Source organism: Cannabis sativa, chromosome 7 (assembly GCF_029168945.1).
Source record: "Cannabis sativa cultivar Pink pepper isolate KNU-18-1 chromosome 7, ASM2916894v1, whole genome shotgun sequence".
Classification (NCBI taxonomy): Eukaryota; Viridiplantae; Streptophyta; class Magnoliopsida; order Rosales; family Cannabaceae; genus Cannabis; species Cannabis sativa.
The window spans coordinates 1,738,765-1,801,834 of record NC_083607.1 but is presented as its reverse complement, the minus strand read 5'-3'; the positions used below and the strand labels follow the sequence as shown (position 1 = coordinate 1,801,834).

The 63,070-nt window shown below is 27.4% G+C and overlaps 3 protein-coding genes across 4 annotated transcripts; 1 reads left to right on the top strand and 2 right to left on the bottom strand.

Moving 5' to 3' along the window:
* The first annotated feature begins 16,574 nt into the window (after positions 1-16,574).
* Positions 16,575-22,830, top strand: LOC115696883 (sodium/calcium exchanger NCL). Its single transcript, XM_030623771.2, has 7 exons — positions 16,575-17,189; positions 18,818-19,012; positions 19,845-20,026; positions 21,166-21,305; positions 21,399-21,663; positions 21,784-22,086; positions 22,365-22,830. Exons 1-7 carry the CDS (start codon positions 16,781-16,783, stop codon positions 22,611-22,613), a joined length of 1,743 nt encoding a protein of 580 aa, XP_030479631.2. The 5' UTR covers positions 16,575-16,780; the 3' UTR covers positions 22,614-22,830.
* A 2,176-nt stretch (positions 22,831-25,006) lies between these two features.
* Positions 25,007-28,102, bottom strand: LOC115698247 (uncharacterized). Of its 2 annotated transcripts, XM_061101731.1 has the most exons (7): positions 27,143-28,102; positions 26,495-26,605; positions 26,286-26,402; positions 25,985-26,148; positions 25,665-25,866; positions 25,386-25,575; positions 25,007-25,260 (listed from the first exon to the last, which is right to left on the bottom strand). In XM_061101731.1, exons 1-6 carry the CDS (start codon positions 27,521-27,523, stop codon positions 25,390-25,392), a joined length of 1,161 nt encoding a protein of 386 aa, XP_060957714.1. In that variant the 5' UTR covers positions 27,524-28,102; the 3' UTR covers positions 25,007-25,260; positions 25,386-25,389. The 2 variants fall into 2 exon arrangements, with proteins under 2 accessions (XP_060957714.1, XP_030481307.2); XM_030625447.2 differs by having other exon boundaries at positions 25,007-25,575.
* Positions 28,103-41,757: 13,655 nt separating this feature from the next.
* Positions 41,758-42,859, bottom strand: LOC133029115 (uncharacterized). Its single transcript, XM_061101593.1, has 3 exons — positions 42,645-42,859; positions 42,237-42,557; positions 41,758-42,127 (listed from the first exon to the last, which is right to left on the bottom strand). Exons 1-3 carry the CDS (start codon positions 42,720-42,722, stop codon positions 42,017-42,019), a joined length of 510 nt encoding a protein of 169 aa, XP_060957576.1. The 5' UTR covers positions 42,723-42,859; the 3' UTR covers positions 41,758-42,016.
* Positions 42,860-63,070: the final 20,211 nt, after the last annotated feature.

The following is a 63,070-nucleotide window of genomic DNA, read 5'->3' as shown; positions in this document are numbered from 1 at the left end:
ACAATTCTCTTATATATCTTTGATCCTTAAAAAAAATAAATGATGTATGATGTATTTTTTTGAGAAGATTGAAAATAGCTAAAGCTCTTTTATTTTCTTTCATCTCTAATAAATAACTATAAATAACTAAAGGCACAACTATCTCTTCTAATATCAAAATCAACCGAAAGTTTTACTCTTTTTATTCCTAATAATTGGTCCCACAACAAATCTTAAATTTCAAGTTTCAATCCAACTTTTTCAAAAAAAGAAGTTTCAAATCCAACTTCCTCCAAAGCCCTATAAATGTCCCCTTGTTATTGAACAACATTAGAGATCAATTGTCATTTTCTTATAATCCTAAAGTAGGACAAGTGTTTTCTTCTTTTCATTTTCTTAATTTGAAAGGATTCATTTTATTTATTAATGTATAATTTTCTCTTAAGTCCTATGGATTTTGGTTAATTAAGGGTTCATAGAATTCTTGTTTCATAATTTTAGAATGGCTAATTAGTAATTTTTCCCCCTGAACTTTGACATGTACTAAATCGTACTCTCTGAACTTTTTTGGTCGTTCAAAATTCCCCCCGAACTATTGAGATTGTTAAATTTAAGGACTTTTGTCTAATTTCATTCAATTTTACTGTTTAAGTGATTGTTTATGTACTAAATCATGCTCCTCAAACTTTGATACTACCAAATCATGCCCCTCAAACTTTGATATGTACTAAATCATGCCCATTCAACTTTCATCCATGTTAGAATTTTTTTATTAAAATTATACAGAAGTCCTTCAATCTAACAATCTCAATAGTTCAGGGGGAATTTTTAACGGCCAAAAAAGTTCAGAGGACATGATTTGGTACATGTCAAAGTTTTGGGGGAAAAATTACTAATTAGCCTTTTAGAAATATAGAAATATTTTTATATTTTGAATAAATAAAAAAATATATATTAAATAATTGGTAATTTTATTTTATTTTGTTTTATTTAAATGAGGAGAGAAAATAAAATGAATATTAATAAAAGATGATACAAAATAAATTATGATTAAATAATTATTTAAATAAATTTTGAAATTGAATTATTTTTATTTTGAATCTCAAATATTTTAATTTATTATTTTTTTAAGAAAAGTAAAATTTTAGAATGGACATAGTCCATTACATATAAAAAGTGTTCATCGATCAAATTCAATAAAAATAAGCTAGCTTACAACAACCCCCAACCATGACCACAACCAAACCCAAAGTAGATTCGGTGAGCCATGGCCAGAGAAGAAGGAGAACACCACCGGTGATGGCAAGGCAACAAACTCAAACCCTCGAGAAACCTAGAGAGACGCATCAAAAGCTTTTATATATTTTAATTTAACAAACATGACTATTTAAGATTTTTTGCCCTTTAACTATGACTTATATATTATTGTGTCTTGAACTTTTCAGCCCGTTAAAAATAGTCCATGAACTATTCACAGTATTGTAAATTAACTCTTCTCTCAGGTTTTGTCACACGTAGCAAACAAAATGATGACATGACAGCTTAGCCAGTTTGTACGTCAGTGTCATGTCAATGCTACACACATAATAAATTTAAAAAATTATATATTTTTTTTAATTTAGTTTACGTAGTTTTTTTAATCATTAATTAATTTTTAATTTAATAATTTTTTTCATAATGCCTAATTTTTACTTTTTATTGTTAAAGTATATACATGGCACTATGTGACAATTGACTAAGTAATTATATTATCATTTTGTTTGTCTGTGATAAAAATTGACAGAATGACAAATTTACAATATTGTGAATAGTTTAAATACCATTTATAACGGACTAAAAAATTTAAAGGATACAATAATACATATATTATAGTTCGGGAGCAAAACTCTTAATTAAAACATTATGATTTTTTTTTTATAGATTAAGGGATGAGAAGTTCATGACTCACAACACACTCAATATTTATTGCTTATGAGTATATATATCCGTAGGCTTAAATCATGGGTCCACACTTTAATTGTTGTGATTACACCCAACCTAATTTATTAGAGAAATAAATCTACATTGGGATTTATTCCCATGTCCTTCTAATTCCTATATGTACTTGTGTTTAATATAATTATTTTTATCATATCACTATTAGTGTAATTAAGTAACGACTCTCATATAACTTTAAAAAAATATCGCTAACCAATCGTAAGGTGTTACTTATAAAAAATACTATATACCACCGGTACCCAATAACAATACTCGTAAATTTATTATCTCAACAAATTTCTTTAACTAAATTAGTAAGAAAGCTACTTTATTTAATTATCTATGGTCTTTGTTTTGACTAGTATAGGTGCCGTTTGGTAACACTTTTTTAATCAGTTTTTTGTTTTTAAAATTGAAAAAGTGAAAATATTTTTCAAAAACATGTTCTATAAAACTGTTTTTACTTTTTCAATTTTTTAATTGAGAATCAAAATTTTAAAAACAAAAAAAAAAAAATCACTTTCAATATTTTTTTTAAACAGTTTTTTTTCTTAATCAATATCTTGGACTTCGATCATGACCCGGACCCAAATCCCCCCACGGTCCTGGCGCTGAACCCGACCTCTGACTTAAACTCAAATCTGACCCCAGAGCTAGACCCGACGTAAATAAAATCAAAAAATAAAAATGAATATGAACTTTACAGAATACACTTTTATTTTCGGTTTTTAAAATTGAAAAACAAAAGTGGTTACAGAACGCATTTTTGTTTTTCAAAAGCAAAATTGTTAAAAACAAAAATTTTACTTTCATTTTGTGATTAAAAAATTAGAAAACAAAAGTGTTACCAAACGGCACCATAGTTAAGTTTGAATTTTTATTGGAGAACGAAGAAGTCCAATACTTCAATTGAAATAATGCCTACCAAAATGATGTTGAGTTAGAGATCTCAACACTCTCAAATGTTGAGATACGTTTTTGCTTTTTTGTTACTTTTCGAAGCCATGTAATTAACTTTTTATATAAAAGTTATATGTAATTTTAGAATGCATAAGTGCATCTCTATTTTTGTGTTTTAGGATGTAAATAATTATATTTTTTTTAGTTATTTATGGGTTATATACTTAAGTTTAATTCTCAGTTATAAATAAATATATAATATAACATCTTACTTGCATATGACCGCTACAATAATTTTCTAATTATAACACACGCTTTTACTAATCAATGAGTTTTCTAGAAAATCGTACCAAATTAAAAATTTTAATTAAACATTAAACTTTTATAAATACAAATATACGAAGGAGTCGAAATTCCGTTTTAAAAGTTTACAACATCATTCAAAATACAATTCACAAAAGTGTCACTCCGCGATTACAAAATGAAGGCTCAAGTCGTCCCAAAACCAAACACTTCAAGTAGGGGTGTTCATTGGATCACATCCAATGGATTTGGACCCATCCAATCCAATCCAATTATTTATTGGATATTGGATTTTTCTATCCGATCCAATCCAATTGAATTGAGTCATCCGATCCGATCCGATCCAATGGATGTATTGGATTGGATCGGTTCCATCCATTGGATGCTTTAACTGGTTTTTTATTAGATTGGATTGGATCCATCCAATGGATTCCATGGATGAATCCAATCCATTTTAACCACTATTAATTTCATTAAATATATATATATATGAAAAAACATAATTTATGTAAAGACCGCTTAGTTTAATTTAGAAATTAGCAGTTAATCACGTTTAATTATGAAAATTATTTATAGCTATTTAAATAATTATTTATACTGTTATTATTGAATTCAGAGATGCATTTTTATGTCATGTAGTAGTTTTCATAATTTTGCATTCCGGTGCCCGGTATTTTGGAACTCGGTGTTTGGCTCAGTAAAATCACAATTTAGTATGTTAGTAGTTTGGGACGGTTTATTAGACATTGAGAATGTGGGGATTGGCCGGGAATTTAGAATTTCTCAAAAATACCCCTTTAGTGTTATTTATGTGATTTTAGTGTGAAGGGGCAAAATGGTCATTTTGCCCCATTGTTAGTTTGTCTTTTGTGACTTAATAATTGAAAAATAAATGTTTATTTTATTATGTTTTGGCTGAAGTAAAATAGGAGTAAGTGGCATTTCATTTTCATTTTCATTCAAAACTTAGAAAAATAGAAAAAAAAAAAAATCAAAAAGGCTCTCTCTTTTCCTCTCTCTCTCTCGGCTGGTTGTGTGGATTCTAGGGCTGAGTTTTCTTTGATTTTCAAGCTCTCTCTAGTCAAATTTGTGAACTCTTGTTGTGGTATGTTCTCTCTAGCTTTCCTTCCTTTGTTTTCTTGAAAAAAAAATGATGAAAACTATGAGTTATGCATGGATTAATTGATGTTGTTGCTGGTGTAAATTATTGTTGTTGTTTCTGTGTTGAAAATGTTGATTTAAGTATGTTTAATTAGGTTGAATTGCATGCTAGTGTTTCTTGCTCTAGTTGGATAGATTTCTTGTTAAAAAGCTTGAGTTTTCAAAGAAAAATTGAGGTTTTGGTGGCTGTAGTGTTTGCATGAATTAGGTTTTAGTTTCTGTAGTTGTTATATGCTTGTTTATGAGTTTGAATCATGGATTGGATGCATGTTAGTTGTTTTTAACCAAGTTTGAGTTTGGAACTCAAAGCTTGGGCTTTAATGGTGATTTTCATCTCTGTACATTCTGGGTGGATTTGATGCTTTAGAAATGCTCTAGGGGATGTATAGAACAGGTCTGGAAGTTTTGGTTTGAGCATTGTGTGAATTTTTGAAGTTCTGCCTGCGAGGAACTGGAATTCCGGTTGTGCATCCGGAATTCCGGATGGGGTTCTGAAATTTCCCAGAACCGGAATTCCGGTTGGGCAACCGGTCTACCGGTTGGGAAAAATTCAGAAACCCTAGTTTTCCTCGATTTTATGTTTTTGGGGGTATTGCCATGCTTTTTATCGATAGGGAAACTTTTAGTTCCTAGTTTAAGTCCCCGGGAAGTGATTTAGCGTATCACTTATAGTGTTGTGATTTTTATGGTTTAGGAGCCTGTAATCCGCCGCGCAGATAGTTCCAGTCAGGTTGACCGGCACACTTGAATTCGGAATCCAGGTAAGATTAGTATAACAGTATGCATATGTAGATTACATGCTTAGCGTGCATGTAGGAAGCCTGTTAGATTACATTAGTTATGTATGTTGGCTTCGAACCATCCAACTGTGTCACGTCGGTACAAGCTGGAGTATGACCAGCAGCCGGAGTATGACCGGTTCGACCGATCAGGCTGACACTTAGGTTGGTGGTTCCGTACTATTTGACGTATCACGTCGCACAGCCGGAGTATGACCAAGCGGCGGAGTATGACCGGCTCGACCGATCAGTGATACCGTAACACGTCGGTACAGCCGGAGTATGACCGGCGGAGTATGACCGGTTCGACCGATCAGGCTGTTACTTGTCAATAGTACCGTCCCTATGAACGTTCAGAACTCAGTACCGTGTTGGACACGGCAGTTAGGGGGACTCAGTATCGTGTTGGACACGGCAGTTAGAGTTATGATCAGGGGTATGGGCGTCTGATCATGACCGGGATTTATGTATGAGTATTATTATGCTTTTCTTACTGAGTCTGTTGACTCACAGTGCTATGTTTATGTGTAGGTAAAGGCAAGGCTAGAGCTGATGGACCGTGAGCGAGCCGGTGAAGATTGTACATGTCGGGGCGGTTAAGCCTGGAGCGTACGATCCTCGGGACAGCAAGGCTATTTTTGTAACTAGTCGCTGGGCGACAATTATTTTGTATAAACAGTTAACTTTTGTAAATGATTTTGTAATCGGGATCCCGAGTCTTTTGTATAAATATTTTATAAGTTTAATTAAAAAGCAAAAATTTTAATTAATCACGTTTTCCACAAACCTCGTTGATTAGCAACGAGCTGCACAGCATGTTTAAAAATCACGTAATACGCCTATGCTAGTTAGGGTGTTACAATTTAAAACCTAATAATCTAACATAGATAATAAAATAATATATAAAATATTCAATAAAATAATTAAATATATAAAATTATAACTATTAAATATGATTGGATGGACATTGGATGATATTGGATTGGATCGGTTATCCATTGGATCGGATGTCTCATCCAACATCCGATCCGATCCAATTGGATTTTTAAAATTTGCATCCGATCCGATCCAATTATGATTGGATATCCGATTCTATTGGATCGGTTGAGATTGGATTGGTCGGTTGAAATTGGATTGGATGACTTTCTACACACCCCTAACTTCAAGTTTAACCATCTTGATCTGTAGAATCATCCTCAAGCTTTGGGTTCACTGGTGCTCAGCTTTCTCCTTTCATTTACCTATACATGCAAATAATGTTTGTGAGTCAACAGACTTAGTAAGAAAAACATAAAGCATATAATATATTATCGACTTGTATCTAGGTGCACATACACCTATTTACAAGACTTCAAATGAATCAAGGATGTTCTTAACAGAAGTACAACCTCTACTACATGCATTAAGTACTCGTCTTGTACTAGTGTTGGTTAGGCTGAATCGTACATCGAGTACCACTGAGTGTTGTACCACATGCACTTTGTACTCATCCTATACTAGTGTTACAGTGTCATACCCTTTTAACATCATATATTGTACTAATGCTCCGTACCGCAACCGTACTAGAGTTGGTAGTATACAAATTACATAATATAGCATGCATATAGTATATATATATATGTATACATATATACATTTTATACTAATATTACCTCGTTTCTATATTCAAGTGTGTCAGTCAATGTGAATGGAAATTCACTTGCTGAACGCAAGCCCTATGTCACAATATAAAAGGATGTTTCAATGGATTTTTTTATCTGTTTTGGTATATTATATACATAATAGTTTTTTAGTCTAATTTTTTATTATCATGTATATTGTTAATATTTAAGGTTACCTGTAAATTTTTAAATTTTTTTAAATAGTTTATAATGCTGAAAATAAAGTTTAAATATTTTATTGCACGCAATTTTTTTTTATACATGTAGTAAGTAATTGTTTGAACGTTATTTTCTGTATTATAAATTATTATAATTTTTTAAAATTTTTTACAAATAGTCATAAATTATATATAAAAAAATATTATTTTTAATACCAAAATAAATTATATATATTTGTAATAATTTTGGTGTGACATTTTTTCGCAGCCATGGAACCCAACTACTACTCTTGTCTTTATTGAAAAAGTTCACAAAAAAGAGAAATTAAAAAAAAAAAAAAAAAAAGGGTAAAATGGTCAATGAGTGAATGGTGGACAAATAATGTTTTATTGAAAGAAAATAATAGAAAAAGGGAAAGTATTTATTTTTGATTTGGTTATTAAGTTTTTTTTATTATTATTTTGCTTGACTATTTGGTTAAAGTTTTGATGGGAGCTTTTCTATTTGCTCTTCATAAAATAAAAATATATGGGATATGATTTTGTCCCGTTATTGTACTTTCACGGATTGTAATCTGTGATGTACGACAGCCGTCAGATGAGGGAGTTATTTGATCTGACGGCTGAGATTGATCTAGGGGTAATTAGGGTTAAAAAGTAAAAATGTACCTGACACTCATTTAATGTACCCTGAGACCCCTCTAATGTACCACGGAATACATTCCGTGAAAGTACATCACGGGACAAAATCATATCCCAATAAAAATAATAAGCACAATCTAATATTTAAAAAAAATAATTTTAAAATAATTTTATAAAATTACTCTAAATAGCTTATAATACACTCCATTAAAATAGGTGTACTAATACAACCCCTAACTGCTTCGGTATCTACAAGAATTTTTTAATCTAATTTTTTATAATCGTGTACTTTAGTTATTTAAGACATCCTGCAAAATTTTAAAAAATTTGGAATAATTTATAATATAGAAATCAATGTTTAAACCGTTTATTTTACACGCGTATAAAATAAAAAAGTCACGCGTGCAACAAGCTCTTTGAACACTGTTTTCGACGTATTAAACTTTTTCGAATTTTTTAAAATTTGTCAGATGTCTAAACTATAATGTATATGATCATAAAAAAAAAAAGACTAAGTATTTTTTAGATACCAAAATATATAAGAGTGCATCGATATACCAATTTTAAGAGATGTATTGTAGAATTTTCTTATTTTTTTTTTAATTTTTTTTTTACATTATTTTATATTGATTTTAATGTTTTTTTTTATATTGGGATAGGGGATTCAAATTTGGGACTTTCTCAAGAAGTGTGAATCTATTAGGTTATATCAATGGCCACTTTTATAATTTTTTTTAAATCATGTGTAATTTTTTTTTTTTTTTTTTTATAAAATTTTATATAATTTTTTTTAATTTTTTGTTATTATATTTAAAATATAATTATTCTCACTTAATAAGTATACTTTTTTTTTGAAGGATAATAAGTATACTTTTTAAAAATATCAATTCGAAGAAAAAAATTTTTTTTTAAAAAAAACTAATATAATTAAGTATATAATTTATGTATTCTTTTACTTTTATAGTTTAAAATAAGTATATGAAGTGATTCTTAAATAAAAATTATTGAAAATATATTGTATTTATAAATATTTAAAATGTAAATAAAACTCTTATGTTGAACTGTACACGTGGAGGAAAGTAAATAATTGCCGACAAAGGCCGGTTTCTAATATCTGATTAATATATTAATAATAACAAAAAAGTATAGTTATCTTTATATAATTATTTTATTAATAATAGTGCAATAAATTTGATATTATCTGTATGTGTCGTTTTATCAACGCCATTGCCAAGTCAGCAAATACTCTATAAATTTTAAATCCTCTATTTAAAAATAAAATGCTATAAATAAAATATAATAATAATTTTTGGGGGCAGTTTGTTGCTCGTTTACTTTAATAATTTATGGTTTGACAAGCATGTCCTTCGGTTAGACGATTAATTATCTTAGTTCAAAGAGATTTGTACGCAGTTTGCAGATGTCTGCATCGTAAATTCATGAGTGATTCTAATCACTATGTCAAAAATATATATAATAACAAATACAAATACGAGTATTATTATCGGGGATTATTTTATATACCATATTTTATTTTATTTTTAAATTTATAGTTTAGGTTGCTATGGTATTTTTATGTAGGTTACTATATAGATTTTAGTTGTGATTTAAATTGCTTTGTTGGTTGCTATGTGAACTTTAATAAAAATATATAAAAAAAAACCTATTTTAAAGTGTAAAAATGAAAAGAAAGAAAAACTCTTAAAATTAATGAATAATAAGTGGAGTAGTCTATAATTTTTATATATAGATCCATTGAAAAAACGTACGGCTAAAGGTATTTAATATATATTTTTTTAAAAAAAAAAAAAAACTCCTACTTCACAAAATTATCCAAAATTATCATACAAATTAAGTTCATATATGTGTATAATATTTTTGGGCCTTGAGTTTGGGTGGGTTTTAAGCACGGACTAACTCGTCTTAATCCAGGGTTGGACATATATATGACCAATATTTTTATATTTTACTAAAAAGAATTGATCCTCATTCATTTATTTATTAAATTTTAGAATGAAAAAAACTAGTGAGATCCACACAAATTAAGAAAAAAATAAAAGGAAAGATTATTCTCCCATTTTCATAAGAAATACATTTCTTTTTTCCTTAACTTACTTTATATTAATTATATTTTTATTAATTAAATATAAAAAAGATATATATGTCCTTCAAAATATATAAATAAAAAATAATTACATTATTAACAATAACAATTTAGTCAAACTAAAACATTCTAATTACCTTTCCTAATTATATATATACCAAAAATGATTCTGATTTTTTTTTCGGTCAGTTTAGTTAACAATAAAATAAAATATTATTCATGATTATTTTATATTTTGAACTAATTCATTTCTTACCTTCATTATTCTTATTTCAATTACAGTTTAGTAAACATGTCATTAATCTATATGTACCTAGCACTACTATGAATAGGGACGAAGCTAGAAATAAAATTCACGTGGACAGGTACTAGTAAATAAGGTGTCACGTTGTCATTGTTGCAATTTAATATGAATCCTACTTATTTTACTTTAATAATAATTATAAAAAATCGCTAACCATTTATAGGGTGATACTTTATAATAGTACTTAGTACCATTATACCTAATAAGAATGCTCATTTTTATATTATGTGGACATCAAAATTTTAATAAAAGTTATAGAATTAACAATAAGATATATTGATACATAATTATGAAAAAATAACTTTTAATGTAATCCCATTTTACATTAATTACTAAGTTCAAACCAAGCAATGATAAAAAATACAAGCTTGTGTCCTTGAACTTTAAGATTATCATTATTACTACACCAAACAACATTAATTAATTATATTTGACTAGACTAGTATTTGAATAAAGTACTAAATTTTTATATTTAATTGTAAACCCCAAATAATTTAGAATTGATCACAATTTTAGATAAGTCGATTGTCTTATTTAAGCTTCAAAGGACTCGCCCTTAATTATGAGGTGGCGTCTTATAAATAGTTAATAATACTCAAAGGACTCGCCCTTTTGAGTGGTGCTTTAGTGTATAGAGGTGCATGTAAGAAAAAAAAAAAAAAAAAAGTATCATAATTGTTCACCATAAAAAAAAGAGAATCAACAACACCATTGTGTTCATTGGGAGTTAAAGCCTAAAGCCCCCATTAGATAATCAATTTAAAATTATTTATCATAATTATTAATTTTAAATATATTAGACCTAATACTTAATAAAATGTACTAATAATAATATAATACCTTATAATAATAAATTAATAATGATGTTCACCACTAATACTTTACAAATCCACTTAAAACAATATGTATAATTGTCTTTTTGTCCATAAATAATAATTAATTATAAGTCTAGATTATATTGTTGAAACTTGAAAAATGACATTTAATTAGTCCCATCATGTAAACCACCTTCAAGGAAAAATTCTTAAATAAATACATAAAATTACTTTATCATTATTATTAGTGTGATTGATATTAGATTTGGATCTCTAGCTGGCTACTTTTTTCAAATGAAAATAATATAAATAACAACAATAATCAAACTTTAATAATTATTAAAAGGAATAAAATAGTACACCTATGTTATAAAGATTGAACTATTATTATTTAAATAAAATAATAATATTTATATCTAATGCATGTGATACAAAATATATATTAATTTTTAATCATAAATCATATGATTGTAATTTAATTAATTTTTACACATGTAGTTTTAAAAAAAAAATTAATAGTTTTTCTTTACCTTTTGTAATTTCTTCTATGGTATTGGATGATTTGAAGTAACGAAGTTTTCATTATTATTCAAAAAAAAAAAAAAAAAAAAATTAATTTCTTATAATCAATTATTTTGGATGTCTAGATCATCTTACTCATATTTCTTCATTTGACAATGGAGTAATATATATTTTCATACAATTCTTTTATTTGGGATACTATAACAAACAAATTTTGTGTTATTCTTTATGAAAAATTCAAGGCTAATAAATTTTATCAAAGCCTTATTCATCGAGATCATATAAGTGACACTAAATTTGTTTAGTGGAGACTCAATATATTTAAACATATGTTTATTTTTTGGCAAGTAGTGAATAAACATTTATTTATTAGAGATAAACTTCTGCTTTGCATCATCCATTTGAATTCGACTTTATGCCCTATTTGTGAGCTAGTTCTTGGGAGTCATTCACGCTTATTCTTTGACTATAGTTTTTCTCGAAGTAGTTCAGAGTGTTCAAGGCTGGTTTGGGTGTACTTCTTGATCTATCGAGTTTCAAGGTTGGCTAACTTGGATTGGATCGCAGAAAAGTAACAACTATTGTCATGAGCTTTATGGGTATGATTAAAAATGTTCTTAAACTAGAATTCTTAATATAGCCAATATGAAGTTGAATAGAAGAGATGTGGTTATTTTAGATTATTTTAATAAGTTGTATTAATTTGTGTTTTTTGTTCAGCTTCTCAAGCAATTGTTGGTGATTAATAAGATTTTTTCTTCTTGGTTATTTTTTTTTTGTGTGTTATTTTAATTCTCAAATTTATATATTATTTTGAATTAAATCATTGGCTATAATTAGTTATTCTAAAGTAATTCAATTTATTTATTTGGGTTATATTTTCAATGATTTTATACTATTTTATTTTAGTTAAACATTATTTGCAACTTCATCTTTTGAAAAACCTCTAATTTAAGCTTATCATAAATTTGTCCAAATCAAACAACATTATCATTCCCTTTAAAATAACAATCATTATATTACAACTCATTTACCTTAAAGAATATATGTAAGGAAAGTTATTATCTCAATTTTTGTTGTTTTTCCTTTTTAGATTTATTATTACTAATAATACAAGCATCTAGAAATGCAATTTAAAAAGTAAGTAAGTTGAATATAACAAATTTAAAAATAGATTTATTTCAAGTCTTTTGGGCTATAAAACAATTATATTTTATTAAATCTATCATATTTTTTGTGTTTGTTTCTTGAAGATTTATAATTAATTCTATAAAATGTATATAATGTACAATAATATCAATCCTATTTTCAAAAATAAAATCTCAACTAAAAAAAATCAATAGTCTCATTTTTTGTGTGTGTACCTACTTAGAATTGCACCTTAATTTTGCAATTTTAAATTTATTAATTTAAAAATTATCTTATTATAAAAATTGATATAAATCTCATGTTAAATAGTGAATTTTGGATTTAGTTACTAAAGTTCTTGTTCAACATAAGTGATGACACGTGTCTCATATTATATAATAATGCCAATTTTTTACATTTAATTACTATAATTTTTGTACAAAGGACAAATTTGTGTACAAATTTTAAATTAAATATATGTATATTTTTGAAATGTACTTGTAATAAGTTTGATTGTCCATTTATAGTTGTCACTTTGTTTAGTGCCTAAATTTATTATATTCATAAACGATAATTATTTTCTTTTTTTAGTATATTTGTCTGTAAATAAAAATTAAATAGTATTTTACACTTTTTTGTTTCCTATAATATTTTTTTTAATAATAATAATAATATTTATTTACAAAAATTGTCACTATCTTATAGCATTGTATACTACATTTTTGTACACACTAGCTTTTGTGTTATCCTTATTAAATGGGTCCCAAAATATTCTTACTCAATAAGAAATTAACAAATATCCATTTGAATTAATGAGAAATCTTTTACTTTTTTTTTTTCCAAATAAAAAGGAAAATTTAGAAAAAAAAAAAAATCAAATAGCTTAATAATATGGAAATGGAATCATTAACAATTTTTGTTTTTATTCAAGTATTTTCATTAAATCCATATTTACCATAAATTCTCAAAATAAAATCACATTAGATTTGAAAATCCATATTTTTGTTAATATGATACATGATGAATTTAAAAAGAAATATTTATTTATTTTTATTTTTTAAAAAAGAAGATATCTTTCTTTTTTTTTTGTTCATTTTAAAATAAAAATCTTGGAATCATAATATGGATGAAAGAAGATACCATATCTTATAAGATTTTTCTAAAACCTAATTAAGCTTTTTCTCTTCACTGAAAAAAAAAAAAAAAGAAGTTCGTAGTTTATTTGATATTATTTTTTATTTTTCTGTTTTCAAATTGTGTATTAAAAAACAAACACAAAGTAATTTTTATAGTTTTTTTTCTTTTTTTTTAAAAAAAAAATAGTTGGGGTTGAATTTCGAGTTTGTGTATGGGTTGAAGTTGGAGTCGGGATCAGCCTGAGTTGAATTCAACTTCATATCGGAATTTTAAAGTATTGATTTTTTTTTTAAAAAAATAATTAAAAACTATTTTTAAAAAATATTAACCAAACGCGTGTCATGTATTTTGAAAACTTCAAAATTAACTTTTGTTCTTAGTTTTTAAAATATAATTTTAAAAATAAAAATCAGAAAGTAATGGATAGGCCCTTATTTTTAATTTATTCCCTAGTGTTTTTTTTAACTTAATAATGTTATTTTATTGTTCTAAAATTTGTTTATCAAAGCAAATTGCAGAATTTTGTTAAAAATCAATTTTATTTCAAAAAAATAAAAAAATAAAAATAAATAATACTTATATGTATTATTTGATTGATTTTAGAGACGTTTCATTTGACCACTACGGATTAGTGAATTAGCAAACATTTAATTAATTTTTAATAAAAAAGACAAAATATATAGTATAGGAAAATAATATGGTGCATCTCTCTAAATATCATGCGTGTGAAATATATTGTTTAAATATTAATTTTTGTATTATAAATTATTACAAATTTATCAAAATATTACCGAATGTCTTACATAACTATCACACACATTATTATTAGAAAAAAAAAAAAATAGATTGAAAAATTCATTCAAATATTAAAACATACAGAGGTGTATCGGTACACCTATTTTAAAGAGCTATTTATAGAATATTCCAATATATAATATAAGAAAATTATACAATGCAACGATGCACATCTATTTGTTTGAGTATCTAAGAGAATCTTTTAATTTAATTTTTTTTCATAGTCATCTATGTTGTAATTATTTAAAATATCCTCTAAAAAATTTTAGAGTCTAATAAATATTCATGGTCATCTATTTTTTATTTTATATGCACGCTGAATAGATTGTTTAAATTTTATTTTCAGAATGTTAAATTTTTTAAATTTCTCAATTTTTTTTACAATATGTCTTAAATAACTACAACGTAGATAATTATATAAAAAAAATAATGAACTTAAAAATCCTCTAAGATTTCGAAATAAATAGAAAAAGTGCGTCGATAAACCCTTTTTTAAAAATAAGTGCATTGTAAAAATATCTTAAAATATAAATAAATAAATAAAAAGTAAAAAAGTTATGTATACTCGTGTACTCTGTAGTTATTTAAGATATCTTACAAAATTTTGAAACTTTTGGATCAATTTAACACGCCTAAAATAGGATTCAAACAGTATGTTGCATACGTGACTCTTAATTTTATTTTATACGAGCGTGAAATAGACTGTTTGAACACTGCTTTCTATATTGTAAATTATTCTAAAATTATTAAAGGTTCGTTTGGTAACACTTTTTTAATCAGTTTTCTGTTTTTAAAATTAGAAAAGTGAAAATATTTTTCAAAAACATGTTTTATAAAACTGTTTTTACTTTTCAATTTTTTAATTGAAAATCAAAATTTTAAAAACAAAAAAGTCACTTTTATTATTTTTTTAAACAATTTTTTTAATCAATGTTTTAGACTTTGGCTCAGACCCAAACTCGACCCTAGCCCTGGTGCCGAACCTAGCACTCGATCTGGACTCGCACCCGGCCTCGGACCCAGATCCGACTTAAATAAAATCAAAAAATAAAATTAAAATAAACTTTACAGAACACACTTTTGTTTTCTGTTTTTAAAATTAAAAAACAAAAGTAGTTATAGAACACATTTTATTTTTCAAAAACATAATTTTAAAAACAAAAATTCTACTTCATTTTTGTGATTAAAAAATTAGAAAACATAATTGTTACCAAACGACACCTAAATTTTTACAGGATGTCTTAAATAACTATAATATACACAATAATAAAAAAAAATTAGGCTGATAAATTCTTTTAAATGCCGAAACAGATAAACGGTGCATCAGTAAACCCTTTTTTTAAGAATGTACATTGTACAAGCACCCAAAAAAATAAGAGTGTTAATTACAACCTCTTAGTTAACTTTCACACCCAAAATCACATGCTGAAATATTTTTATTTTCAACTTTTTACAGCGATAATCGTTATAGTTATAGTATCATTCCTGTAAATTTTAAAAAAATTATGAATAATTTACAATATCGAAAACAGAGTTTATGATATACCAACTACCACACGCGTTCAAAAGTACATTTAGCACTATAAACTTGGGTAAATACCATTTTGGACCCTGTGTTTTGCAAAAGTTACAGATTGGACCCTGTGTTTTGTTAAATGACAAAATGGACCCTGTATTTTCTAAAATAGTAAAAAGGACCCTGAGCTTAATTTTTGATAACTTTTTTTTTTTTTAATTCAACCAATTTGGAGACAATGCTTAATACGAACAGATACAAAAAATGTAAATATTTTTGTCATATAGCATTTTTAGATCAGATTATAATTAAACTTTATTTTGATAAAAAATCAATTCAGGGTCCTATTTGTACTATTTTAGAAAATACAGGGTCCATTTTGTCATTTAACAAAACACAGAGTCCAATTGGTAATTTTTGTAAAACAGATGGTCCAAAATGGTATTTACCCTTATAAACTATTCAAAAATTTACACGAATAATGTTGTAAGTATAACAAAAACCGTAATGAAAAAATAAATAAATATATCAACATATACTTTTAAGTACAAAAATTGACTAAGGGATTATTAATAACACCCCTCATAAATAAATAAATAAACATTAAAAAGTCTCAAATGGGGACCACAAATTGCATATCAAAAATAATATTTTTTTTTTTAAAAAAATCAACTTTATTAAAAAAATAATAATAACAAATAATAAAAGGGTCAGATCCAAGACTGTGTAGCTTAGCTACCATACCATACCCAAAAATCCCAATCAACACACCAACACGTCTCAAACGCTCATTACCTCTCTCTCTCTCCTCGCTTTCTCTCTCTATAAAGAACCAGAAGAACAAGAACCCATAACCAATCTCTCAATCTCAATTACATGTAATAATAATCCCAATAATCATGTTTGTTAACAAACTCTTCTTGTTCTTGTTCTTTTCTTTTCTTGTTTTGATCCTCTGTGGTCGAGTACACTGTACCCGTTTAATCACTGACCAATCCTCGGTTCTTAATCCGGTAGTATCTGATGATGATGAATCCAATATTATCCGTCTTAATACTTTAACGACGTCGTTTTCAACGGCGGAGGAAGTTGAATCCACATGTGAACAGTCATACGGTTTCTTACCGTGTACCACCACTGCTTTGGGTAATATGTTTCTCATACTCGTCTATGGCTTTCTCATGTTCACTTCCGCTACATACCTCTCTAATGGCAGTGAGCTTTTGCTTGAGATCCTTGGCCCTGGTCTCATTGGTGGATTGTTTCTTCCCATACTCGGTGCTCTTCCTGATGCCATGCTTATTCTCGGTAATTAATTCGCTTTTTCTTTTCTTTTTATTTGATTTGATTTGATTTGATTGATTCTGTTGATGGAGCTTGATTCCTCTGTTTGGTTGGTTGGAAAAAGATTAAGAATCTGAGAATAGAGTGGGAAAAAAAAAATTAAAAGTAGAATTGGGAATTTTTTGATTTGGATCTTGTTTGTTTGTTTGATTTTGATTTTTTTTAATTAATTAAATGAGAAAAGAATTAATGCTATGAAAAAACTGGAGAAAGTTGGTATCACTATTTGGTGAATTTGTTTATGTTATTTTTATCAAATTAAAGGAATAATTTTTGGGGAATAAAGGAATAATGGGTATACCGACGTAACTCATTTGTGTTTCATTTAAGATTGTAAATTTTCTAGAAATTCAGAATAATTTAAAATCAAAATAATATTTAATCAGTTGATTATCTTTATAATTATATTGTATCGGGTTCTTATATAATTGAATGTAATAATTATAGAAAAATATTGCTATGGGACACTTGGTTTTTTTTATAATTTTTAATAAAATAAAATAAATGGAATTCGATATTAAATTACACCAATAAAATATTACACCTCACAAGAATGTCCTTTACTTAATAGCAATGTACACTATCCCCGGAAACACTTCTTGATAGCTTTTATTTATTTGAAAAAGAAAAAGATAAAAAAGAAAAAAGAAAATTGACTAGTCGATGCATCTTGATTTGTTTCTCACCAATAATAGAGAAGGAGCTAGTTCAGTACTGGGGACCATTGGTGTTTACTTTTGCAGGGAATTAATTAAAGAAATACTGTGCTCACAACACAAGGCCGTTTTTATTTTTCTTCTTGGAAGTTCTGTGATAATATTAATGAACAATTGCTTTGAAATTTAGTTTTTTTAAAAAGTAATTTTTTTCAATATTTACATTTGGGATTGAGGCACTATTCTCTTCACAACGTTATTAAAAAGTTAATTTGAATTAAGGGTTAGTAGAAATTTTGTTATTAAGAAAGGTGATATTAGAGCTTTTTCTTTTTCTTCCTTAAAAAAATGTGAATAGGTAACAATCTTAGGTAATTTCAATAAAGAATTTATAGTGATAAAAAAATTACTGGAAAGAAAAAGTGAGTAGAAGAGAAGCTATAGATTGACTACTGATATGAAATATTTAATTATTTGAGTTTTATTTTAACGGTATATCATTAGTTACTTGAAGTACAAGATATATTTATTTACATTGTCAAGTTTCTTTGACTTTTTCAGTACCCATTATGATATATTTTCACTTTTAACCAATGATTGGAAACTACATTTGGATTTATAGTTGTTAATTGTAAGTTTTACTTGATTGGGTTTTAACTACCCTTTTTAAGAATTGAGAGCAGAGCATTACTATATTTTATATGTTACCTCTTTGACTTTGATGTCTCACAATTACCAAGAGTATTATCTGATAATGGCTACCTTGTTTTTTCATTAAGAAAGAGAAAATTGAAAGTTAAAGCAAGGCAAGACTTTATACACTCTTCAGTTTACATGATTGAATCTCTTTTATCATGTTTTGAATTGTATGACCATATAGTATTAGTCTCTTAACTGATATGCACCTCTTTACTCTTCTCCTCTGTTCTTCCCTAGTATCCGGACTTTCTGGAACCCCAGAAGTTGCCCAAAGTCAGGTTTCTGTTGGAATGGGATTGCTAGCAGGGTCAACTGTAATGCTCCTTACTGTAATATGGGGTACTTGTATTGTTGTTGGCAAGTGTGATATCGAAAATTCGGCTGCAAAAGATTCAACTGATACGAAAGGGTTTAGCTTGGCAGCCTTGACCGGTACGTTCCTATCTTCCTGAAAGGCCATTTCCTTTTATTACTTTTTATATGTGACTGAAAGGGATACTTAATTTTCTGGCATATTCAAATTTTTGCATAAAAATGAAATCCTTTCCCTGTTTTGTCATTTTGTTTAAAGGGAGATGGACAAAGTTCCATAGGGCCCTGTTTTGTATTTTTCTTTCAGGTTTTGAAAATGCAAACTGTTACATTATGTTAAAGACAAAATATATCGAACTTGTTTTGTTTGTGACCATATGAAATTAATTAGAAGCTGGTCTGGTGTACATAAAACGGTATATGTATGTATGTTCCTATAGGAAAAAAATGGTAGCAGTTTCTTTGTCACTTCAAGTCTTCAACAATATTAGGTCAAATCCAATGGAGGTGCCTCTACTGTTGCTTGTCAGTAAGTGGGGCCAAATAGGGTCATAAAATAATATTTTATAGTGTCCATTGTTGGCATATATGTTTTTTCTTTTTTCTAATTGGTTAATTTGAGTAAAATGTAATTTGTGTGGTCCACAGCAGGCACCAAAGTAAGATGCCTCCATTGGAGTTGCCCTTGTTAAAATAATTTCGAGCTATATTAAGTGATTATACTGAAATAATGAATTCCCGATTTGCTAACTATATCTAGTGAGCTAGTTGAATGCATCAAAATCACATTCAACTCTTCACATTTAATCTTAAAACTGCACACAAGTGTATATTGCACACCTTAATGTGTTGCTAGATTCATTATAGATGGATTCATAAGGACCATTTAAATTCTCACTTGAGGAATTCTAATTTGAAATGGATTACAAGAATGGAGTATTCTTAAGTGCAGGTTCTGGAGTTAGCACGGATATTTGGACTAGCTATGCTGCTGTGATTATGGCCATATCTGTTATCCCATTTCTTATCGTTCAACTACCTCAAGTTATGAGTTCTACCTCTGGAAGACATTTAGCTGTGTTGATTGGGCTTATCGCATCGGTGTTGCTATTGATTTCTTATTGCTTGTATCAGGTACATTATTCTTACTGTCTACCAATTATGCCTTTATATGTAGTTTTTCAACTAGATTTAGATTTTTTTATTATTTGATGTACTTACATGATCGTAGGCTTTTGTATACTTTGAATTCTAGGCTTTTGTACTTACATGGTCATATTAAGTTTGCTCTCTAATCTTTGTTAAGTGAATGCTTTCAATTAGCTTGGGAAAATAACAATGAGATTTCATTAGTCATTAACAACATCTTTTGTTTTTCAGTTTGCTCTCTCAAAACTCAAAACTTTTATTGAACAAAATATGTTCTGATTAGTGCAGAAAGTTGAAAGAGAATAATTGTTATTCTTTGGCAAAATTGTTTGAATTAGTGAGAACTCAAAACAGATATTTGGGTATTTCAGGAATCAATTCTATCCAATATCATGTCTGGTTTTTGTTTCTGTTATCTTTTGGCATCCAGATCTTTTTGACATGTAAAGAATAAGTAAACTTCTTTTTTGACTTGTTTTTTTTATTACATGCCATACATTTGCAAAGTGGGAGGGGTATTTGTATCTTTATTGGCATCATTACAAAATCATTTTGAAAGTTAACATTTAGAAGTTGGGTTCCTTTCATATTTCGATTTATTAAGGATTGAGATTCCTTTTTGGTGGGCTTCTCTTCCACTTACTGTATTATTCTTTTCCCACTTATTTATATATATATTATATTGAAAAGTAATAGTTCCTTTTTCTTTTAAAAGAATAATAAGTTTAGGAGGTGGCAAATGACATGACAAGACTATCAATTACAAGTCTTAAGACATGTTATAGAGTTCAGCTCAGTATGGTGTCAATTTTGGAAACTCTGTTCATAATATTATATTATCATTTATAAGAAGAAATGGTTTATCCTGAATTGAATCCATGCTTATATAACTTTACTTAGGTAGATGGATTCATGATTTTGATAAACATACTGATCAGGTTATGTTGTTAACTCCTAAGCCAATAATACTAATGTTGTGATCATATATGTAATTGAAAAACACAATAAGTTACCGTCTAATTACTAGTGTAATAATTATATGGTTAGACAAACATACCAAACTGAATAATAATCTCAAATTAAACGAAACACACCCTAATTACTATATCTGGTTCATCATGCAGGTTTTTCAGCCTTGGATACAGAGGAGGCGATTGGAATACGCTAAGCATAAGCATGTTATATCAGGAATCTTGAAACATTTAAAGACAAATAAGAGGCTCCTTAGTGATGATGGTGAACCTGATGTAGAGGTTATATCAAAGTGAGTTTGATTTTGAAAATGGATTCACTTATTTTTGTGTTTGTATTACTCTTTGCAACTGCTTAACTTTTTACATGGATTATAATATGTCAGATTGTTTGACAAAATTGATGCGGACAACGACGGACATCTTTCTACTGCTGAAATAAGAGCGTTGATTATTGGAATTAATTTCAATGAGATTGACTTAGACAGTGATGATGCCGCGAACAAAGTGATGTCTGATTTTGATACATCCAATGATAGAAGGGTTGATAAGGAAGAATTTGTTATTGGTATTTCTAAATGGCTTACTGAAGCGAAGCGTTCGCGGAGACAGGGGAGTGTCTCTTCCGACCCTGTTGATCATTTCCATGAGGTAAGCTTTTTGCCCATTAATTCCGTTCATTAAAATTCATCGTCTATTCTCAGAGCATGCTAAGCTAATCCATGTGTTATGTTTGCTTCTCTTCTAATGAGTTTGGTTATTTATGTACAGAAAACAAAGAAAGACCTTTTGGGAGGCCATGATCAAAGTGATGAGCTCGTAGAAGGTATTGTGAATGCTAAAACTATAATAGTGAAAGCAGTGTTGTATTTGTTGCTTGGAACCGCGATTGCAGCAGCTTTTGCAGATCCCTTGGTGGACGCCGTCGATAACTTCTCAAGTGCTACAAGCATTCCCAAGTTTTTCATCTCATTCATTGCACTACCTTTGGCTACCAACTCTAGTGAGGCTGTTTCCGCAATAATATTCGCTACAAGGAAGAAGAAAAGAACTTCCTCCTTGACCTTTTCCGCGGTTTGTCTTTGTTTCCCTATTTCTTAATTCTCTCTGCATCATCACATAATAGAATAATCAAACCACCATAATGGTGGGAAAATCATTTCATTATATTAGCATTCTTATACTTAAAAATGCAATCAAACATAAAAATAGAATAACCGAAATACAAATTGACCCTTTTAGAATTTGCGTTCACTTATCTACATTGCTCTTATGCAACCAATACTAATGTCCCAATCAACTGTGCTAAACAAAACCTTAACTGTTTTTCTTTCTTCTTTTGCTGAATGCAGCTATACGGGGCGGTGACAATGAACAATGTACTTTGTCTATCGGTTTTCTTGGCCCTTGTCTACATTAGAGGACTAACATGGGACTTCTCATCTGAAGTTCTTGTCATTTTCATAGTTTGCACCATCATGGGTCTGTTTGGCAGCCTTCGAACCACATTCCCTCTGTGGACGGCTTCAATCGCGTTCCTGCTCTATCCATTCTCGCTCGCTCTGGTTTATGTTCTCGATTACTTCTTCGGCTGGTCATAGGCTCGACTCTCTTAACTCATTATGTATAAGAGTTGTGTTAGCATTCAAAGAGGGTAACTCTTCATTTTTCTGTATTCAGATCAGAACACCCTCTTTTCCTATTTGGAGTATTATTAGTGTTTGGAGACTCAAAATTATGTATCTGAATCTTACTGCATCATATGATTGGAGCAGTTACTGCCTCATCAAATTTTCTAATATATTTTTATTTATAGTAGTAGTCAGGGCCGGCCCTAAAACAAAGTGGGTCACAGGAAAAAAAAAAATTATTTTTGGACCCTTATATTAGAAAAAATATGGTATTTTTTTAAAGTCAGTAAAAATATATATATAATTTTAAAAGGGAAAAAAAAATTTGGGCCCTTAGGCTAAGTGGGTTCTAGGTACAGGCCTAGTCCGCCTATACCCAGGGTCGGGCCTAGTAGTAATAAATGGTGAGGTGTCTTTAATTAGATTAATGTTTGAAGGTACCAGTGGCGCTAGTGTTTAGCGCTCTTCTAGGTGTTATATTGATATCGGTGCAATTAAGTATTGAGTCCAATATAAATCAATTAAATAACTTTTAAGAAATATCGTTAATATTGTACGACTTAGAAATAAAAAGTTTTGTAAAGATTCTAATGAAAAAAAAAATAGGTTTCTCCTTCTTAAATCTATAGCTAGTGAAGGTTATTTTTATTCTCTGGTCAGGCCTGCCAGCTTTCCTTGGGCTTAAGTGCTGCTTAGTCAGGGTTATGTTTTGTTGTTGCCATTTAATTTTTGTTATCGTGATTAGTTTTGTCTTTGTGACATAATTTTGAGTGTTTTAGTTTTGTCTGTGTGACATGGTTTTGTTGTTGGTTCTTTTTTGTTCTTCAATGATTTGCCATTAAATCTTTGTTAGTGGTTTGGAATAACAAATTTTTTTTGACTAAAAGGTTTGTTAGTAGTACAGTTACGTAGCTTACACAATAGTTGAGTGCTCAAGCTACGAGGTTGAACCTACTGCAATAGTTTTTACTGTTGTGTCTTTTGGACGGTGAATGAAACAGAATATAGGTATTAAGGTTAACTGTGATGATGTAATCTTTTTTATTTGATTTTTTTTTTTTTTTTTTATCAAACCATCTTGGAATTAGACGACTGATTATTTAGTTTATTTTTCTAATTTTAATCCTGGTCGTGTCTTCGACGAAGGAAATGTTCCGATTAGATTACAAGCTATTATTTTAACTAATTGATATTAATAAAATTTTATGATTTATTTAAAAAATAAATATTGTTAACCAATTATAAAGTGTTACTTTTACGTTGTGCTAGACACCAGTAATATCCAACAATGATGATTTAGAATTTTTAAGCTGTTTTCTTTACTGTCAATTTGATAATTTAGAGCTGAAATTTTGCACATGTTAATATATATGATATCATAAACATTTGTTCTTTCTAGTAGTGTATGTATGTGTTCTTTCTAGTAGTGTCAAAGAGAAAAAATGTTTTTTTTTTGTTAAACTCAATGAACTTTTGATTATGTGCCCAAAATGTCTTCTTGAAATGTATATAATATAATTTTTATATATATTGTATTTTCTCATTCCACCTAATGTAGTTCAATTTTATAGAGCATTCATCTACCACTTTTTAAAAATGATGTATTGCGATTAGCTAGTGACATTTTATAAAAATTATTATATTAAATTATATTGAATTTGAAACTTAATTATACTAATAACGATATTAGAGGGTACTAAGTACCACAAGTGCCTTTTAATATTCTTCAATTTTAAATTTTATAATAGCATTGCTATTAGGCACTAATAATACTCAACACTCCCATAAATATATCAATTTTTGTGACTCTATGGTATAGCACACTTCTATGTTACCTCAAATTGACAAGATTTAGGTGTTTTATCTTAATTTTTTTTCTTAACGACAGTGTTCATTAAAATTATAGTTAAATTAACACTCTCTTGTAATTTTTTGAAAAATTTATAATACTTTACAATAACAAAAATAGAATTTAAACAACTTGTACCACCCATTTTTTTTTTCTTATACACTCGTGAAAACAACTGTTTTGAACTTTTTATTTTCTTGTGTAAACTATTCAAAATTTCTCAAAATTTTATACAAAGTTCATTATAACTATAATAAACACCATCATAACTTAAAAATCAAAATTAAAGGTAGAGAGGCTCTCAATAAATATTTAGTTCGGCCCCGCAACATACACATAATGTACTCATCAAAATAGCCTCAAACCACTCCACCCGCACAGCGAACACCTTACTATTAAAATATCTCAATTGTTTATATATATATGGTTCCATTCTAGTTCACTTTTCAAATATGTTAATGCACACTCAATACCTATTTGTCCCACTCTCAAAAAGGCCTATAAGAAAGGTGGATGAGTTTGTAACTTATTCTGTTTGTACAACCTTAGAAGGGTCCATTGCTTTTGTCATCATCTTTACTTAGCAAACACATCAAAACAAAGTCACTCTCAAACTCAATGGTGGTCACTAACATCACAGCTCAACCCCATGTGAAAACAAAGACTAATCAAAAGCATATTTTCAGATCCTCACAATCCAATCCAATCCAAACACACACCAAATGTTGTTGTTGATGATGATTCTCTCATATATCAATCATACTCCAACTAATCCATAACCAAAACAAAAAAGACACCAAAATTTCAAAACCTACAAAAAAAGGTGTCATATCTATATGACTGATATATAATATCCTACTTGTAATCTTTGGCAAAAGAGACAAGATAAATACCATTTTATAACTTCAAAGTGAGGTCAATATTTTCATCATCACCATTAGTACTCTTTTGTTTTTCAACTGCTACTTCATGGTGATTTTCCTTTGTTGGTGGTGGTGGGAACAAGTTGTGTAAAGGCACAAGTTGTTCGGTTGATGAGCCACTAAGAAACCCATGTTGGAAAATTGGCTCTTCTACACTTCCCTTTTAAGAAAATTAAAGAGTGTTAGAACAAAGAACAAGAACAAGAATGAGAAAATAGACAAGTTTAGTGAATTGTTTTAATCTCTCACTTGAATTGGGATTGTTCCAAAATTGTGTGGATTGATGTAGTTTGGGAATGGTTGATAAAATGAGCCAAGACTCAACTTTGAAGCTGAAGATGTTGTTGGATAACCGAGCGCGAGAAAATCTTCTTTCGAAACTGTGTTGTTTTCTCTGGTGTTTAGCTTTGGAACTGAAGTTGGGCATGAAGAAGAAGAAGGGTATTCATCTCTGAAAAATATTACAAACACAAAATGAAAAAAACCATGATGAACAAACATAACATGTGTTGTTGTTGTATAGCAACATATATCAATATAAAGGAGCCTATATAACAATATAATCTAACCTGAAATGTGAGCTGATATGTTCTGGATTGAAGAAAGTTACTTCATTTCCATATGATGATGATCCATCTCCTATAGTTGGAGTAAAAAAAGTTGGTTTCTTTAAGTTGAAAGAGGGAACTGATGGATTCTCTGCAAAGGGGTATTGCCTCTTTTTCGAAATCATCTGAAGAACATATTAACCAGATCAACTACTACTAAGAACATAATGAGTATCCAAATCCATGTTGAAATAATGAAAAAACCAGTTTGTTTTCGCCTTTTCGGTATAGAATCAAGTTGAAAGAGAATGAACAAGCAAACCTCTTCTTTCTCCTGCTGAACATGTTGTGTATAGTTGCTATTGTAGCTTTGGTTTGAAGGGGGCTCTATATGATAATACAACTGAGAAGGCACAAAAGTTGATGATGGGGCAATCACCTACAAATTCAACAAATTAAAACCAAAGAAAACTCACCAATAAAAACTACTACTAACACAATGAGTGTTTTAAATCTTTAACAGGGCAAAACCTTGTCTTTCTCTTGCCAAACATGTAATGATGAAGAAGAATAGTTGGTATAATGTGGATCCATTTGAAAGTTCACTTCTGGTGCCACCCAAGTTGATCTTGGCATATTCACCTAAAAACATGTTCAACAAAATCAAAATTCCTATAAATAAATCAATATTAAAGAAAACCCATCACTTAAAGTCTACCTAAGTACATGAGTAAGAACCTAGATTCAAATTCAATGTACAAAAGCAAAAATATTCACATTCACTTAAAACATGTTCAACAAATCAAAATTCCAATATCAAAGAAAACCCATCACTTAACTTTAGCTAAGTACATGAGTAAGAATCTAGAATCAAATCAAAAGTACAAAAGCAAAACTAATTCATTATTCACTTAAAACATGCTCAACAAATCAAATTTCCAATATCAAAGAAAACCCATTACTTAACACTAGCTAAGTACATGAGTAAGAACCTAGATTCAATCCAATGTACAAAAGCAAAACTAATTCACATTCACTTAAAACATGTTCAACACATCAAAATTCCAATATCAAAGAAAACCCATCACTTTAACACTAGCAAAGTACATGAATGTGTGTGTGAAAACCCAAGATTCAAATCCAATGTACAAAAGCAAAAATAACTTATATATTATATACCATTGAATAGTAAGGGGGCTGATATTGGGGTGGTAATGGAACTGGTGGTTGTGGTGGTGGTGGTGGTGGTGGTGGTCTTTGAGCCAAATCAGAAAGAGCCCAAATGGGGTTGTTATAAGTATGAGTATTCTCTTCCTTATGAACACTAAACAACTCAGAAGAACAATCTCTTTGTTGAGCCAATTGATCAGAAGAAGAAACAGGTTGACCACCATTCTTGATATTCTTATTCTTATTCTGTTCTTCTGATATGATTTTCTCAAGCTGTGCCACACCAAGTCCTCTTTGTGGGGCTTTGTTTTTCTTCTTTGATCCTTTTCCAACGCTACCACTACCACTACTACTACACATTTGATCTTGGTAATGATCCTCTTGAGCCATTATAAACAAATCTAATTCCAACTCATTGAAAAAAAAAAAAGAAGCTCAAATTCAATGGTGTTAGTTATGTAAAAATCGAATCTTTAATCCAAAAAAAATTCAACAGATTTGTTTTGAAACTAATCTGAAAATGAAAAACAAAGATAAACCCAGATTAAAATTCGGAAAATTTAAGAAAACCCAGTTGTTTGTTTGTCCTAAAGATCAAGAGTAACACCCCCAAATGAGAAAAAAAAAAAAAGGAAAATCTTAAAGATACAGTCTTTATCTTGTTTGTCGCCCAAAACCTCGCTCCACTCCTTATTTGGATCCTAAGCCGACTCTCATGAAAGTGTGTGTGTGTACAGTGAGAGACAACACAGCACAGAGGTTTTCTCTCTCTAAATCAAATGAAAGAGAGAGAGAGCCAATAATGGGTTAGAGAAATGAGTAGAGAGGTTTGTTTGTTTGATATTGGTTTGTGTAAAATTAATATTAATAATAATAATAATATTGTCTTCTTCATTGTTTATTTCATTCTTGTGGGCCCCACACAACACATGCATAATTGCATACAATTCTTCACCACTACTTTATAAAGTAGAGTTGTACATATTTGGAAAGTTATGTGTATTTGAAATTGAGTGTAATTAAATGGAATTATAAAGTTTAGGGTATTTGTTTAATTATATAATTAATTATAGGTTAAATGGTGTATAAGTATTTAAAATTTTAATTTATAAACAATTTAAATTTAATATTTATTTTTAACGATATAGTACCTAATATTTATAAAATTATAATTTTTTCTAAATTCGTCAGTACAGATTTCGTTTTGAATTTATTAAAAGAATATTTAGAAGTAATTTATACTGCATGTTTATGTCTAGACTCAATAATTTAGAATATGGACTTCATATGTGTCCTGTTTAAGATAATAACAGAGGTTGTACTGACAAAATTAGAGAAAAATTACAATTTTATAAACTATGAGTACTTATGCCGCTAAAAATAAATATTGAGTTTATAACACTTACAAACTTAAAACTTTAGGTACTTATGCTACTATTTACTCTTAATTATATAGTAATTATGTAATTAGAAATAATTAAAGGATCTTAAGTAAATTGTTCATTTTTTATGACTTCTTATGAGAATGGAGTGTGTGATTACATAAAATTATTATTTTTAGATAATTAATATTAGGCTAATTAGTATTTTTTTCCCCCAAACTTTGACATGTACTAAATCTTGTCCCCTGAACCTTTTTGGTCGTTAAAAATTCTCCCTAAACTATTGAGATTGTTAGATTTAAGGACTTTTGTCTAATTTCATTTAATTTTACTATTTCAGTGATTGTTTATGTACTAAATCATGTTCCCCAAACTTTGACATCTACCAAATCATGCCCCTCAAATTTTGATATATACTAAATCATGCCCCCTAAACTTTCATCCATGTTAGAATTTTTTTTACTAAAATTAAACAAAAGTCCTTAAATCTAACAATCTCAATAGTTTAGGGAGAATTTTCAACGATCTTAAAAGTTCAGAAGGCATAATTTAGTACATGTCAAAGTTCGGGAGAAAAATTCCTAATTGGACTTAATATTATTATACTGTATAATGATTAACTTATTTGACAAATATGTAAATAGTATTTAAAATTTACAAATTGTATTTTAAAATAGAGTGGTTATGTGTAATTAGTAGGATATATAGTAATTATACTATTTGGTAATTATTAGGAATGTTTAAGAATTCTTATGATTTTAATACAAGATTAGTGAAGTATGAACGAATACAAATTTAAAAAAATAATGGAAATAACAACAAAGAGTTAAAACAACAACAATAATTATGAATAACAAGATAATTCAAAATGAGAATTACATAATAGAGTAAAGTTTAGTTTAGCAAACATCATTGATTTATATGAAGTCAATTCTTCAAAGAATGCTTGCCACATTAGTTCAATGCTATTCAAATAATATTTACTCTTTTTTTGAAACAGAATAATATTTACTCTTAAGTCTTCATTAGATTGCTAATGGCTTATCTCATGATTTAGGACTTTAAATCTTGAAATGTTTAAGGTTAACGAAATCCTAGAACAATTTGAAGAAAACTAAAGAACTCTAGAGAGAGAAGGTTTTTTGGAAAGATGGAGACCGAGAGTAAAAAATAAAGGGTAAATACTATTTTGGACCATGTGTTTTGCAAAAGTTACAGATTAGACCCTGTATTTGGTTAAATAACAAAATAGATCCTGTATTTTCTAAAATAGTAAAAATAGGACCCTGAGCTTAATTTTTGACAACTTTTTTTTAATACAACCAACTTGAAGACACTGCTTAATACGAACAGATACAAAAAATGTAAACAGTTTTGTCATATCACTTTTAAATCAGATTATAATTAAACTTTATTTTGACAAAAAATCAATTCAGGGTCTTATTTGTACTATTTTAGAAAATACAGGGTCCATTTTGTCATTTAACAAAACAGAGGGTCTAATTGGTAACTTTTGTAAAACAGAAGGTCCAAAATGGTATTTACCCAAAAATAAGTGATCAAGTTATGTTTGCTCTCTTAACACTCTTATGCAGTTATATAGTGTATGGAACTGTCATTAGTACTAACAGTCTTATATATAGTAAAACATAATATAATTTAGAAAACTTCTATGGTGCCGAAGCACCCTTATCTATTTCGTCATTTATAATTTTTTAGTTAATTTATTTATGGTTGAGTACGCTGTAGTTATTTAAGATCTCTTATAAAATTTTGAGAAATTAATTAGAAAAATTTAACACGCTGAAAAATAAGGTTCAAACATTTTGTTGCATACGTAACTCATTATTTTACACACGTGTAAAATAGATTATTTGAACGTTACTTTATATACTATAAATTATTATAAATTTTTCAGTACGTCTTAAATAACTTTAACATATACATCCATGAAAATAAATTGGACTAAATAAAACTTCTAGTTGCTGAAACAGTAGGAGATGCATCAGTGCATCATTTTGTAAGAGGTGCATTGTCGAATTACTCTATAATTTATATACATATTTAAAATATATACATATAAACTTTAAATTATGTTTCTCTCATGGAAATTAAGTTTTTTCTTGAAAAAAATAATTTAATAGAAATTAAAAAGAAAAATTAGGGTCTTCAAGACTGACAACTTGGTTTTATTTTTTGTATTCTTTACGAGATTTTTTATTTGTATTGAATTTTTAAGATTTTTGTAAGAGAATTTTACTAGTTTACTTACTAATTTTCGTAAGGCGTCCTATTTCATATTTTTAATTATGAATTATGATACCGAACTAGTTTGAATGGTTTCTCTGTTGGGATTTTATGCCCTAAATAAAACACATTACAATCTAATCTGATTTGTTATCAATAAAAGATTAGAAGTCATTTATGTTTACATGTTGTTTTCATGTTTATGGTTTAATATATATGTATATATATACAAAATCTGTTAAGTCCAGAACATATAGTCATTCACAATTACAGTGATGTCAATACAGTGGAATGTGATTGTGATTATATTCTTCGAAAGACAAAGTCCCTGTTTCATCAATGCATTGGATTTACACTGATGTGACAATCAGCGATGAAGTGTACTTACACTTTGCATAAGTATTATGTTATTTTCAGAACATTGGTAAAATATGCTAGTTTAGAATGTATGGAGTATACATTGTACTGGACCGATATTGATCTTGGTTAAGATGTTATAATACCTACCGTTGTATCTTTCCAAGTCAATATCACTAGTTGATCTTAGATCAAAAGATCTTAATCCTGATATGCGTAGGCTCAATCTCAGGAGTGCTATTCATGTTCTTTGATTTGTTAGTTAAGCATACTTTTAGGTCAGGGTGATACGTACATTTTGGGAACATGATAGTATGATTGAGTGGGAGTGCTAAACATAAATATGGAATCTATAGCTTCTATAGGTATTTAGAAGTTAAGTAATGATTTCCTTCGAGCTTGGCTAAATAGATGTAAATGGAAGAGCTCTTGTTTCAGTGATTATATTTTAGTTCACTAAAACATCATTTGCAGGTAGCTTAGTGTTTTAAGGATCAAAATACATTGAGGGGTGAAACGGTAAATTTATCCCTACTCGATGTAAATCATCTATATAGAGGATCTTTAATTATTAAGATTATAACGATGGTTAAATGTGATAGCGTATCTATATGGTGGAACATATAGAGCGTTCTATATGACTGAGACTGCAATTCTAAGTTTATTGCGGGGATGCAACAAGGAATTAATAAGTCAGTGGATTTACTTGGTAAATTCTTGATCTACTTATTGGAAGCTCGGTTATATAGGCCCATGGTCCCCATTCTAGTTGAGACCATACTGCTTGTAAGACTCAGATAATTGATTTTAATTAATCAATTATAATTCTAAAAATTAGACTATGTCTAGTTTATGAATTTTCACTAAGCAAGGACAAAATTGTGAAGAAAAGAGATTTTAGGTTTTATTTATTAATCGGAAGACTTTATTATGTCTAATTAATAATTATATTAAATGACAATATTATTTAATAATTTATTTTAGTTATTAAATAATTATTTTTCAATTTATTCATATAGTATTTGAAAGAGATATTGAATTCATAAATACCTAATTTTATGTATGTATTGCACTTAAATATCGCAAGTTTTAATTTTATCAGCATAAATACCTAAACTTTTAGGTGTCGTTTGGTAACACTTTTGTTTTATAATTTTTTAATCACAAAATGAAAGTAAAATTTTTGTTTTTAAAAATTTTGCTTTTGAAAAACAAAAATGCGTTCAGTAACCACTTTTGTTTTTCAATTTTAAAAACAGAAAACAAAAGTGTGTTCTTTAAAGTTCATTTTTATTTTTATTTTTATTTTTTGATTTTATTTACGTCGAGTCTAGGTCCGGGGTCGGATTTAGGTTCAAGTCAGAGACCGAGTTCAGCGCCAGAACCGTGGGGGGATTTGGGTCCGGTCATGATCGAAGTCCAAGATATTGATTAAGAAAAAAAAAATTGTTTAAAAAAATATTGAAAGTGATTTTTTCTTGTTTTTAAAATTTTGATTCTCAATTAAAAAATTAAAAAGTAAAAACAATTTTATAGAACATGTTTTTGAAAAATATTTTCACTTTTTCAATTTAAAAAACAAAAAACTGATTAAAAAAGTATTACCAAATGACACCTTAATTTTTACAATATAAATACACTATTTTTAATTTTTTGTTGCAACCTTTAGTTTCTGACTTAATTTTATACTCCAAAACTTAAAAGTCATGTATTTTTTAAACTTAAGTATTTAATTTTATGCTACCAATATATATCTCTAATTAAAAATTAAGTATTTATGCTGTCAAAATTAAAAGCTAAGTATTTAAGTAAAACAAATGTATAAATTTATGTATTTATGCCCTTAATATCCTTATTTAAAATACTTTAATCAAATTAAATTATACCTATTTTTATGCTAAATAATGTGTAAAGTTTTCTTAGTATATTATATCATTTTGGTTACTTTTCAGTCACCTCTTGTACCATGTTAGTTATTTCTTAATTATAAATTAAAACTTTACTTATTGCTTTTTCTTTAATGTATAATTTTGTGTTGTTTATTTATTAAAACATAATTACTTAGATATTGTGTTTGTTATTGTATTGTAAATTATTATTTTAGTTACTTTTTTATATTTAGTTACTTTTTAGTAGCAAAAACATAAGAAAAATAATACTTAATATATCATCGTGGGCTTGAGGACCATGAAGTTGATAATATTAAAATCATCATAAATATTAAATCCATGTTAATTAATACATGTTTATTAAATTGGACAGTAATTAAAAATAGTAAAAAAAATACATAAATTATTATTTTTTGTAAAAATATTCAAACTTTTAAATTCAAAAAAGCTTTTTTTTTTTTTTTTTTTTTTTTTTACATTTTTACAGCATTTTATAAAAACAGAAGAAAACTATACAATATAAAAAATACCATATTTTATGTAGATAAAATCTTTAAAACTGTAAAAATATTTAAAATTTCGTATAACTGTATTTTTGTAATTTTTTTGTTGTTTTGTGTCTTTTTTGAAATTATCCCTTAAAAATATAACCTAATAAAGATTATGTATTAATTAATTACTCTTAGTTGAAAACACTCAGGTTATTTTGTGCATCTAATAAATATGGGAGCACAATTATGCTCAAAATAAAAAGAAAAATCCCATCAAAAAAATCAAATTTAATAATCTTTGGACTTTCCTTAAAATGTATAATTAAAAAATACAATATTTGAAACTTGTATATAGAAAAGTACCTTGTTTTAAAAAAAAATTAGAGCAGATTATTTTCTTGGATTACCATTTTTTTAGGAATAAGTTGAAAACTATCCCTTTTTATTATATATTAATTAAATATAACTCTAAAATAATTTTAATTGATAAATACCCTCTTTTATAATCAAAGTACCAAATATAACCTCACATAACTTATTAAAATTATAGTTCTTAATGCACATAATGGGAATATAACCTATAAAACTGGGTATAAATTAAAAAATAGTAAATTAAAAGTAAAAATTAAAATAAGAAATAAAAAGTGAGTATAAAGTGGAATTTCTTCATTTAATTATCAATTGTTATTAATTAACGAGTTTTAAAGAAAAATACTTTCAATGAATTTTTCAATAAAAAGGATATATTTCTATATAACTTTCAAAATGTTGTATTTGTCTATTTTTCATTGATAGAATGATATGTTCTTAAAAAATTTTAAGAGCAATTATGGTAGAAAACGTTTGGTTGGGAGGAATGAAAATATGGGAATAGGAATAGGAATAAGAATGGAATGGAATAAAATTTAAAATGCATAAAAAAATTGATAAAAAAATCATTAATTTTTTTTTTCTTGTTACATTGGAATGATCATTCATTTCTTTTTAAAATGGAATAGCCATTCCACCAAAATGGTGGAAAGAGCATTCCATTAGAATGTCATTCCAATACTTTAAAATGCAACCAAACAAATGATGGAATGAAAATTGTTTCTTTTCCATTCTATTTCATTTCATTACCTCCAACCAAACGCCACCTAAGTTTTCGACACTTGAAAGAAATAATATTTAATTTTTTTTTATAATTGTCTACTTACCATTAATTTTTAACAAATTATAAATTAATCTTATGATACCGAAACCGAAATTCAAAACAACCAATTGAAAGTTTAAACTTTATTTTCGGTACAATGAACATGAATCGTTTGAAATTTTTCAAAATGATAAAATATTTACGATAACTACAATTATACGTTATCATATTAAAAAATAATTATAATTATAAGTTTTCAAAAATATAACTTTTTCTAAAAAGATTATTTTATGGAAAAAATTTAGAAAAAAAGTTAAAAAAAATATGAGAAAAATAGTATAAAGTAACTGGTTACCCTTTAATTATCCTAAAAGTTACTGGTTACCCTTACATAATTTTCTCATATTTTTTAACTTTTTCTTAAGTTTTTCTCATAAAATAACCTTTTTTTAAAAAAAAAATTGTACACATAAAAACCCAAAAAATTTGTAATTTCCCCTTTAAATTTAAACAATTCGACAAAATAAGTGTATAAAATAATATATATCACATACAATAATTATACACACATGTCATAAAATGGGTCATACGGTAAACTCATCATTTTTGGGCCCAATATTTTAAAATTTGAATAAATTTTACGAATTTTGCATTGCACATCACCAAAAAAAAAAAAAAAAAAACTCTTCTCAACAATTGTTTTTAGGAATAATTATATAAAATACCATTCTTTATAAACTATTTTTACGTTTAAAGATTTTTTTTACATTTTTATGGTATTTTATAAAAACAGTAAAAAAATAATACATAAAAGTAACAAGAAAATAACACTTAAACAATATCAAAACAACAACATAAAATAATATACAAATAACAAAAAATTAATAAAAAAGCAACATGAAAATACCGTATTTTTTATAAATAAAAAAATATAAATCATAAAAATATTTAAAATTCTGTGAAATCATATTTTAATAATTTTTTTATTATTTTGTGTATTTATGAAATAATTCTATTTTTTTAGAGGAAATTACACTATATACCCTTTTTATATTGTTCTCTTTTATTTTTACCTTCTTTTTTAAAGTTTATCATTTTTACCTCTTTTTTTAAACATTGTACCAATTTTGCCCCTGTCACTTCAAGATACTCTTCATGTGACTCTCTTATGTCAGGGTATTTTGGGTACAATACATATAAAAAGAGGTATGTTTCAATTAAATATAAAATTAAAAGTAAATTTGATCAATTGATTAATAAAAGTGGTATTTTTCAACTTACCCTATTTTTTTATATCAAAGTCTCCCTTACAAATAAGGTTTAATTTCCATAGACATATGTTGCTCCCTTATGTATAAATAACCTTAAAAGTAAAGCTCAAAACTCACTTGTAATAATAATGAATATACTCGTATGTACCTTGTGTTTTTTCAAAAAACAAATTTAGTTTTTAGTATTTTAAAATAATACATATTTAGTGCCTTCAAGTCAAATTAATTAAACTACTCTCAATTATATATAATTAAATAATTAAATAAATTTGTAGCTCTTATAATTGAAGAAAGTTTAGTTGTATTAACAAAATTTAATTGATTAAATACAAGTTTAAAATATTAAATATGTACAATTTTAAAATATAGGACACTTAAATCCATTTTATTTTTTTATTGAAAGAGAAAAAAATTCAAACTTTACATCTCTTTTTAAGGAGATGTGTAATATCATTAAACTATATATTTATAACCACAAAGTTAAAACCACTTAAATGGAGTATTTTTTTTAGTGCAAATATTTTTAAGAGGATGTGTGTTGGTATTTTAATGATGGAGTAGATAGGTTGTGGTGACTACATGTGAAGAAAAATCATGCAACCTATCAATTTTTTTTGGAAATGATAAATAAAATGGAATAGAAGGGACAACACATGATAAAGGAAGCCATCCCTCTTTTGGTTCCCATCACATAATAATGGATTTATTTAGGTGGCACTATATTATAAGTTATAGCTTTGTCATTTTGAATATTATCTTGCCATGTCCCAAAAGTTTATCAAGGCATGCACAACTTTAATTTCTATTCACAACCCTTCACACACACATATATATAAATATAATATAAGAAATTTATGTAGGAGACCCTCCTACAAAGTCATTTCGGTAGCGCTTTATTTGTTTCGGTATTTAAGAGATTTTTTAATTTTTTTTTATAATTACGTTTGTATAGCTATTTAGGACTACTTGTAAATTTTTAAAAAATTCCAGATAATTTACGGTGCTGAAAATAAAGTTTAAACAGTTACTTACCACGCGTAAAAGAAAAAACAGTTGTGCTTATAACAAAATATACAAATTTTATTTTTAGTATTGTGAACTACTCGGAATATTCTGAAAATTTACAGGTGGTCTTAAATAATTATAACATATACAGAATCATGAAAAAAAAAATTAATTTATTTTTTAGATACCGAAATAGATAGAGAATCTACTAAAACACTATTTTAAGAGAGTGTGTACGGTAGACTTATGATATAATATAGGCTAATTATAATTTTTATCCTTGAACTTTGACATATACTAAATCATATCCCCTGAACTTTTAAGGTCATTAAAAATGTCCCATGAACTATTGAGATTGTTGGATTTAATGACTTTTTTCTAATTTTAGTAAAAAAGTCTAACATGGATGAAAGTTCAGATGATATAATTTAGTACATGTCAAAGTTCGAGAGACATGATTTGGTAGATATCAAAGTTTGAGAGCATGATTTAGTACATAAACAATCTTTGAAATAGTAGAATTGAATAAAATTTGACAAAAATCCTTAAATCCAACAATTTCAATAGTTCAGGGAGTATTTTTAACGACCTAAAAAGTTCAGGGGCATGATTTAGTACATGTCAAAGTTCAGGAGCAAAATTCTTAATTAGCCTATAATATATATAAATATATAATTCTTCTAATGTGGGGAATTTAAAAGAGACTCTATTTATAAGGCATTTAATATGGATAGAACCTACATGATTGAGTGGGTAGTAATATGAGGGTGCACATTTAGTTTTGTGGGTTTAGTTATAGAGATTATTATAATTCACACTTCTTAGACAGTGTATTTTTAAACCCACTTCTTTTTATGCTTGGAACCCACATGGAGTTCTTGACCAAAGAGGTAAGTTCTGAATGAATTGAGGTGGGTTTGGTTGGGAGGAATGAAAATATAGGAATATTAGGAATGAGAATGGGAATAAGAATAGGAATTGAATGGAATAAAATTTAAAATGCATAAAAACAATTGATAAAAAGATCATTAAATTTTTTCTTTTGTTACATTGGAATGGTCTTTCATTTCTTTTTAAAATGAAATAGTCATTCCACCAAAATGGTAGAAAGAACATTCCAATACTTTAAAATGCAACCTAAGTGTTTTCAAGAAAGCCTAACTTACTTCAATCAATAATTTTTTCACAACGACACTCTTGAGTGTGGGTTTGTTTAACAAAGTCCCACACCATTGCAATGCAACAAACATCAAAAAAATCAAGACTTTCTCTAATGTTGGGTCTTCTTCAACATGAGTTTTTGTAACAAACTCATTTTTTTCACAATTTATAAGAAGATTTGGTCTACACAATTCTTTAGAAAGAAAAAAATACTCCAATTTTTATCCAATGCAATCGTTATAGTGTGGGTCTTACCACTTTTTAATAGATATTACAATGAGTACTAAATAAATTTAACTATAAATATAAATTTAAAAAATATTAAACCATTAAATTGTAATCCGATGATGAATATGTGATCATCATGCCCACATAAAGTAAATTAAATGAGATTATTTTGCAAATTATAATATTTCACATTGTTAGTTTGATAAATTTTTTACTGAACGTAATATAAAGCAAAACATATCCTACAACTGCAAGTTCTTCGCTCCGTTGAGTTGTTGACATTTTTAATTCTACATCCATATTTATGTTTTTATGTGTAAAAAATAATTATAATAATCATTAATCTATATTTACATATAATAAAATAAAATGTAAGTTTTTTTTTTTTGGATTAAATTATTCATGCAACACTTTGACCAACATTATTATTATTAGCACCTCTATATTGAAAAATAATACATTATTAATTGGGAAACAACACTAGTAAACAATAGAATGTTATAGAAGTTAGAACCCTAATTAATTACAATAACCAAATATTTCCTTGAGAAAATGTAAAATGTATATAATATTAATTAAATTCCATATAAACAGGATTATTGTTTAGGATAAAGTTATTAGCTTATATAATTATAATGACCAAATCCAAAACATTGGTCCATGCAATTTTATGCTTATTATTGTATATATCACATGTTTTTACACTCTCTATAATTGTCACTCCCTAGGTATACCTTCATCTACATGGGTACAACAATATATATTTTTTTTTTTTCATATAATATACATACATATATTTGTATATATATTTTTAGATTTGTATAAGTAAAAATATTATTTATTTATTGTGTTGGTTAACTAGTTTTCCATTTTCTTAAAAAAAAAAAAAACAATTGTATATGTATCATAGCTTGGTGTATAATTTGGACATAAAAATTATTATTGTCTATTTGTAATTGTCAATAAAACATTGTAAAATTTGAAAAAATATATGAGTAAATATGCGAGGGTAAGTCTACAGTGCACCTCTCTTCGTTTCCAAAAATTAATAGTTGTTTTGGTAGACTTCTTTTTCTTTGTTCGATATTTTGGAAAAATATTTACTCCATTTTTTTTTTCATATGTTATAGTTATTTAGAAAAAATTAAGAATAGTTTGTAATTTTATAGAGCTACAAATAAGATTTAAATATTTTATTTCACGTGTAATTATTATTTTTTTTATACGAGGGGTAAGCAGTTATTTGAACCTTATTTCGACTCTATAAACTATTTGAAATTATTGAAAAATTTATAGGCTGTCATAAATAACTAACACGTATACGATTATGAAAAAAAAAATATACATTAAAAAACTCTCATGAATGCCAAAATAAGTAAGAAATCTACGAAAACATTCTTCTGGGGTTGCGCTATTAAAATTCCTATATATGAAAAATTGTGGAAATGTTCGCTCCTGCTTCAAGCTTTTGTTGGGCATCTACCCACAAATTTATGACTCTAATATGTCATTTTGATTGTTTCTTGGAACGACGTCTAATAATCTCACAGACTAATACGAGTCTTTTCAGAATACTTTGTTCTAATCATACACTTCCTAGGAAATTTTTATTCACGAAGGTTACTTCTCATGAGACTACTCTAGGTTAAGCTTGTTTAACTTTGAAGTTCTTAAATAATGGTTACTCCTTAGCATATACGATATATAATACCTATCAATTTATTTAAACTTTCGTCGTGATATATAGTCTCATACCTATACAATAAAATCATCACATTTGACATTTTTCAAGTGATTGGGGAATATACTCAATTTTTCTCAGATGATTTACTATCACAGTTCTAAATATTCAAATGCACTAGAGTATGTTTCAATATTTTTCCTATTATAAAATAGTTGTTTAATTAATTTAATTATTAACAATAATATATATAATAAAAACACATCATTATTGTATATTTATTTAATAATGTGCGTACGTACGTGATCATGAAGTTAAAATATAGTTCATGATTTTGATAATTAAAAGATGATCATATGCACGGTTGGAATAATAATAATAATAATAATAATAATAATAATAAAAAAAAAATTATTGTAGATTTGTTTTTTCATTGATCATTTTAATAAAACATATATATATTCTCTATCAATTCTCAATATTTTAGTGCAAGATGCTAACAAAAAGACATCAAACAAGTGATTTGCAGTATCTTTAAAAAAATATAAAAGTAAATTAATATATCTAATTATTGAGTTCGTGTGCCCCTATCACTACAACATTCAGGAGCAATAGCGGCGGGCCCCTCGGCCGCTATTGCTCCATTTTTTGGCCGCTAAAGGGCAATAGCGGCGGACCTCGGCCGCTATTGGTCCGCCGCTATTGCTTGGCCGCTATTAATAGTATTAGCGGCCAAAAACTGGTTCCGCCGCTAATACTATTAATAGCGGCGGAGTAGAGCGGCGGACCCCGCCGCTATTGCCCCGTGTCGACTTCGTGTTTCGAGGCGACACGGAGCAATACGGCGGGGTCCCGCCGCTATTGCTCCGCCGCTACAAAGACACGCCGAATAAAAAAAAATAATAATTATTTTTAAAAATTTATTTATATTATATATAAATTTATTTATATTATATATATAAATAATTAAATATTTAATAAATAAATCTAATTAATATAATTAAACTAAATATTAATCTTCATTAATAATTAAATATTATTAATAATTTAAAATTGTCTCCAAAGTAATTAACTTTAACATATTAATCTTAATAAAATATTGTCTCAAAATTAAACTAAATTATTACAAAACATAAATAAATTATTCATTAACATCTTCATTCAAGTCTCTAATTATGAAGTCTTGATCCGGATTATTTTCGGTACGAGTCCCCGAAGCTTTGTGGCGGAGAAGGCACATACGCTTGGTCCGATGATAAACCCGGCGTCAAATTACCGAGCTCACTTGGTTGAAAATGGGAGTTGAAAAAAATTGGTTCTCTGCGATGAACTCCCAAATAATCCAAAATCGGCAAAGTTTGAGCCGAGCGGAGGAGACTACGACGGTGTTCGGTATAAGAACCGATTTCCCATTGGCGGAGCGGTATTTGTTATTCTTCGAGGAAATTGCTTTGAGGAAAAGATTGGGGTTCTTCCGCAAAAAATTTTCAAATTCTTCTTTGTGACAAATTTTGGAATTGTTGTTGCGAGGAAGGCTGAAATTGTGGTTGCGTAGGAGGTTGTTGTTCTTTGTTCGGAGGAGCGGCATGACTACGAGAAGACGAACCACCGGGAGATCGCGATTGACTATACGTTTGAACGAAATTGTCAAAGCGTGGGTTAAATATTAGGGCACGTTGTTCGGGCGTCAAATTACCCCCCAAGTGGCACGCATGGGCGAGAATATATACGCCATGGTGCTCATCATTTCGGTAGTCGGTTGGGGAGGCACGCGTTGATTGAGTTTGGGGGATTGGTTTCTTTCCTTTGCCCTTGAGCCTTTTACCCACGCCTCTCTGATAGTCAGATCTTTGGCCTAGAACTGTTTCCATAACGTCAAACTGATAACCAGTATCAGATTCAGATTCAGTTCCAGTATCGCTCTGGGATTGTCGTTCCAGTCGCTTCCTATCAAGCTCCTTGATCAATTCCTCCTATTTAAATCAAAATTATTAGACTATGTAATTAATATAAAATATAAATTTTAATAATAAATCATTTTAATCACTTACATAATCTTTTGCAGCTAATTCATTAACGAAAGTTCCAGACGGTTTTTTCACATGGATCTCCTTCCATGCGTCAACTACATGCTCTCCAGGAGTACCCCCCTATACAAATATAAACAATTAAATTAGTTTATTATAAGAAAAAAATATTATTAACTATTAAAGAATTTTTTTTTATGAAACATTTAACAATTAAAGAATTAATACATACCATTCCGTGGCGTATGGACGCCAACGATTTTGTGCCTTGCGTTGTTGGATATTTCATTAGTTGCCGATTCGATTTATTTTTAGTTGAACGATTCAAAAATGCCTCGCTAACGAACAATTCGCAAACCGGTTTCCAAGTCTCGGTATTCAAGTAGTCAGGGGGGAATTTGAGAACTGTGTCCCAATCTTCTGGTTTTTTGTAATGTTGTTTGAAATGCTTGTGTCTGAGCGTCTTTCGCTCACTATACCGCTCCGCCATCACCGAATATAAAGTCCTCATAAGTAGCTCTCGGTGGGGATTCCCATCGATATCAAAGTAGTACTATGTAATAAAATAATTTAAAATTATGTTAATTTGTAAATGAGGACATAAAATTATTACAACCTTTAATAATTAAAAATTACTCACTCTGATTCGATTGAGCACTTGATCCTTGTATTGTTGGGGTACATCGGAAAAATTTAGATGACCACCCGGGCACAACATGCTCACTTGTTGGCCAAGAAATCGAACATAATTGCTGGCTTCAGTGCCAACTACTTTGCCGGTTTCAAGATCTACCTCCACCGGTAAGGGCTTACCAGCTTCTCTCCTTTTTTTTTCGAGGTTAGCGTTTGCGGCAACCCCACGACCCTTTCTAACCGGAGGTTACTTCTCATGAGACTACTCTAGGTTAAGCTTGTTTAACTTTGAAGTTCTTAAATAATGGTTACTCCTTAGCATATACGATATATAATACCTATCAATTTATTTAAACTTTCGTCGTGATATATAGTCTCATACCTATACAATAAAATCATCACATTTGACATTTTTCAAGTGATTGGGGAATATACTCAATTTTTCTCAGATGATTTACTATCACAGTTCTAAATATTCAAATGCACTAGAGTATGTTTCAATATTTTTCCTATTATAAAATAGTTGTTTAATTAATTTAATTATTAACAATAATATATATAATAAAAACACATCATTATTGTATATTTATTTAATAATGTGCGTACGTACGTGATCATGAAGTTAAAATATAGTTCATGATTTTGATAATTAAAAGATGATCATATGCACGGTTGGAATAATAATAATAATAATAATAATAATAATAATAATAAAAAAAAAATTATTGTAGATTTGTTTTTTCATTGATCATTTTAATAAAACATATATATATTCTCTATCAATTCTCAATATTTTAGTGCAAGATGCTAACAAAAAGACATCAAACAAGTGATTTGCAGTATCTTTAAAAAAATATAAAAGTAAATTAATATATCTAATTATTGAGTTCGTGTGCCCCTATATATATTTATATATATATATACCAAATAAAATATATATTTATATATATATTTAAAAAAAAAAAATTAAGTCAACTATAGTGATTGAGTTTGTGAAGTCATTTGCATCATAATTATGTGGTAACTTATAGTATAAACTTATAAATTAAATATACCAAAAAAGTTAAAAGGAAAAATATGTAGGACAATACTGTAACGTCCTGGCTTTAAGTTTTTATTGGGCCCCCTTATACCTACAGAATAATGACTCTTATACACGAGTACGCCACTCTGGCGGCTTTATGGAGTGATGACTGGCCCTACAAACCAACACAAGTGTTTCCAGCGTGCTTTGTCCTCACTCGCATGCTTCCTGAGAAAACTTTCTAGGAAGTCACCCATCCTAAAATTACCTCAAGTCAAACACGCTTAACCGTGAAGTTCTTTCGTGATGAGCTACTGAAAAATAAGTTGCACCAAATAAACACAAATAATATATGTACAAATTAAAAACTAATAAAAAAAGATTTTGTGTGGTCTATAGTGTCACACTAATATATATCAATGGGACACTATAGATAATCTTATATATATGATAGGTTTTAGAATGTGGTTGGAATAAATTCAATATGAAATCTCAACAAATTTGATATTTTAATATTTTATTGGAGTATGACCAATCTTAGAATTTAGTGGGTTATAGGAAAAAAAATATTTTTAGACCCTTATTTAGAGAAAAATGTAGTATTTTTCGAAATCAGTAGAAAATGTGTTATATATTTTAAAAGGAGACAAACTTCTTTTGGAACATTGGACTAGGTGGATCTTAAGCACAGGTCTATCCCACTTATGCCCAAAGTCGAACCTGTATTAGAGTTCGCCTTAAAGAGCTCCTCTATTGTAGCGAGTCATCTTTTGTATAGTAGAGCTTATCTTTTAAATTACATTTCTTATTTTAGCTAAAAAAATATGTTTTATAAAAAATATAATTAAAGATATATATCGTTAAAAAAATTATTAAATTTATACCGTTTACATACTCAAAATTTATTAGTAGTTTTGTTAAATATCCTTAATAAATATTTAGTGGTTCCATGATAAGAGCTTGGCAACACAACCTAGCAATGACAATATAATATGTCGTTTGTGGTGCCCTATATGTTGGACACACATCCTCTAAACCTGTCCCACAACATATTATATAATTAATGAATAAAAAACAAGTGGTTTTATTATATACATAAACTTCTATTCCTAATTACATAATTTATATTATTAAAATATATATTAATCACAATTAATGTATATTTTAATTTGAGATAGTACATATATATAATTAATTACATGTCTTGAAAATTTTTTGGTGTGTCTCTAGTTGGTCTTTGTCTTGGTCTTGCCCTTAATTAATCTCTTAATTAAAAAAGTTTAATTCTAGAGTAACATTATAATATTATCCATTAATATGTGTTAGAGTATTATTATTAAGTATCAGTGCTGCTTAACACTATTATTATTTAAAGGTAGGATTTTGTAAATGATTAACAATATTCAATAATAGCTATTAAATTAAATAATGTCACACCTAATATTTAATTATAATAAAGTTACAATAGTGCAACACCATGCATAACTTTATGATATGCAATTAATTATGCATTTGAAACTCTTAACAAAAACTTTTATGGAAAGATTATTTTGTAAAATATTATCAAAATAATAATAGTGACAATATTATAAAAAATTATTACTTTTAGTGATAATTTTTTAGTCATTATATAAATTTTTTATGATTAAATGTGACTTTTAATCATAACAAAATATTACTTGTGACTAAAATATAGTATTTAGATACAAGTTGTCACTAATTTAGTTTTAGTCACAATAAGTATTGTGACTAAAAACACATTTAGTCACAACAAATTATAATTTTTGTAACTAATATATTTAGTCACAGACCTTCACTACAAAAAATAACTAATTTTAGTGACAATTTTTTAGTCACAACATAAATTTCTTGTGACTAAATGTGATTTTTAGTCACAACAAAAAGTTACTTATGACTAAAATATACTAATTTAGTTTTAGTCATAACAAATATTGTGACTAAAAACATTCAGTCGCAATAAATTATAATTTTTGTGACTAATACTTTTAGCCGCGAACTTTTCAGTCACAATATAAAAATAATGATTTATAATTAGTCACAACTTTTTTACTTTTAGTCACAAGTTTTGTTGTGACTGAAATTAAGATTTTTTTGTAGTGCTTTTAGTCACAACATAGAAATAATCATTTACAATCAGTCATAATATTTTTATTTCTAATCATAAATTTTATTGTGACTAAAAGTAATTTTTTTTGTAATGCAATAACTGAAGGTTTATTTTCACCAATATTACTTTATCATACACATTGTCTCACACAAAAATTCTTGACACTCTATCTCGAGTTCACATTTTGAAGAAAAAAAACTAAATCAATTTAATATGTCATTAAAAAGTGATATATTTTCTATTGTTTCTAATTGTTTTTTTAATATAATTCTTTGCAAATTCATTAAAAACCCAAACCCTATAATTAAAATTTTCAAACACCTTTGACATAACTCAACATTTTGTTGAAAAATTCTAATTAATGAATCACAAATAAGAAGAAGTAATTGGTCAAAATAGAATATTGTTTTTTTAATAATATCACTTTACTAAATATGATACATTTTATAATTGTTTATAGAAAATGTTGTATAATTAAGAAAATGATATCAAATCTATTTTATGAAAAAAAAAAAAAAAATTGTCCAAAACAATTTAATTAAAAAAGTCATAATTTTCTAAGAATAATATTGTGATGTTAATTATATGGATAAATATTATTTTCATCTTTGTGTTTTATAAAAGTTAAATGATAAAATAGATCTTGTATTTTTAAAATAATACAAATAAGACTCTAAAACTAATTTTTTGTCAAAATAAAATTTAATGATAATTCAATTTAAAGATGTTATGATAAAACTGTTTATATTTTCTGTATATGTTTGTATTATAAATTGTTTTCAAGTTAGTTATATTAAAAAAAGAAAGTCAAAAATTAAGCTCAAGATTTTAGTTTTACCATTTTGAAAAATATATAGTCTATTTATTATTTAACAAAATAAAAAGTCCAATCAATAACTTTTAGATCCAACAGGGCCGTGTTAAGGTGATGAGAGGCCTAGGGCGAAATTTGAAATGAGGCCTTTTATTTTAATAAAAATTAAAAATAAATTTTAATTAAATTTTGACACAGTATTAATTTTAATTCTTTTATCTCTACGTAATAAATATTTTTTTTTGCAACGTAAGCTAACTCGATCAAAGTAATATTTAATTACTAAGAACATCTATATGGAAGTCAGGGCCGGCCCTGAGCAGAGGCGGGCTAGGCCTGTGCCTTGGGCCCACCTAGCTCAGGGGCCCAAAAAAATTGTTCCTTTTAAAATTACACATTTTTTTTTATCAATTTTAAAAAATACAACATTTTTTCCTAAATGAGGGCCCAAAAATATTTTTTTTCTATGGCCCACTAAATTTCAGGGCCGACCCTGATTGAAGTGATATATATTTTAGCACATTTGAAATAAAAAAAACTAATGTGTTTAAATTATATATATTTTAAAAAAATAGATAATAAATATAAATCTTATTTATTATTAATATTTTAAAATTAAAAGTACTTTAATATATTTTTTTTATACAATCTAATACAAATATTTAAGTTATAATATTATTATTTATCACAAATAATTAAAAGTATAAAAAGTAGAGAGGGAAGAATTGAACCTTGAACCTCAAGTCCAATAAAAGATCCACTTACCATTTGTGCTACATGTTTTTAATGTTTTTTGTTGAGTTAAATATTTATATATTATACGTTTTTATATGTATATATATTAATTTTAATTTTTTCAGGGCCTCCAAAATTGTAGGGCCTGGGGCCGAGGCCCCGGCTGCCCCACCCTTTGGCCGGCTCTGAGATCCAAAATACTATTTGCCTTAATTATACGTGGAAACATATTTAACAACTAGGTACTTACAGTTACAGTGTCCAAAAAAATATAAGTAAGGTATTATTATCACCAAAAATTAAACTTAGATATTTTTTTGTAACCGAAAATTAAACCAAAATATTTATACCGTCAATTAGTCTTTATTATATTATGCCTATTATTATTATTCTATTCATTTTCATGTTCTTATTGCCATTTTCATTATTTTTTTATTGAAAATTATTATTAATAATATTATTAAAAAATAAAAATATAAATGTCAAGCCACTACTTTAGACATTATTGTAAGAAGATATTATTATTCAGTGATTTTCTTCTTTACGTTTACATAAATATCTATTTTTTTCCAAAAAAAAAAAAAATCTAATTTTTCCACCAATTTTTTTTTTATAACTTTTTTTGCACCAACTTTAAGTAAAGCATTATCAAATTAGTTAGGGTTTCATGCATGCGCAAATTCTCTTTACGCGTACACGTGTCATTCAATCAACATGCCTCTTTTCTCACATCATCATTATTATTATTATTATTATTATTATTATTATTATTATTATTAAAGTATTGTTATTAAATATTGTGTGTAATGATTTTTGTAGGTGACACTTTATAATTGGTTGGCAATATTTTTTAAAAATTATTTTTTTTAAGTTATATGAGACTCGATAATTAATTGCATCAATAGCGGTATGAGACATGGTCAGCCTTAAGTTGAAATGGGCTATAGGCAAAAAATATTTTTTAGGCCAAGATAAATAATATTTTTAAAAATTATTAAAAAAAATAAATATATTTTTTAAAAAGTATTTTTTTTTATTTGGGCCCCTAAAATAAGTGGGCCCTCAACGCGGGACTAGCCCGCCTATACCTAGGGCCGGTCCTGGTATGAGACCAAGAAGGGTGCTATAAACTAGTGGTGACTTTTAGCACTTCTCTTATTGTATTAGCGTAAATTGGACTATTTGCATCGCACGTCCCTACACTCACTGGCGGACCCAATGAAGGACCAGTGTGGGCTTAAGCCCATGCTGAAAAAGAAAATATTTCTTTTATTTCTTAACTAAAAAAAAATCTTTTAATTATTTTAATTTCCCACAACAAATGCGTAACAAAATGGGAGATCAATAGTTGAATGATAGTTTAACAGTATATCTCAAAAAGGATGTACTCAATGCTATTGACAATGAGCTTATTATTCATCGTTTTCAAAACATGAAAACTCGTCGAGGACACCTCTAAAGATATGAGCTCAAAAATTGATATATTTGCTAAAATTTTAGGATATTGAGTATGTTATATATTTTGAACATCGTTTTAGATTACTTTTTTTTTTTTTTCTATTAGAAGATTTTTAGGGCTTGATATTTAATATCTTTTTAGTTAGGAATTGAAATATTGAATTGTGTTTTTCTTTATATTTACTTGTTTTTTTGGAATATTTTTATAGGGGTGAAAATCGGTTGATTATGGTCGATTTTTATAATTTTATAACCGATCAATCGGTTACGATTTTTATTTTACAAAAATCGTAACCGACCGTTTAGAAATTATAACTATATAAAACCGACCGTACGATTTTTGGCGGTTTTTTGGTTTAATCATTTTATTATTTCAAAAACTGAAACCGACCACCAAATTCGGTGATGATGTGGAACCGAAAATTTAATTACGGTCTGGTCGGTTTGATGGTCAGTTTTAGTTTATTGGTTTTTAAGAACACCCTTATATTTTTATATATGAAAAAAATTTACGCCCACCCTCCAGTTAAATTCTGGGTCCGCCACTGCCCACACTATATAAGTTTTGGTAAGCTGGTCCCCAAATTTTATTTTTTGACAAATCAGTTTTCAAACTATATACATTTTGGCAAGGTGGTCCTCAAACTTTTATTTTCTTAGCAACAATACTAAGTTCCTACTCTTAGATATTAATATTTTTATTATTATTTTTTTTTTTTAATTTCATTCCTTTGATAAAAAATAATTATATTAATATATTTGATTTATTTATTTTCAGTATTTAAATATTTATATAATATATATAATTATAATATATTTATTTTTTAACAAAATATTTTACATATGCTTTATTCATATATATATAAATTATTAATATGAAAAAAAAAACATCAACACTGAAAATCCATATAATGCTTAGAAGAAATTTTAGCCCCCTCTCATTATTATATTTTTACATTTATAATATATTTTATTATTAATTTATGAATATATTGTATTATTATTTTAATAATTTCTTAATCGTATATATATTTATTAATAATTTAAATTTTACATCAAAATTTTTTATAAGTTCATTACCAAGCATAAGTTAAAAATAAAAATAATATAATTTACTTAGATAGTTTATAAATATATATTATTAATTTTATAGGTTCCTTACTAAACATAAGTTAAAAATAAAAATAATATAATTTACTTAGGTAGTTTATAAATATATATATATATATATATTATTTAAGCTTTTTTTAATTATTTTTTCCTTCTTCTTATTTTGGCATATTTATAAAAATACATATAAATGAAAAAAATTCAATTTGATAATATAAAAAATACAAAAATATTTAAAATCAATAAATAAATTAAAAAAAACCATCATTTAAGAGTGAGGATTTTATGTTTCTAAAAAAAGTTTAGGACCAATTTACCAAAAAAAAAACAAAAATTTAAGGACCAACTTGACAAAATTTATATAATTTGGCAGCCAATTTGTCCAAAAAATAAAATTTAGAGCCTAACTTGCTAAAACTTATATAGTTTAACAAATAAGCATAATGTTTACATCATGAACTACCACTTTTAAATACTTTGAATTTTTTTGTTTGTTAAAAATTATTTTGAACTAATATTATATATGTCCTTTTTAAGGTCTGTTTTAAGGTATATAAATTTTGGAGTCCCTATATAAATAATTTAATTATTATTAAAATAATAATTTTAGTACTTTAGTGTAATGGTAAAAAAAATTAAAACTCTTGGTCTAATGTTTAATCCTCAATAACTACACATTAAATATTTATAAAATATAAGAAAATTAAAGATTGGGAATTGATTGCTTAACCTCTTTAACTTAAAATAATAATTTCTACCATTGTGCTAAACACTATTTAGTTATACACTACAAAAAACAGTTACTTTTAGTAACAAGTTTTTAGTCACAACATAATTTTTTGTGACTAAATGTAACTTTTGTTTACAACAAAAAACTACTTGTGACTAAAATATAGTATTTAGACACAATACTTATTGTGACTAAAACCACATTTAATCACAACAAATTGTAATTTTTGTGACTAATACTTTTAGTCACAATTTTTTTACTTTTAGTCACAAGTTTTGTTGTAACCAAAAATAATTTTTTTTGTAGTGATAATTTATTATATTATTTAATTTTTTTATCTATATATTAAAAAAATTATAATTTTAGAACCTTAAGTATTCGGGGACCCGAAGCTCACGACTGGCTCTAGCCCTTTCTATAAGTCCTTCATAGTTAACATAAATCTCCAAATTATTCTTATTATTATTGATAGATTATTATAACTTAAATAATTGATTAATAACATGTTTGAAGTAATTAACAATTATGATGTGATGGAGAGAGATGCATTAATGTTTTTTTTTTGTGTGGGCATATATATATATAGGGACATGATTTTGTCCCGTGATGTACTTTCACGGAATGTATTTCGTGAAATACGACAGCCGTTAAATTTCACGGAATATATATAGGCGAACGATTTTGTGCCCATCTTGTAAAATTACAGATTGTATTTCGTTGTACTGTATAGTGAGTCCTACGTATTTTATTGTTTTTTGTAACCGATTGTTCTAAGTTTATAAGACCGACTAATAAATAAATTTCTTTTTGATTTATTTTATTATATATTTTTAATAATAATTTATTTATTTAAGTTACAATTTTTTAGTAAAGTTGACAGGAGCAAAGACAGAAGTACAACAGTTGATGGTCCTATTTTGTCAGTTCAAAGGGTAAAATTGTCTTCTCAAACGTGGTTTTTTGCGGACTTTGTGAATCAATTTCATAATACAAAATCTGGCATACGTAGAACGTGGTTTAATGTATTCTAGCATATCAGATAGATGTTTTAGTACATTAAAAATTTTATTGACCTATCAAAAATGCTTAAGACATGCAAATGTAAATATTTTTACTGCACTTATTTTAAGTTGTATTCTTATGATATAAAAACCTATTTTTGTATATTAAATATTATTTTTCTTTGTTAATTTATTTATGTTACTTATTAATTTATTTTTCATCAATATAGTAGTACTTGTTATTAAAATTAATCTCACGTTCTCTGAAGTACCCTAATATTTTAAATTAGTAATAAGTAAAATTGTATATAAAATAAAGTATAACTATAATATAAAATTAAAATATAGAATTTAAAATCAAGTAAAATCAATAGGTATTAAAAATATTTGAGATGGATACTTTATTTACAATACTTTAATTAATTATTAAGAAAATACATAGTTAAAAGTATAGTTTGAATTATTATTTATTTTTTTACATAATAAATAATTTTACGCTATAATATTTTTTTATTATAGCACTAATAATTTTTTCATTATTAACTTTAGTATTTTAACATTTATAAAAAATCTATTGAAGAAGTTAATGAATAAGTGTTGAAATCAAGATTTACAGTTTTTTTTTTTAAAAAAAATACAATAATATCAATATAATTTGACAAGTTATTAAAAAGTACAGTGTACTATCACACATCAATCATGTCATTGTCATGTCACCTTTTTATTTGTTTTTTTAAAAGTACCAAACAATTAATATTTTATTAATATTACATAACGATTACCAATTGGGAAATTTTATTTACACCCCAAAAATTTTTAAGTACACCCCATTTTAATAATTTTTATTTTATATAAAATTTATATCTTTAATTTTAATAAGTATTTTTAACTTTTTTCTTTCAATTTATATTCTTAAAAAATATACCTATCAAACAAAATTAAATTACATTTTAAAAATTATGACAAAAAAATTAAAAATAAAAAATTATATGAAATTTTCTTAGAAAAAAATAAAAAAATATATACATGAGTTAGAAAAAATTATAAAAATAAAATCAAAATAAGTATTGAAATTAACATAAAATAATGTGAGGAAAAAATTTTAAAAAAATATTAAGAGTAATTTTTAAAAATTATTTAAGTTTATATTTTTTTTAATAATAGGGTGTATTTATAATTTTATGGGGTGCAAATATAACGAATACCCCTTTTAAAACCTACTAACTCTATAAATTAATAACAACCATTTGATTAATGACTAGACTCAATCTAACAGCTAGTACAATCACGGATTGTATACCCAAAAGTACAATAACGGAACAAAATCCTATCCCTATTTATACATATCGATTTCAAACATTAATATCTATTATTTTTCCTAAGTGATATTATTTTTTGTAATATATATAAGATATGTATTGAAATTAAACTCTAGCTCAAAAAGTCTTGATTTTCCATATATATGTGAAAAGGAGACCTATATATAGCTACATATATATTTTGTATATATATGCTTGTCAATTTATGAATATCAATTATGGTTATATACATATGCCAATTTGTGAACATCTCTATAAATATTGTGATAATTATAGGTTTGACTAGAAAAAAAGAACACAAACAAAATGGAAAATAAAGATGGGTTCAAAATCATTTTGGTGTGAAATGAATGGCCTTAATAATAAGTTAATAGATAATTTTTTTTTTTCTTTTTAAAGAAATATAGACAATTAAAATAACATTTATATAATAGACAATTTATATTTATATGTATAAACTGAAATATATGTATGTGTATATAAAATGCGGAATTAAACAAATATATACACTATATAACTTAAGGATCGAAATATCTCCAGCCATTGATTCTTGAGCTTCAAACCCACATAAGCTTTGATCTGCAAAGGAAATTGACTACCATGGGTAATCGGGCTTCCTCGCTCTCTCAACTCTCTTTAGATGGAATTTGCTGTTATGAACAGAACGAGTGAGGAGCTCGGGGACCGAGACCCTATATTTATAGCTGAGATACTCCATCAGTATCTGCGCCACATTAATTGTCAGAATATTTTGACAATTAATTCAGGAAATCAAATCAGGTAATGAATATAGAAATCTGACCATATATAGAATATTACATAATTGATTTTGTCTAGATTCAATGAATATAAAATATTCATTTATCACAAAATCAATTATTTATTTATTTCCTTAAATAGAAATTTATTTCCTTAAATAGAAATATATTTCCCAATATAGAAATATTTTTATATTCTCCCACTTGGTCAGTATTTAAACTAAAACATTCAAACCTAACGTTCCTCATTATATAATAAACATATGAATCATAGCGACATGTTCTCATTATGAGTCGAGTATTATCTTCCATGTATTACAATACATTTATTATATAACAATGTACTTTATGTGGCAATATTCTTAAGCGAATAAACCCTAAACCTTATGTTTATTCTGGTCCTCTTACGATAATTTTCTCAGACGAAATTAAGGTGCACATAAATATGAGAAAATATCGAAATTAGAGTTTCATTAAACATTTTTTTTTATTACAAATTTTTATCTGTATTTTTGTAATTAATTGTCTTTAACTGTAAAATATTCGTAGAAAAAAATATATTTTTTACATATATAATATATATTTTTTAATATAATTAGATTGGAAATTTAAGAATAATAGAGTAATTTCATAACAACTTAATTTTCTTTCCTTCCATCCTACCTACCAAACAACCTAAGAATGAAATAGATTTTCTATTTTTTTTTTCTCTTATATTTTCTTTCCCTTCTATTTTCTTTCTTTCATACCAAACCTAGTCTTAAAGTTATTAAAAAAATTCAGGTTTAATCCTCATAACCATTCTTTTAATATTTCTAAAAAGAATTTAAAAATATCAGATTAGAAATTAAATCCTTGATCTATTTAACTTTAACATATCGATCTACCATTCTACTATACATATAATTTTGTTGAATTATTTTAATAATTAATAATTTTTTTTTTTTTTTATGAATACGTACACTAATAATAATTTTATTTATACATATAATTTTAGTGTCTGAGCCTTAAAAGACTTAAATTGCATATTTTGCTCGTTTTATTTTAGGATCGACCCTGATAATAATATATAAATATAACATTAAAAAACAAACTAATGTAGTATGATATAATATTATTTTATAGTCATTTTTAACTTTATTTTGCAAAATAATCATCCAAAACATTGACACCCTTAATTATAGAGAACTCTAAAAATTCAAGAAATATATACATATGATATTTTTTAAAAAGCAACATTTATAAATTAAGATTATAAAATACTCTTCGTAGCAAAAAATATATATATCTTTATATATTAAAAGTGTCTATCTAACGGCATTTCTTGGTTTAACAGAATATACCTTAAAAATAAAAGAATATTCTGTTAAATTTAACGATAGGTTTAATCTTCCGTTAACAAATAAACCCAATAATTAATCCCAAAAAATTAAACAATCTTTTTTTAAATTAAAAAAAAACCGTATATCTCCAAATTTTGATATTTTTTTGATATTTATGCAATTTTTTTTGGTGGATTACTCTTTTTAAAAATAAATATATTTATATAAATTTAAATTTAAACTCTATATATAAAATAATACTTTTTTTTTTTCTAGAAACATAAAGCTATAGACTAATTTCATTAACAATTATCAATATAAAATTTAAACTCTATATTAAAAAATACTTTTTTTTTCTAGAAACATAAAGCTACAGACTAATTTTATTAACAATCATCAATATAAATATTCAAATAAATCAGAACAATTCAAAATTAGAACAAATAAATATTCAAGTATTTCAATAAATTCATAAACAAATAAATCAGAACAATTCAAAATCTCAAATCAAGAAAATTAAAAGTTTAGATTTATAATCTTTACAAATATGAAAAACTTAAATAGATCTATCTACCATTGTTGTTGTCGTTGCTTAGTTACTGAATTCTTAAACAAAAACCACTAAAACTTATATAAAACTAATATTTACGTGGCTCGACACGTAACTCTCATCTAGTATATATATATATATATAAAATACTCTATATTAATTTCTATTTTCAATAGATATTTATGCTTGAAATTAATTCATGATTAATTTCTTAATTAAAAATTGACATGACATAGAAAATCAGGTTTATTTTGACAAAATTTGAAAATAATTCTTGACTACTTATAATCGTAGAAAAGTTATGTATATGATTATTTATGATGTAGACCATAAAAAAATGCTAAATTAATTAATAATAAATTAATTAATAATGTGTTATTATTATTTATTAGGTTTATTATTAATTAATATCAACTCACAACCAGATTTCTTTGTTGTTTCATTTATTTAATTAAGATTTATCAGTTTGGCATTAATTTTTATTAATTAGCTAACTAATTAAAATATCTTAATAATAATAATAATAATGACTAAAAAACCTAACTGTTGGTGATCCCATATTCATAATTAAAATTTAATATTCAGTTGTTGGGGTACTTTACAAATCAATTATGGAAAATAATAATTTAATTATATGTAATAATTACTTTGTACATATTTTATGTTGTATATAATTATTGTGTTTGTTCTTATATATATATATAAATTATGACAATTAATTTCTTAAATTATTATAATTAGTACCCATGATTTAATAATTAAATCACATACTGTAAGTTTATATTATTATTATTATTATTATTATTATTATTATTATTATTATTATTATTATTATTATTATTATAATTAATGTAACTTAAATTTCTCTTATCTCTTGTGGCTTTTCTTAAATATTAATTGTTGAAAATAATTATTAGTTTTCATGTATGTCATCCAATCAACGAATTATATAAACCAATTTTTAATCAATTAGTTAATTAAGAAAGACATTAAAAATTCTGTTGAAAATAATAAATTAATTATTCAATTTATTATTATTATTGTTTTTTTTTTTTTTTGAAAACAATTTATTATTATTGTTATTTGGCTTGAAAATTAGGACAAGAAACTTTCATCCAAACAAAATGAGAGAATAATATTTAATTAACACAAACATCCATTAATATATAATTAAATACAAACATCCATTTATTATTATATTAATAATTAATATAATCTCTAATTATTGAGATTCTTAGGGCTTTAATTAATCACAATTAGTAATATTAGTATACAATCATTTTCTTCATATATATTAAGAAAATTGTAAACTAATTGTGCTCTATTATATGAAAACCAAAAGAATTATGTTATCAACATTATTTCAAACTTTGGTTTTTCTCAAAAAATAAAAAACAAAAAATAAATTAAGTTTACACTTAAAGACAATAATTTGTATTTATGTATAAATATATAAATGGGTTTTATTTTCATTTGTTGTAATTATGTTATTTATTGTGAGGGAATAAAATATATATGTAGGACCCATGAAATATAATGAATGAGATTTTTCACTAAGAAATTAATGAATTTCATTTTAATTAATTAATTAATTCTTCTTTTCCCACCTTCTAACATAAATTATAATTAATGAATGAATGATATAACAATAATGAGAAGTAATGAGTTTTATATACAATTAATTAAAGCAATTATGTGTTTCTTAAGTAGCTAAAATTGTACATCTTTATGTCTAACTTTATATGGCTTAAAGTAGAAATCAATCATTTTGTCGATCTAAATTTTAATTATATTAAATAAATAAATAAATATATGCAGATAAATTTTTTACTAAAATTGTTGGAATTTGATATAAAACAAATTATATTGTTTTTTTTTTTCAAAAACAAATTATATTGTTATATATTTATGTATCAAGAAATGTTAAAAAGGATATTCATTTAATATTGTATCTCATAGCTGTTTAACATTCTTGTGAGATATAATATTATTATTGCTGTAATTTAATATCAGGTCCTACTTATTTTACTTTAATAAAAATTATAAAAAATAACTGACAATGTGACCTTATAGTAGTGGTAGACACATTAATGCCTTATAGCTAAGGTCGACTTTGAGATTGAGTGGGTTTTAAGAAGAAAAAAAATTATTACCCTTTATGTAAAAAATATATAATATTTTTGAAAATTATTAAAAAAAATATATGTATAATTTTAAATAGAATTATTTTTTAGATACTAAATACAGACCTAACCCGCTTTAACCTAAGACCAATCATCCACCCCATAGCAATACTCTTATGTATATCTAGAGCAAACAATCACACTATTGATTATTTTATTTTGAAGGTAAAATATCAATAATATATCATCCATGCATTATTTGAAGGAAAAAAAAGTGCATATATATCAAGAACACATCAATGATATACTTTTTACAATTTATATGGCTTTATATATGTGACTATAATATAATATGCTATAATATGTTATTTGTTAATTCCATTTTTGGCATATTTAATTGACAAAAATATTTTATTATTCATTGTATATTTTCGGCTGGTATACATTAATATGGTTTCCTATTTGGTGTATTCAAACTTGAAAGGAAAGTTGTCTAGCTTTCCTATTTTTGGAAAAAAGGTAAAAATGGTAAGTTTGGTTACCCATTTCGTTTTTATCTAACCAGCTGTGTAATCTGATCTTGTGTTGAGTTTCCCATTTTCTTAGATCAGGTTTCTTGAAGAGAAAACCGGAGCTAGACTTTCTTTTCTATAAAAGGAAAGTTGTAGTTACTGCCCACGATTCTGTATGTACAGAAACGGAAATTCCTGGACTGTTTGAAGAATTATTTTAGGGAAGTTTCTAGTGGGTTGAGGTCTTGTTCAGACCGAATGTAAGCTGTCTATGAGATGTATATTCATTATAAATACATCTCATAGCTGCTAGGCTTTGTATCTCTTTCATACACTTAGAATAGCTTTCATATCTTAAGGAAAGAGTGTCTTTGTTTAGTACCTCTCTTGGTACCTCTCTTGTGTCTTTGAATTTCATTCATATCTTTAGAAAAGAGAGTCTTTGATTTGTAGAGAAGAGTTGTTCTACTCTTACTCTGTTTATTTGTTGTTTGTATTGTCTTGAGTCTGTATTCAAGTCTACAACGAAGAAGAACATCAGTGCACCTTCGGGAGAAGGGTATTTACAAGCTTTCGGGAGATTGCTTTTGAAGTCTTGCATCGGGAGGATACAAGCACACAACCTTCGGGAGATGGTTGTATAGGCTTTCGGGAGATAGCCTTTAAGCCTTGAATCGGGAGGATTCAAGCACTCTTCAAGGTGATCGAAGGGAGTTCGAGCACTTGGAGTTTTATCAAGATTCGGTTAGTAGGTGGAATACATCAAGCTTGCGGCATACAATAAGAGGGAGTCTATTTATGCATAAGTCAATTACTTTGTATTTTTGATACCGATCTAATGAATCTTATCTCTGGGCGTGGCCCCGTGGACTAGTAACAATGCGAAAGGATTGTTGAAACCACGTACAAAAATCTTGTGTGTTTTTACTTTTATGCCTCGTTTGTTTTTCCGGGTTTCTGCGGAGTTACGGAGTTGCATTACGTAACTACGTAAAATCGTTTTCGACTCAGCTTTATTATTCCGCATTTAATTAATCATTTAATTAAATAATCAACCGGGAATATTAAAATACGGAATTTCAATTGGTATCAGAGCAAGTCACTAAATTCTTAGTGAGATCTTGAGGTTATTCCGTTTAACTTGTTTTGTGTGAGATGTCTTTGTTTGCAGAAGGAAGTTCCATCTCTAGACCTCCTCTATTGAATGAGTCGAATTATCCTTATTGGAAGGTCAGGATGAGAGCTTTCATCAAATCGCAAGATGAGAAAGCATGGAGAGCTATTCTTACAGGGTGGTCTCAACCTACTGAAAATGATGAAAAAGGTAATACTCAGGTAAAATCTGAACTCAGTTGGACCACTGAAGATGAAAAACGGTCTGGTTATAATAATAAGGCTTTACATGCTATTTTTAATGGTGTTGGTGAAGGTTTTATTAAATTAATATCATCTTGTGAATGCGAAAAGAAGCATGGGAAATCCTTCAAATTCAATTTGAAGGTACTGCTGATGTAAAGAGATCACGATTTACCATGCTTCAAACTAGATTTGATGAATTGAGAATGTCAGATACTGAAACTTTAAATGATTTCTATGAAAGATTATCTGACATCTCTAATGAGTTTTTTGCCTTGGGAGAAAAACTAGATGAATCTGTCTTGGTTCGAAAAATTGTTCGAGTTCTTCCTGACAGGTTTGATACAAAATTGCTTGCAATGGAAGAGGCGAAAGATTTTGGCAAAATGAAGGTTGAGGAACTCATGGGATCTTTAAGAACCTTTGAGTTGAATCAACAAATCAAGAAAAAGAGTAAGCAAAATCTCTCGAATGAGAAAAGCAAAGGTATTGCCTTTAATGCTTCTGAAAATATTGTTTCTGATGATGAAAATGAAGATGAAATGGTTCTATTGGCAAAAAATTTCCAAAAATTCTTGAAATCTGGTGGAAATAAAAAGTTCTTTTCAAAGAACCCAAAAGGTAACATTTCTGGTAACATTCCCTCAAAACCTTTTCCATCTAACAATAAAAAAGGTATTAAATGCAGAGAATGTGAAGGTTTTGGTCACACTCAATCTGAATGTGCTAATACCTTAAAGAAAAATAAAAAGGGATTGAATGTTACTTGGAGTGATGATTCTGAGAGTAGTGAGGATGAAAAAGAAAAAGTTGTCCTAACAAGTGTTTTGTCAAGAAATTTGCAGGAAAAAGGAAAAAGCATTTGCTTGAACAATATCCTGATCAATGACAACAAGGAAGAATCCAGATCCGAATCAGATGAGTCAGAAATTGATGAGGATTCCATGATTGAATCCTACAAGGTAATGTTTGGTAAGTGGTTGGAAACTAGTGCTGAAAATCGCTCCTTGGTTAAAGATAATAAAATTTTGTGTAACAACATTAATGAGTTGGAAGATAAACTCAAATGTTGTGAATCTGAATTGTCTTTAAAAGAGTCAAAAATTATTTCTTTAACCAAGGAAATTGATAACATTAAAAAGAATGTTAAAATGTTAAACCCGAGTTCCACCATCTTTGAAAAAATTCAAAAATACTGGCCAAACCAATCATCTTTGAAATTTGGGTTATGTTCCAAATCAACGTGTCTAATACCACTAATAGTTTTGTTTCGGAAGAAGCTGTTTCTACCTCGCGGGTTTCGTATCGACAATGAAAGCACTCTGCTGTTACGAAAAGAAGCAAAGACGGTAAGTTTGACAATTTCAAAGGGAAAGGAAGACGTTTCATTCCTATTTGCCATTTTTGTGGAGTAAAAGGTCACATTCGACCTAAATGCATAACCATGCATAACATGTTTAAATCTAATTACATTGGAAATAAACATGTTTTACAAAAACAAAAATGGGTTGTCAAAAACAAATGCTTGGTAGGTTCTACTTGTTTTAAAACCGTTGCTTCTAACATGTGGTATTTTGATAGTGGTTGTTCCAAACACATGACGGGTGAAAAAGAATTTCTTGTGAACATAAGACCAATGCCTTGTGGAGAAGTTACATTTGGTAACGGTCTTCTTGGTAAAGTCATAGGAATGGGAACTCTCAAGTTCGAAGGGCTTCCTAAACTAAAGAATGTCATGTTGGTTGAAGGACTAAAAGCTAATCTACTTAGCATTAGTCAGATTTGTGATCAGGGTTATCTTGTGAGCTTTGATAGCAATCATTGCTATGTATATAATATTCTTGATGAAATTGTGTTACAAGGGCTGCGATCTAGTGATAATTGTTATACTCTCACTACGCATGCCACTTGTCATTCTGTCATTGAAAATGTTACTGACCTATGGCATGAAAAACTTGGTCACATTCACTTTAAAAATGCGAAAAAATTATCTCGTTTCGGGGATTGTTCGAGGATTACCTAAATTAGGTAAAGAGTCATTGGGAAAATGTGGTCCATGCCGGTTAGGTAAGCAATCGAAAATTTCTCACAAGAGTGTCCCGGATGTGAATACTTCCGAGTTCTCGAACTCTTGCACATGGACTTAATGGGTCCAATCCGGGTAGAAAGCTTAAATGGTAAAAGATATATTTTTGTACGTGTTGATGATTTTTCTCGATTCTCATGGGTGGATTTTTTGAGAGAAAAATCGATACTTTTGAAGCTTTCCAAACTCGTGTTTGAAATTACGAGTTGAAAAAGATTGTAACATTGGCAAAATTGTTAGGATTAGGAGTGATCATGGTAAGGAATTTGAAAATACCGTATATGATGAATTTTGTAAAGCTAACGGTATTTCTCATGAATTTTCTCGCTCCTAAAACTCCTCCACAAAATGGAGTGGTTGAAAGAAAGAATCGTACTCTAGCGAAATGGCTAGAGTAATGTTGAATAGCAAGAAGCTCACAAAGCGCCTTTGGGCCGAAGCCATTAACACCGCTTGCTATACCATCAACGAGTATTCTTGCGCCCGGTACTCACAAAACACCATATGAAATCTGGAAAGGTAAGAAACCAAATGTAAGTCACTTTCATGTGTTCGGATGTAAGTGTTATATTTTACGAGATCGTGATTACATTGGTAAATTTGATTCTAAAAGTGATGAAGGTGTTTTCTTAGGATATTCCACAAATAGTAGGGCATATCGTGTGTATAACATGAGAACCCAAACTGTTATGGAATCTTGCTAATGTTGTTGTTGATGATCTAAAAGATTTTTACGAGTTTTCCACGAAGAACAGATTGAAGATTTGCTTGAAAAACTGCTGGCGAGGAAAAGGAACCCGACGAAGCTTCGAAGCGGACGTCGAGGTTGCGTGCGGGAATGCGTTGCTACGGAAAATCCAACAACAAAAGAATCCGAGTATCCTTTAAATTCAATCACCGATCCAATACGGAGGGAACCATCCTCCAGGGTTAAAAAGAATCATCCTTCGATCTCATCCTTGGAAACTTGGATGAGAGCATGGTTACAAGAAGAATATATGCCAATATAATTCAATTTTTATGTTTTATTTCTTCTTTAGAACCTAAATCTGTAAAAGAAGCTTTAATGGATGAAGATTGGTTTTTAGCTATGCGGGATGAGCTTCATCGGTTTGTTCGAAACAAAGTACGGAAAATGATTCCAAGACCACCGTTTGTGAACATCATTGGAACCAAGTGGATCTTCAAAAATAAGAGTGATGAGTTTGGCACTATCATTCGAAACAAGGCAAGGTTGGTTGCCCAAGGATACACTCAAGTTGAGGGTATTGACTTTGATGAAACATTTGCTCCAGTAGCTGATTTGGAATCGATCGAGTTACTTCTTTCCATAGCTTGCATTCTTGGTATTAAATTGTATCAAATGGATGTCAAATCCGCTTTTTGAATGGGCTGTTAAAAGAAGAA

Bases quoted from the DNA above. Each gene is read 5' to 3' on its own strand.
- LOC115696883 (XM_030623771.2), top strand. From the start codon at position 16,781: ATGTTTGTTAACAAACTCTTCTTGTTCTTGTTCTTTTCTTTTCTTGTT. The intron at 20,027-21,165 runs GTACATTATTCT...TTCATCATGCAG, and splicing joins TTTCTTATTGCTTGTATCAG to GTTTTTCAGCCTTGGATACA. The intron at 21,306-21,398 runs GTGAGTTTGATT...ATAATATGTCAG, and splicing joins GATGTAGAGGTTATATCAAA to ATTGTTTGACAAAATTGATG.
- LOC115698247 (XM_030625447.2), bottom strand. From the start codon at position 27,523: ATGGCTCAAGAGGATCATTACCAAGATCAAATGTGTAGTAGTAGTGGT. The intron at 26,606-27,142 runs GTATATAATATA...ACATGTTTTTAG, and splicing joins AGCCCCCTTACTATTCAATG to GTGAATATGCCAAGATCAAC. The intron at 25,867-25,984 runs GTTAGATTATAT...AATATTTTTCAG, and splicing joins CATATCAGCTCACATTTCAG to AGATGAATACCCTTCTTCTT.
- LOC133029115 (XM_061101593.1), bottom strand. From the start codon at position 42,722: ATGTTGTGCCCGGGTGGTCATCTAAATTTTTCCGATGTACCCCAACAA. The intron at 42,558-42,644 runs GTGAGTAATTTT...TTTATTACATAG, and splicing joins AAGTGCTCAATCGAATCAGA to TACTACTTTGATATCGATGG. The intron at 42,128-42,236 runs GTATGTATTAAT...ATATTTGTATAG, and splicing joins CGTCCATACGCCACGGAATG to GGGGGTACTCCTGGAGAGCA.